Consider the following 61,081-nt stretch of genomic DNA (forward strand, 5'->3'; position numbering starts at 1 on the left):
GTGTGTGTGTGTGTGTGTGTGTGTGTGTGTGTGTGAGTGAGAGAGAGAGAGAGATGGAGTGAGATAAGGGGTGAGGGTGGAGGGGAGGAGGGGATGAAATCTGATAGATGTTTGAGTAACAACAAGAGATGGGGAGAGAGTGAGGGATGAGGTGAGGGAGGGAGGGAGGAGACGGATCAATATGTACATATTCAGTGAGATATGGTGGGAAATCAATCGGGAGGAGGAATTGATCTGGGCGGAGGAGGGAAGGGAGGAGACGACGGAGGAGGAGGAGGAGGAGTGCAGAGGTGGAGTGATATGTGGCTACGGCTGCTGTCCTTTTTGTCGCAGTGTCAGGGTATTGATACTGTAATACACTCCCACCCTCACACACACACACACACACACAGTCACCACAACTCTCACCCCCATCACAATGCTGCCGTGACAACGGCTGTCGAGGCGACGCCTACTGGCACAATGCAGCCACAATACCGAGGGCACTGAAGCATCACACACACACATACTCACACACACAGAGAGAGAGAGAGAGAGAGAGAGAGTAAGGGAAGGCCATGAAAGAAAGAAAAAAATGAAGGAGGGAATGAACAAAAAGGCGGGTGAGAAGTGGAGATTAAGAGGGAGGAAGATGGAGGGATAAAATTGGGTGTGAGAGGGAAGAGGTAGAAGTGGACTGATGGAGAGGGAGGAAGGAAGGAAGGAAGGAAGGAAGAGAGGTGAAGGAGGAGAGATATGGCAGGATAATATTACATGTGTAAAACGCCTGCAGGCTGTGTGTGTGTGTGTGTGTGTGTGTGTGCGTAATGGCGTTCATGGCGGCGGTGAAGGTTGTGTGAGTGATGAGTGATGTATGAATGCGCGCCGTGTGTGCAAACAACAAGGAGTTTATGAGAATCCATGTTGGATAACAAATATGCGACGGCGACGACACACGTGTGCTCGTATTTATACTGTACACACACACCTGTATTTTTAGATCCCGGCGAGTGTGTGTGTGTGTGTGTGTGTGTGTGTGTGTGTGTGTGTGTGTGTGTGTGTGTGAGAGACACTGAAACGCACCTGTAGGGTTCATCAGTTAAAGGCTGTGTTGGAATTTTCAGGTTATTTTGTCAAAAAATGGCTTCACACATCACAAGGTTCTACATATACATGCGGCGATAAATCGATGAATGAGTCACTAAATACACCGAGTGTCGTCGGAGTGATAACATTTCTTAAACACATCAAATATTTGCACTGTTGTGGTTTGTCAAGAAAGAAAACAAAAAGTGAAAAGTCCATGCTAAGAACTCCAAAATTTAGCATTCACAATAAACACAAAAACAGCATTAATGCAGAAAACAAACAAGAATAAAAATGCACCTGTCATCTGAAACCTGCCAAATATGTAGCAAGAATGTCCAAAAAATCGCGAAAGAAATCTAAAATTGTGACCCTTTTTCGCATTCACATAATCACAGCCGAATACTTCCTAAAAATGCAAAACAAAAACTTGCATAGTTACAGTTGGTGAGGACAAAAAAAATGAAATTAAAAGGCATGCGGCATCGGTCAAAGTGTTCTGAGTGAATTCCTTAACACAAAAAAGTCCCAAAATTCAAAATACCAAAATCAGCCAAATACCTCGTTAAAAATGCCAAATATATCGGAATATTCCAGTCACTCAAAAAAGGTCACGAGTTTTCAATCAGTTTTCAATAAATGCCATCGTATAAAATGTCACCGAAAGAAGAAAAAAACCCAAAATTATTAATTTCATAGCCTGACACATTCTAAAAAACAAAAACTGTCATCAAATACCATTGCTCACAAAAAATCCTAAGATTAGCGTAATGTGGCGTAAGAATGCCAAATATATCACCATATTACAAAAGGTCATGTAGTTTTAATCATGCCAGTAAATGCCATCGTACGAAATGTCTCAATTCATACAAAATAACATAACAAAAACTTCCAAAAATTGCCTAATATGATGTAAAAAATACCAAATATATCGCAATATTGCAGTCGGTTGAAAGAACTAACAAAATAAAATGTAATCTATTGAATAAATGACAAAGAAAATTATAAAAACAACCCAAATGACAAAAATAGTATAAAAAAAAAGTTTAGTTATGTTTGCGGCCCTTACATCTATATCTTATATCTTACGTTCTTCCACTGAAATACTGAAATAAAGTGGGGGAAAAAACACAAAAAAAAATCAGTGTTTGTATTTGTCGTTTTTCACCGGGTTTAGATATTCGGTGAATAAAAGGCAGATGACTAAGAATAAAAGTATACGTCGTCTTGTGTGACCTGCGTTGGCTGTATTACTGTATCTCCCCACAAACACGCTCCCTCATTTACAAAGGAAACGCTTGGCTGGCTGCCTGTAAGTCAGTTTATCCGCGTGAGATGACCAACGTCCTTCTCTCTTTCTCTTTTTTTTTTTCCCCTCTTGTCTCCACCTCACTCCACACACTCACACACATCTCATACAGTGTGTGTGTGTGTGTGTTTGTATGATCTATAGTTCCCTCCCTCCCTCTCTCCCTCCCCTCCCTCTCCCTCTCCCTCCCTCACCCTAACCCTTCTTAATATGATGTAAAAAGCTAATCGCATGCAAATGTCTGTTGTCCCGGTAACCAGGCCTGAAAAATCCCTTTGATGTTTCCCCCGACTCATTCTCTTCACGTTCTCTTTGTTCGCCACAGTCTCGCTGCTTTGTCAACATCCCCCCTTTTTACCCCACTCTCTCTCTCTCTCTCTCTCTCCTTCATCCATTCTGCAGCTCTCTCAGCCCTCTCTTAGTTCTCTCCATTGGAGGAAAAAAAAGAAAAGTTCTAAGTCTACTTTGTGTCTCCCTCTCTCTCTCTCTAAGCCCCCTCTCTATTCTTATTCTCTCATTTTTTTCTCTCCCCTTGACTGTGCCTCTCTGTCTGTCTGCCCCTTCGCCCTCACTCATTTCCCATCATTCCCACCTACTGTCTCCTGCCCTTCTCTCTCTCCCTCTCTCTGTGTTCTGCCCCTTCCTGTTGCCCCCTCCCCTTCCTCCCTCCGTCCTTTTTTTTGCCCACCCTTTATCTCTCATTCCTCTCTCTCCGTGTCGCTCACATGCACAGATGGACACACACACACACACACACTCACGTCCCCTCCCCTTCCCTCCTTTAGAGAATTTGATCCCTGGAACTATTTGATATGGCGCTGCACTGTAGTTATCTAATCATTCCGCTTTTCTTTTTTTTTCCCCCCGTCTTCTTTTTCTTTTTCGGTGATGGTGGCGGCACAGCTGGCTCTTCAGAGTCGAGACCCCGCTCATTACAGCCGGTGAGAGGTTTGCGGGGTTACGGGCCTCGTTACATGTATGGAGCGCGACCCCTTAAAAGCGATATATGTTAAAAAAAAATTTTTTTAAATGAGGGCATTAGGGACGGGAATCGGTATCGGTCCGATACTGGTCCAATAATCATGCCCAAACAATGTCATGTTACACAGTTGGAGAAGCAGACTGATATCGGTGTCAGTATATACTCTTGAGGTCTTCTGGTAGTGGTATCGTCCAGAGCGTGCAAAAGTGAAGTCTATACATTATATATATATATATATATATATATACAGTATATATATATATATATATATATATATATATATACATATATATATATATATATATATATATATATATTTATATATATATATATATATATATATATATATACAGTATATATATATATATATATATATATATATATATATATACATATATATATATATATATTTATATATATATATATATATATATATATATATATATATGTAAGTCTATATATATCATGTCTGAAATATTATAACAGCCAGAGCAGCGGCAGCTCAGCGCTAGAGCGAGTCGTCCTTGGGAAAGACACTTGTGAAAAGCGGCATTGAGTGGTCATCAAGACTAGAAAGGCGCTATATAAATATTGGCAAATTGGTTTAATTAAAACCAATCTGACCCGGGCTTTTTTCAAATGGCGAGAGCACAGAAGCGTGAAAAATGGATGCCGATCAGCACGGACGTCACAGCTCCACAGCTTGTAGAAGATGGATGGACGGATACTAGAAAATAGAGCAAAATAGAGCTCCGCGCCCATGTACTTAAAACTAAAACTTAAATTCTAGTTATAGACGAGATAAACTACCCATGCTGAAACAGGCTTTGGCTTCAGACTTACCTTCAGGACGTTTGTCACGTCAGCTTCTCAGCACCGTAATTCCCAAAATGGGTGAATAACTGCCAGATATCTAAAGTGAAAGTATCTTGGAAAAAAAGGGGCAGAAGCACTCTTTTTTGACGATTCTACAGCCATAAAATCAAAATAAATCCTAAGGTCAAAAAGCAGGTGTGACTGTCTGTACCCGGCACAAACCAAAACAGAGTTTAAGGCACATGAATGAAAGTTTTAATTGTGAAAATACTGGCTGCCATTGTTGTCATCAAGCCCGGATTTCAGCTTAAACATTTTCATTGAATCTCTGATGACACAATGCAGTCAATTTATGACTAAACATCATACATTTCTTACGTATAACACCTTTAAACTGAGCCTTTCTTGAATTGTTTCCATCCAGTTTTAATTCAACACCAAATAAAAGTTAAAAAAAAAGTACAATTGTCAAGTAAGCATAACATGCATTTTTTTTTTTTTTTTAAAACATTCCTTCAAACATAAAAATGTAAACATCAGGTCATGATAGAAAAAAAAAGAGCAGGAGAAAAGTTTCTATACATTAATACTGCCTCGATTAAAAAATAAAAAAAGTGAGGGATCCTGCATATGACAATCTATACCGCAGTAAGAATGAAAGATGGTGTTCATTACATCGCTTCCAATATAACGCAATAACAGCTAAAGGCTATGAAGTATACGGGCAGAGGAGAAGGAGGTGGTGGTGGGGGAGGCTTAGTTCTACGAGCCAACAAATTACATATTGATTCAGAAACGTCTCAATAGCCATTTGCAATTTCTGAATTTGGATGCAGATATGGAACGTGCTAAATCTGATCACGGTGACAAACTGCTGCCGCGTGCAGACGAGAGCGTGACCCTCCCGCCGCTGCTGCTGCAGGCGGCTTTCACTACCTGATGCTCTCATATTGTACCTGAAGGATGATACTGTGTGACGTGTGTGCTATACTGTGCCACCGCGTCTTTAAGTGGATGCTGATTGGTTGAATCTTTGCCGTCGTAAAACATGAAGTAGTACATGAAATAATAACAAAACCCATTTTTGGGAAGTGGACAGTTCAAGGTTTCAGTCGCGTCTCCATCTTGGTACAATCCGGTTTGGTACAGTACGATACGGTTTGGAACGGTAAAGACTGAGAACAGTACGTTTACTTGGTAGGCGAAGTGTGCGCTTTGCCTGAAGGCCGCTTCAGCGAGATGCGAAGCGTTGTACAGTACTGACAACATTTTTTTTTTGGTCTGTTGCTATTTTCACCAGACGTCAAGCTTTGTACGAGAACAGAAAGCAGGCGTTGAAGAAACTTCGGTCGCAAATCTGTCCCCCAATCAGCTGACTGTTTGGACTGGTTATTTTGGTACTATTAACGATGGCAACATGCAAAAAAAAAATAAAATGAGGAGCCGTGCTAAACCTGACCTGCTAAACAAGCGTACCTGATCCCTCACTGTAATCCATGTCAGTACTGTTCTACCTGGAACTTGAGCAGTCAACACCATGACAAAAATGTAGCTATGTTTTAGCCTTTAGCCTAGCTTAGCCCAATCAATGAAAGCAGAGTAAACAGCTGGCTAGCTTTCTGAAAAGTCACAAAATCCACCAGCTAGCACTGCTACATAAAACAATAGTCTCCCCTTATTGTTTAGTTTTGGCATCTTCAAAAATACTATGTTTTTATCTTCATCTTTATGGTGCCGTAGGTTAGGCTAACCTGCTAGCCGCCCACACATTTACATGACGTTATCTCTTGAAAAGAATTTGTAAAATTTGTAAAAGGTAGTAAAATTCATATCATGTATTCTTATCAGTGTTTTGTTAAGTACTAGGCTAACATTAGCAGATATCTTTGATCAACAGCACAGCGTTTTAGAGGGCGGTTTAGGTGCTAGTGGGTGTCTTTTTTTGTTATCTTTGGGCATCCATCTGCCTCCAGGCTTAATGCTAAGCTACGCTAACCAGCTGTTTGCTGTTGCTTCACTTGTCATGTGATATCAATCCTCTCCTCTTACACATGTAATGTAAAACATGCTAATCTCAAAATCTATAAGTAAAACTCTGTGTGTGTGTGTGTGTGTGGGGGGGGTTCTTTGTGAAACAACCTCAAACTCAGATTTGATCGAATTTCACGAAGGACAATCGGATGCGATTCATGTTTTCCGGCGACAAGGACAGAACCAGTAAAACTGGATTATATATGTGGCACATAAACAGATCCACCTTTGTCCGCTGTGCACGGAGCCCTCGCACACGAGAGCGAAATGTAACGACAATACCTCTTTGTACACAAATCAACATTGCACAGACACCCTTTTTTTTTTTTTATACCTTTGGATTACACAATTATAGCATCTTATACTGAAAGGTATGCTGTTAAAGTCATTCATGGAACTCAAAGTACACCAATCAATGACATAAGTTACAAAATACTAAATACACATTTTTTTGTTTTCCTTTAGCTTAGACAAACACATATAGGTTATGATGCCCTGTGTGTGAGTGTGTGTGTGTGTGTGTTTTCCCCCCGTTTGTCGTCGAGGCAGAGCGTACTGTACGTGCTCGGCTGTAACCTTTGCCCGTCGTTGATTTAGCCGCCGTACCGACCTCTGAAATGGCTGCAGTGAGAATGTGCGAGCATGTGGATGTGAACAGTGTCTCCACTGTCCTGTAACAATAAGAATGACTGCATGTGTGTGTGTGTGTGTGCTCACACCACCCCTGCCTCATTTACATAGATGCAATCACACCTAGGCTATGCCACTCTTTTTTCTTTTTTTCACACACACACACACACAGAGGCAGGAAAACAAATCTCCAGTCATGCCGCTCGGCGATGTGAAAATGACAAAGTACATAATACATTCTAAATCTGCAATCCTGCGATGGATTTACGGCCTACATATTACTTCCTGTTTATTATCAGACGCTGGTGCATGTGATGCGTTGACTCGGCCCGGCCCCGTGCAGTCAGTGGTTCAGACCAAGTGGTTTGGCCTAGTGGGAAGCCGCGAGGCAGACAATGGCAGCTCTGTGTGGCTCAAGTGCCTCTGGTGTCAATGACTCTGCCAGAAACTGAGACTGGCAGATCCAAAATGGCGGAGTGCAGAGAGCCCTGCTGGTGCTTGTCATGCCGTTGAACGGGGGGCTACTTTTTTTTATTTATCCTCTTTGGACGCGGCGTTTTCTTTCATATCAGAGCCGGGCAGGGTTAAAAAGCCGGAGCAGTGCTCCCACTAATCTGCTGTTTGTTTCAAGAGGTGGGGGTGGGGGGTGGGGTGGGGGGGGGGGGGAGAGAGAGAGAGAGAGAAGAAGGAGGAGAGCAAGTAATGTGGGAGAAGTTCAAATAAAAGTCCCAGAGTCCTCTTGCTCCCTGAAGTCCAGTTTGGCTCGGCCACAGGTGAAATAGAGATGTTTGAATCATCAGAAGGTCCAGTTTCTGATTGTTGGGGGGGGGAGTTAATCAGTTAATCATTTATCGTCCATATAATGTCAGAAAATGTTCCCAAACTTCGAAATAATGACGATTTGTTTTGTCCCCGAACCAAAATGATTCGATTGTAATGATTTTATTTTGTTATAAGAAGCAAAGAAACCGGGAAATATTCACATATTGACTTTTTTTTTCTTATTTTAGCCTTAAGCGGGCCAGAAAATGTCTCTTTCAATGTCTAGCAGTGATTTACAATTCACTGCATGTTAAAATAGTGTATTAACAATTAAAAACGAAGAAAAAAACACTGATATTGCTAAATATCACCAGATCGCTGGTGACAAAGACTCTGATTCGCCAGGTTCCTGCAACAGCACAGGTGAAATTACCGTAATAACCGCACGCTGTGCTTAGACGTGCAACTTCTCAGCTTTCGGAAACCGTTGGAAGTTTTCCGCTAGCACAAACTGTCGCGTAATTACGGTTTGCGCAAGCATGTCCTCTGCGATATGCTCGGTGTTAAAGGGTTAATCATGAAAAAACATTAACACACTTAATCAATATTAATCTATTGTTTAGCACAAACGCTAGGACCGACATTGCAATATTAAAATAATATATTGTACATGAAAAAAAAAAATCTGAAATTGCCACCAAATAAAAAATCTGAAAGGCTTAATCGTGTGGTTTAAGGAGAAAAGAAGAGAGTATCATCTGCGTAGAGGAGTGTTTACTACAGTAAGCTTCATTGTCACGTTAGGAAATGAATGTTAAATTCAACATTTGTAACACTTAACCTCGCAGCTTTGGGAGCTTCTCTTGTGGTGAAAGTCATCGTTGAGTTTGTTGAGTCAAATACTGTTTAAATTAAGTTATAACAGACTGACTGATTTTGTAGATCAGTCATGGGACTGAATACTCTGCGAGTTTTGTATAAAACCGATGACGTCTTTGATTTAATTGACCCCTTTTTCTTTTCTTTTTTTTAACGCTGGGGCTGTGTGACTTGTTTTTCACGTATCGCAACGACATCGCTTAAAAAAACCCCCAAATAAAACAAAGTGACTTACTTTTTTTTGTCGTGACGACATTTACACGGCGGTGGAGGGAGACTGACTCTGAGGAGAGGAAACAGAAACAGTCACATTGTAGATTCCATGCTTAAGCATGCGTACATACCCAGTGTGTGTGTGTGTGTGTGTGCGTGTGTGCACGGGCGGGCGAACCCTCCCTCTGTTGTTGAATATGTGCATATCGCTGTCTGTGTGTTTGCCCTATCTGTTTGTGCCGCGTGTGTCCGTCTGTCTGTCAATCTGCTCGCCGCACAGTCTGTTTGCCAATCTGTCATTTTCTGTTTGCTAGATAAGGAGATTGAGGGATTGTGTGTGTGAGTGTGTGCGTGCGTGTGTGCGTGTGTGTGTGTGTGTAGGCAGAGCAAATTCATTTAAACTCTATCATGGTCATGCCATTCAGGTCCTGCCGTTTGCCTACAGCCGAGAAGACGCACACATTCCTCACAAACACACAGGAATGCATCTCATGTTGTTTTTGTTTAAAGTCGCCTCAATTAAACTGTATCACTTTCATCAGGACAACTCTTTGTTTCTAGGAATCCCAAATTTATGTGACATGTCCACATAAAATAGAAGAAATGTGTCATTTTCTAAATGCCACTTCATCAGCGACGTCTTTTAAAGCCGCTTGTCGTCACAAATAACTGATGACTTTCTCCGTGGTTGTTGCTCTGGGTATTTTATTAATTGCTCATCTCCTGGAATTTTCACACTCAACCATCTCTGGCGTGGACAGAGAAGGGTCAGAAAAGGAGAAAAATAGCAGCGGTTCACTTTGGGTGGACGTGGAGAAGAAGAAGATTGTGCAGATTGTTTCAAACATGATAGAAAAGGCAACGGATAAACCTTGACACGGTTCCTAATGTGCCTAATAAAGTGGCCGGGGGAGTGCGTGTACTCTGAAAAGACGCGTCACGTCAGCAGTTGAGGCGAAATTACTGCTGATTATAAAAGGAAACATTTCAGGAATCTGAGGTCAACGACCATGTGATTGCAACATCTCCAGTCTCCGAGTCCAGCTGGGAACCTTTTGTTGCACGATGTCCCGTCTTTGTTTGACTCTCTTTCCAACTTTATTTCTAAAGCACTTTAAAACAACCAGAGTAAGTGCATTCTGTGTTGTTTTTATATGAAATGCACATCTCACTGTGGAGTGAAGGCAAAATCTAAGATATAAATCATTTCCTTCTGGTCAAACGACCACATCATCTGTTTTGCTTCCTAGAAGCCAAGCTCCACCCACGACAGTCGCCCGATTGGGCGATAGAAAAACGACCGGTGTCTCTTCAAACGCCCGCAGTCTGTTTGGACGTCTTTTTTGAGACAAACGGCCACAAACAGAGCAGGACACAAAGAGCTGCTGGACGTCCTCTGTTGTTTTGTTTTGCGTCGCGTTCGCTGTTGACGCCACGCCGGCAAAGAAACCGTTCTCAGTTGAAGCGCAAGCCGGACCCGGGGCTTTGCCGTTCCCGAACCGAACCGTACAAAAAGCCACGTTTGCTGCCTTGAACTCACAATAATGTGGACGTTGTCTTTAATCAGCAGCTTGTAATGAAGACAAATTGCGTGTGCGACGTACTGGTCATATTTAGTGTGCAACAATTCAATTTTAAGAATTACTGCTCCTTCTTGTTCTTTGAGCCTAACATATGATAATAGTTATTTTACATGACATTGTTTGTCTCCAAACCTGGCTGTCGACATGACAACGGCAGTGTTTTGATTTAGATATTTCAAACCAAACATTTAGTTTAGGTTAGCAGAACGTGTCAACAGAATCTATTTGAATAAGTTCATATTTTTTTCAGAATAAAAGCCCTGGACTTGATTTTTTTTGTCCCTGGCGGGCCAGTTTTGGCCCACGGGCCGCCAATTGCTGACCACTGTACTATGCTGTTGTGAGTGTTGGAGTTTCCAACTGGAACATGGTGATTAGTAGTCGTTCCACTCTCCTCACCTTTAAAAACGATCATATAATAGATGTTTGAATACGTTGTGGATTCACTGTGTTGTGCTGAGAGGGTTCGAGTGAGGAGACTTTTTTTTTTTTCTTTTTAACCCACCTGTGAGAAGCTCGCTGAGCCGGAGCTTCTCCTGAGGTCCCTCCCAGACGCCGGGGATCCCCCCTCCTTCTGACTGCCCACAGAGGAGGAGTCTGAGCAGCTACTGTGGACTGAGAGAGAGAGACACAGTGTGTGTGTGTGTGTGTGTTTGTGAGTGAGAGACAGACAGAGTAGTGGTGTGTGTGTGTGTGTGTGTGTGTGTGTGTGTGTGTGTGTGTGTGTGGGTTAACAGACGGTATAACTAGCATTGCAAAGAAAGACACGTCTCTTTTTTTGCTTCACTACGTTCCAGTAATGACACCATCCTGCATTCAGGCGTGATTCCCATTTCTCATGCCAGGATTGTTTCCTATATACATTGCACACATATGAACATACATATCTCTATATATGTGATTTAATAATGTAAAAACCACTGTGTCATAATGTCTACTTGAAATTGAAGAGACAAAGAGAGAGGAGTCAGCGTGAGACGCCTTTTTTTTTTTTTTCACCCCTCTCTCTCTCCTCATCCCGTTCAATGAATTTCTCACACCATGTTCTGTCCCACAGGACAATTCATGCATTGAGACCCTGAGCTGCTGCTGCTGCTGCTCAACGAGCCACCTGGTGACCAGTATGTGCAATTACACCCGCACATGAATGGGAACTGACTTTAGCTCCAGGGCGACAAACTGTGGCCTGTGAAGAGCAGATAGAGAGTGTGGATTCTGAGGGAGTGGGTGTTTCTACTTGACTTAAAAATATAGTTTAACCCTGTAGATGCAGGTTATTCCTCCTCCTCCTCCCAATATTTACTATGTGCAGACATTTGCAATCATTTTAATAATGGTTTTCTGTGATTAGACACAGCTTTGGACCATCAGGACCAAGTGATGTGTCCACAAATCCAGGATTTAATTTAGTTAAAATCACTTTTTCTTATAAGAATAATAGTGATTAACACGTAAAAGTGTGGGAATCTGTTCTCCGTTTGATATCGCTGTTAAAAAGCCCTTTCAGGTTGGAAACTGACACATGGAAGCCGCTCACACCAAACTCCATGGAGAAAAGCAGCGTTTTTAGCTCGTGGAAACACTGGAGTCGCTGCTCTGCTGCTGCTGCGTACCGCAAGTTCGTGTCACTTAAGGCAAATCCGAACAAAGGATTTCAAACACCGCAGTCACAACATGTCAGATTGGGAGTTAATAATGGAGGTGGCGGTGGATCAACAACTCCTGTGTGCATTGGTGTAAAATCGCTAATTTTCTCTATGGACATTGGAGCAGGGGAGAGAGTGCAGTTCTTAAATCTTTACTTTCTGACCACAGGAGACTTTGTAACTGCTTTTAATTTGAGAGAGTACAGACTTGGCGCCTGCTGGCACCTGAACTACACCTTAAAACAAAAATTTTGCCCGTTCAAGATCACATTTTTCTTCCAAACCTTTGAAGAAAATGCTTTTCTTTCAGCACAATTCCCCCCCCCCAAAAAATATGCAGGTGATTTACCTCTGTCATTGAGGCTGTAGATGGAGTCCAGCTCTGAGCCTGGACTCCCCGTTGCGTCCAGCAGCAGTTTACTGGAGATGCCCATGCAGAGAGACTCCTTCAGGCACAATTCTGGAGTTAAATAAAAGAGCAGAAATTGCGTTGTTTTTTTTTTGGTTTTTTTGAAACATAATTCCAGGTCTATGGGTGATTTTATGTGCTTTTATTTCAAAAGGGCAAGAACTTGCTCCGACAGGGAAAGCGCGGTTTGTTTATCGCTCGGCGAGGTGAGAGCGACTGTTTAAACACAGAGTAACTGTGCCAGGGAAATGTGTCTGCGCCTCGCTCTCCTCCAGCTGCAGCGCATCCACAGTGTGATACTGTAATTTAAGCCAACTGCAGGAGGAAGCGGCGCTGAGACGTGAGCTTTCATAGACACACAGAGATGGATATAGTCTATGACATGTGATACTGATGCATGGGAACTTGTGCTTGGAAGGGAATCTGAAATCAAACGGCAGACTGGACCACTGCTGGTTATTTTTATCTCTCAAACCGAGATGAGAAGAAGCTGCTTTTTCATACTTTTAAAACCTTAGTAAAACAAGTTTGAGCGGCTGAGCCGCTGATTTAACAGAAGCTCCACTGTGTTCAGACTCATGTTTTCCCCACGCTGTTGACATTAAGGCGGAAATTTAGCAATGTGTGGCCTTTAAACATCCTGCTTTACGATGAGTAAGAGCTGGAAAATGGCTGGGGTCAAAGGTCAAACAGAGCTAAGAGTGACCAAAAAGTCGGCGTTTATATTATAACATAATTAGAGCTTAGAATTCTTATCAATTCAGTTACAAATGCAGGAAAAACTGGAAAATGTAGCTTTAGTTAAGTTTTTTTGTGATTACTAATCATTTCTAGACGTTTAAAGTGATGAATTTAATATTTTCAAAGATGTTTTCAATCCAGAATTTGTTTAAATGTCATATTTCACTGTATTTATCATAATTAAATGTAAAATTTCAAACCTAAACAGTATTTCTTTGTCAAAAAGAACTTCAAATCCATACATAGATATCGATATAAATTAGGTGTTGGCATTGGCCTCCAAAAATCCATATCAGATCTTGATGGTTTAAATGTTTCAGTGAACAAAATATCTGCGTTTGCTTACATTAAACAGTCATTAATATTCCATTTTATGGACGACAGCTAAATACCTAAATGACATTTGTTTGTCATAAAATGTGAACAATAATTGCTTAACACTCGGGGTCAGAGGTCACAGCGTACCTGTGTTGTTGATGGCGTGCGTCCACAGCAGGTGTGCGACGTCGTGAGTCCACGCGTCCTTGTCTTCCCGGTTGCGCGCTTGCAGCGTGACGCAGTCTTTGGTGCGAGGAGCCTGACGCACCCACACTTCAAACTTTAGCCCGTCCTCGCCGACGCTCTGAGTCAGACCCATTTCACCCGTCTGTGGAGGGAGAATTTGGAAACATCAGTGAACAAGATCGCTCACAGAGCACAGACCTTGGCCAGGGTGGTGGTCCACTGGATCCAGAAGAACCTTCTTCTTCACCTGCTTGTAGCTGTTGCCATCTTACATAATCATGACAAAATTCATCCTTGTCTCAAAGAGACTAGAGAGCTCCCCCTACAGTTTTGGAGTACATATACATCCATCCATCCATCCATCCATCGTCTACCTCTTTATCCTCCCTTCCCCTCGCCTGTCCATGTGCATTTGTTTTTAACGGAGTCGACAAATACAAGCCCGTGAAGCCATATCTGTGCCAGTTGGCGTCCATTTTGCACACTGCACATTTCTCGTCATACGGAAAAAAAGGCAGTCCGATATTTACTCGCGTGTTGCCCCGCGCTCGGTCAAACAGTCGTTTCCCCTTCCATCGACAACAGTTTTCTCTGTTCTTTCTTGCCGGCTCTGCCAAGATCCATCCGTCCATCCAGGGTCGCGGGGGTGCTGTGCCAATCTCAGCTGGCATAGGGCGATAGGCGGGGTCACACCCTGGACAGATCGCCAGTCAAACAACCATTCACTCTCACACCTATGGACAATTTAGAGTGTCCAATTTACCTCATCCCCAAATCTGCATGTCTTTGGACTGTGGGAAGAAACTGGAAAAAACCCACGCACACACAGGGGGAAAGCATACAAACGACCACGTTGCGAACACAGGCAAAATCCATCACAACAAATATGACCCAATTTGAAATCGGGACTAAAACTAAAAAATGAAGCAAAAGTTAAAATACGACACTATGTCTGTGTGTCGCCGCTCACTTTGATGCTGTGTTTGTAGCTGTAGGCGACGCGTCCCGGCCCGGGGCTCTTCTGCTTGGTGAAGATGACGACATGCTGGTAGAGGAAAACGTTCCTCGCGCCGGCCCGCTTCCGCCGAGCGCCGCCGCACACCATCAGCTCGCCCTGCCGCACCAGCTCCCCGCGCTCCGCCACAGGGATCTGGAATCAAATATTACACACACATTAGGATGTACTAATGTTGACATTAACAAGCCATATATCCTGAAACGGAGATCGAATTGCCCTTTTATTGCCAGTGGGTTAAAGAGATTATCCTGGTTTCCACTCAAGTTTTATTTGATTTATCAATGGAACTGAAACAAGTCGAAAAACTGGAATTACTGACTAGTAGATACAGTATGTGTTTCTGCTGACCAATGCAGAGGCACAGGTTTCGTAACATAAGCTTGTCGATTGAAAAAGGAAATTTGATCTTCAGGAGACTATAATCATGATTATAAAGTCACCTTGACATTTGGCATTTGGTCACCCAAATTTGAACATTTGTTCCTTAGATCTCAGGAACCATCTCTGCCAAATTTGAAAGAATTCTTCTCAAACTACGCCATCCATGAGGCAATGAGTTAACAGTTGACTCAATCTGTGATCATTGGCTGTCCAAATCTGTCCAAAAGGTTCCTTGAAATGTTGTGGAATGGACAAACAATCCAAACACTCTCATGATGCTCGCATTCAAGTGGCATTCTGTCTAAGTTAATGTCGAGACCTTCATCACGACAAATCCTCATCAGTTCATCCTCCAGTCCAGATGAACGCTTGCACCAAATTTGAAAGGATTCTCTCTTGGTGTTCTTCATAGAATCCATTCAAGTTGCATCCAGTCCAGATATGACGACCATTTCTTAAAGATGTTCTGACTATATCAAACTCAAGGTCACAATGACTTTAATGTTGGACCTTCAAACACCAAAATCCAAGTCTGGATGAACATTTGGACCAATTTTTTTAGTTTAAGTGAATGTTTGTGCAACATATGATGGAATTTCCTTCGAGGTCAGCGTGACCCTCAACCTTCAAACACCAAAATCTGCTCGGTTCATGTTGGCATCCAAGTGGACATTTTCGTACCAGATCATAAAGAAATTCCTTTCGAGCTTTCTTGAGGTGTTGCTTTTACGAGATCATTCATATGTTCTGTGAGTTTAGCACTGACCTTGACCTTCTACCTTCAGCAACCTCTCTAAGTCTTTTCAGTTCATCTATGAGTCCAGGTGAACGTTTGTACCAAATTGTCAAAGGATTCCCTTGAGGTATTTGTGAGATTGTGAGGTCTCATGTGAGTTCACGCAGAGCTTACTTTTGACCTTTTACCACTACAATCTGTTAAGTTCTTTCTTGGACAGCCCCAGATCGTAGGATTGCCTGGAGGTCTTTCCGTTATCACGTTTACAAGGGAAAAGCTACCTCGATCTACGATCTTTGGGTGTCCACATCTGTTAAGTTCTATCTTGAGTCTTGGCGAACGTTTGTACCAAATTTTCGAAGGATTCTCTGGAGGTCTTTGTGAGCTGTCGATTCTACAGTGGAAAAGCTAACTCAATCTACGATCTTTGGCTGTCCAAAATTCGTGCTTTCTTGTGTCCAAGTGAACATTTGTACAAAGTGAGATTTCCTCAAGGTGTTATTGAAATATCGAGTTCAAAATAATTCCTGAAAAACAACAGATAACATTTGAATTCTTCAAAAAAAAAACACAAACACATTTATCTTTTGACATGAGCTGTAATTGCTTTTGTTATAGAAATAAAAAAAAAACCTCCTCCTTTCACTTACTCAAACTTTCAGTTTGCAACAACTTTAGTCGCCGCTCAATCAAGGAAAGGACAAAGACACGTTTATTGTGACATTATGTCTTCTGTGGTGACACATTTCCCTCTCTTCTGTTGGATCTCGGCTCTAATTAACCGACTGACTCACGCCTTTTGTCAAATCGGGACTTTATTGTTCACGTCAATTACAGGGTTGAGACTTTGAGCGAGGCTGCCGCGAGGCTCCAACCACGGGCAAGAAAAAAAAACAAAAAAAGGTTGATAAAAAGTCCACGGTTACGCAACGCGCGATACAAAGACACGGGGGGGGGGGGGGGGGGGACAAACAACGTGAAGAACTCGCTCCCACTGTGAAATTAAAGTGTGAAAATCAAATTTACCAGCTGCCGGTGACACGACTTTATTTTTACACCTCTAGAGACGAGTGGGTCATGATGTAAGTGATGCTTCATGAACACCCACATCCACACCTACACACACACACACACACACACCTGCACTTTATTTTACTGCACTGTAGTTTAAAGCGGTTGCGGCATCATTTGAAGTGGCTCACTGAGAGTGTTTGTGCTGCTGTAATCTCACCCCACGCCCAAAAGGTGGAGGAGAGGATGGTTTTTGTGTGTGTGTTTGTCACGACCAGCTCTGATTGATACCGTATCGTATCAGCAGTGGTCTCAAACCCGCGGCCCTTCGATCGATATGTTTGTTTTTTGATGTTTACAGATTCATTTTGCATCATTATTGTGTCCATGCATAGCCAAACTAACACCTTTTGTTTTTCGAGGCCACGTCCAGACCCAAACGTTTTCAAAAATATCCCCGTAAAAAAGACGGCATCGTTTCAGGATATATCTCCGTCCACACGGAACCAAAACATACACATAAACATGAACAGAGAAGACCACGTTGTACGCATTAGATATAATAACCGAGACCAAGAACTATTTTCTGATTTTCTAGCTCCTTAAATGTGAGTTTTTTTCCCGAGTTTCTTTGCCCCATGTAAGACATAAATCATTAAAACTGATTCATTTTGGTTTGTGGACAAAAACAAGTAATTTAAAAACATTATTATTATTATTATTACCAGGTTTGGTAAACGCTGATCGACATTTTTCAACATTTTACATCGACAATAATCGTGAGTTGCAGCCCTACATGAAACGGATAAAGATAAAGATCCTTATGACTGCAGAACTTGCCTACAAATTAATGATATTTAAATTGGAACTCTGTCTCTAAGTTAATAATAAACGGCTCTCCATGTATCCAAAGGCGCAAAATAATTAGGAACTATTAAGAGTAAATTCAGCGTGCTTAACCTTCCAAAATGTAAACAAAAGGTGTTTTGATTCTTCTCTTAAATGACACAAGTTTTAATGAAAAAAAAAATGCATCACATCCTTCAGTAGAAGAGAGAATTCAGGCAAAATGTGAATGAGGTTCTGAACGGGAGCTAAAATCATATTTAACTGTAAATAATCATCGTTAATATCTGACACCACTCGCTTTCTTCTCCGTCTGAGGGAATAAAGTCATAAAACTGCGACGGGCGTTCTCACCGGACATCCTGTGATGAGGTCGCTGGCCCTGAGGTCCTCGCCGTGCCGCTGGGCGTGTCTCAGGATGGAGAGGGCGGAGTCCGAGGCGGGGTTTATCCCCCCCAGCTCCTCCAGAGCCTCACAGTACTGCTCGAGCCGCTGAGTGGGAGCGTGGAGACAGTGAGGGAAGGCGAGAGGGGAGAGCGGGGAGGAGGCCGGGAGTTTGGACTGAGGGAGAGAGAAGAAGAAGAAGAAGATTTTACAGTTTCTACCACTCGTTGGGGGCGGAGCCAATTTCAGCTGACATAGGGTGAAAGGCGGTTATACCCACAACAACCATTCACTCACAACGGTCTATTTAAGTGTCCCACAGTCAATTTAAAGTGTCCAATTAAAGGACAACAAGGCTCTCATTCGTACCGGGATTCAAACCGGTGACACCTCTATCCACTAGTCCGCGGTGTGGCCCAGTGGATGAATTTAAACTAGATTATTATGATTATTATGACTGACGTGAGCACAGTTTCTATGTAAATGTGCTTAAGAGCCAAACATTTTTTGGTGTTTTCTCCATCCATGTCGTATTTACGTATGAATTCAGTGATTTAAAACCATTAAATGTTCATTTTCAGTATTTGTAAATAATTCTATGCGCTAGTTTCACGTGGAAGGTTTTTTTCTTTCTTTTTTTTTTTTACTCAGATTTCATTTCATAACCCATTTCATTTGTCTAATTATTGTTTTGGTCACTGAATCTTAAAGGAGCCCCCAATTTTATTCTACAGTTTACTGGTCAAAAAAAAAGTACTTCAATCAAACACATGCTGTTCCTGCTTCCACAACTATAACAATCCTCATCATCATCGTCATTTAACCTCTCTCATTCATCACCATCAGTGAATCCATAAACCTGCAATCTGCTGCTGTGTCAGCTCACACTGCCACCTGCTGGACACTCCTCACAACACCACCTCCTCCTCCTCCTCACATGAGGCTCAGATTACCTCCTCAATAATCCGCCATTAATTGGCTTTCCTTGTGAACGTTAAACATTGTAATTAACTTTTAAGTGTACACGCCTCGTTTTCTAATCACCGCAACGTTAATTATTCGTTGAAGTGATCTCACACTCGCAGATTGTCCAAGAAAGGGAACTTGTTTTTTTGTCGTTTTTGTGCAGAAATACCTGAAAGATGCTTAACTCTTGAACACCTATGCCTCAATTTTAGTTTTTGCTTATTTTAACCATAAAATGGGCCAGAAAATGTGCTGTAACTCAGTGCTTTTTCCTTTTTTTCTAAAATAACTGTCAATATCTGGCAGGTATTTACAATTTATTGCATTAACAATTTAGAATGAAGAAAACACACTGTGGTTGTACACAACCCCAGGTTTAGTGTGTTAAATTTAACATTTGAACAGTATAACACATATTTAAAATAACATTTGTTTGAGTCTTTGTCTCCATGTGCAAAAAACAGGCCAAAAAAATGGAAACTATGTATACAGACTATGATTCGCCAGCTTCCTGCAAGTTAAATTACCTTAATAACACCCTCAGTTTTCAGAAACTGCTGGAATTTTTCCGACAGCACAAGTCGTCTGCGACACTCTCTGTGTTAAAGGAGTTTTTAACTTCACTTACCTTAAAGAATTCTGCAGCCTGAGTGACCAGTGCAGAGTCCAGTTCTGGTTTAGTCCTGATGTAGTGGGAATATTGTAGAAACTGCTCCCTCTGTGTGTCAAACAAATTCAAAATATTAAGTTGATATTTAACAATTTTAATGTTGAATGTTGTTATTTGATATTTTCTCCTTATTTAAAGCGCACCGAAAGTTGACTGTAAAACATTTAATTCATGATGCTTTAAAATATAAAGTATAATAGTATTTTTGTGACAAAAATTAATTAGCTTTGTTTCACCATTCTTGCAAGGTTTAAAAATAAATGTTCATTTTTTATTCTTTTAACCTTAAGTTTTATGGATTTCCTTCCAAAAATTAACAAGAATCCTAATTAGTGAAAAGTTCTGGTGACGTTTGGAGCCAAAAACCTTCATCCTCTGCCTGAAAAAATGAATTAAATCCTGATTAATTTATATTTTACACATAAATTATAAAGTCTTGGGGAACCCTGTGAAGTTTCAGGTTGGGAACCTCTAGAATAGAATGTCAAATAATGTGAGAAGGAGAAAAATCTGTCTTTATTTGTCTTTCCTGAGCTCACTTACATATTTACTGAAGCAGTCCTGCTGCAGCAGGCTCTGCACGAGAGCGCCCTCCATGGCCGGGAGGAGGTTCTGCGAGTGGAAGGAGCTCAGGCCGGCCCAGATGGGGAAGAGCGAGTCCGCTCTGGCCCTGATGGAGGCCGGAGTGTCGGAGAGCTCCAGCAGGGGGAGGTACGTCTCCTCCACGCCTTTGAGCACGGCCACGTACTGACGCTCTGAGCTGAGCATCCTGCACCACAGCAGGTACAACTTACTGAAGAGAGAGAGAGAGAGAGAGAGAGGACAAACACAGTCAGTCATGGTGAAATTATCTGTCATTGTTCACCGGCTGATGATCGGGCTTTTCCTTTTGTGCATTTAAAACCAATTTTCTCACAAGAAAGACATTAACCCTGGATGTATTTTGATTTTATGGCTGTAGAATTGTTGAAAAATTGGGTTTGGACAGTTGAACATTTCTCAACTTCTGACGCACGTAGCGCGAGCAACAGTCGGACGCAGCAAAGAAGGACATTTAAAGACACCTTTGGGGAGTCGTGCCGGCTCTGTCCGTGCCCGTCTCCCTCTCCGTCCTCCCCAGCAGCACGTGTTGCCGCGGCGACCCCGTGTGATCCACCACCTCCTTGCTGCTGACCTCCACTCCTCGAATCAACACTCCTCCTCCCCCACCGCTGCCGCCACCTCCACTGGCCCATCCAGGAACAGCCGCCGCCATGCCGGTCGCGACCACTGGGTCGGCAAACGCCCGCCTCCCCAGCCACGACATGGGAGAGTTACGGCTGGCCCCGCCCACCGGGGACTCGGGTTTGGGCGTGGCCGTGCCTCTGCGCGGCGCCAGCAGGGCCTGGAGGTCGAAGCTCGGGTGACGCTTTCTGGGAGGCTTGGCAGGGGGCGGAGCCTCTGTGGGCTGAAGGGACATGACACATGACGTTAGCGACAACAATAAAAACTTAAAGTAAAGTTCTTTATCTGAGAAACGCTGCAAACTCACACTCTTCTTTCCAGGATTCAGCAGGTTCTGCAGGAACTTCCCTCCTCCAGCTCCTGCTGCTGCTCCTCCTCCACTTCCTCCCCCTGCTCCGTTACTCTTGCTCCCCTTATCCTCTCCGATCTTCAGCGTGGAGCAGGTCTGCGGCCTGAACAGCGAGGCCAGGGACCCCCACGTCTGCATGCCACCCTCGCTGCCTCCGGCCCCCAGTCCCCAGTCACCCTCTCCCTCGGGGCCCATCAGGTCCCACAGGCTGCTGGCCGACGGCGTCTTGGACCTCCCCTGGTTCTGGTTCTGGTTCCGGTCGGGCTGCAGGAAGCGGGGTTTGACCTGAGCTACGGTTCTCTGGTACCGCTCCACCGTCTGCGTCCAGAGGTCCAGCAGCGCGCCGCCGCCGAGCTCGATCGCGAGAGAGCGGGCGTCCTGGAAGCGTGACGGAGGGATGGGAGGTAAGGAGGCCAGAGGGCAGGTGGTAGGAGCTGAGGACGGAGAGGAGGAGGTGGAGAAGACCGCGTCACACCACTGAGTCGCCTGAACAGGAGACGAGAGAGAAATAAAAGGTGAGTATCATTTGCTTTAAAGGGATATTTCAGGTTCTATAAGATTTTTGCCACTAATCAAAAGTCACATTTAATAAAAATCTACGCCTGCTCAAGTCTAAGACATCTCAAGAACATGTTGACTGCTTTATGTCACTGTTAAAGAGTCTTTTACTGACTGGGAACTGAAGTTTTCTGTCGCTCACCCTCCTGCACCAAAGTCCATTGAGAAAATCAGCATTTTTCACATCACGGCACACACATCGGAGTTGTCGATCCACTGCCGCCACCGTCAGTAACTTTAAATGTGTCGTTTAGTGACTTTGGCGTTTGAAACCCTTTGTTCAGATTTACCTCAGTGACACAAACTGACCACATGAGGCAGCAGTGGACCAGCAGCTCCTGAGATAAAGCAGTCATCGTGTTTTTAAAGCTGTCGTCGACTTAAGCAGGTGTAGCTTACAGCCATGTTTTGACCTTTCTCTCGGTGTCCTGTGTGCTTATCAGACGCCGTACCTCAGTCAGTGTGGACAGCAGCCTCTGCGTGTTGTCCAGCGTGGTCCAGCAGTCGGAGAGACAATGGGACATGTCTCTCAGCTTCTCCCTGACCGGAGGAAGCCGTATCTGGACGTCGCTGAGCCCGGCCCAGTCCAGCTCGCACCAGCCTTCCAGATCGCTGAGCACGGACAGCGTCTCGCTGTGCAGGTCCTGAGAGAATTCAGAGGAGAGTCACTGCGACGTCTCTGTCCACAGAAAGACCTTTGGAAATGGTAAGTGTTTCATGCTCAACAAAACTTGTACATATGTCTCTTTGTCTCTGTCTCTGTCTGTTTAGTTATTGACTCAATGAGTGCGTAAATAAGACTCTAGTGTGTAGTTTAAGAATCCGCATGAGTGTAAAACCTAATTTCCATTCTAATATGGAATAAACAAAAGAGTGCATTCACATGCTTCTTAGAAGATTCTGTTTCCTGGGTTGTGCAAAATTGGGTGTTTTCCTGTGGAAACGTAGAAAATAACATGCGCTTAAGTGAAAAAATTAGTTATTTTCAAAGTAAGTTTGATGATTACATGACCAAAAATAATCAAAATGCTACTTTACGTAAGTAATAACGCTTTTACTACACTGGGAATGTATAACATGGGATTCGCTACCAGGTAAAATGACTCTTTTTCAGCATGTAAGTAAACTAAAAGAACCCCCTTCTAGTGAAAATGCTAATTTCTTCTTCTTCTACTGTGTTATTTTGGCAGTTTAAGCGATAAAACGCTGCATTTTTTCAGCCTCAAACTACGTTTTAGTTTGAAAAAGGACCTAAAGTTTTTATGAGAGCGTTTACACGCGTTTAAAAACAAGACAAAAACCTGAAAACACCTGCTATAGTCTCTTATATCTCGATATCTTTGGGATAATTTTGACAATAATGATATTAGTCGATATTTTAAGTCTTAAATTGTTGCACAATGTTTCAGGAAAACAACGTTTATAACTGTTATGGCTGAACTACAGCGTAGAAACGTTGACCTCAGAGTAAACTCACACAAACACGTCGAAGTCAGACACATCCGCAAAAACATAATTTAGTTCTTGACAGATGACGTCATTGAGAACAGGGTGGGGGGAAGTGAAATCCGATGATGTGCGGTCACAGGAGACAAATCCACAAATTCAAGGCCTTAAATCCATGTTATTTAAATTTGTGACATAACTTGTGAAACCAAAACTTTAGTTTTAAGTGAATTTCCCAAGTTGCAGTTACAGTTTTCTCTCACTCTTTACTCACGTTGGCCGTTTCTCTGAACGTCTTAAACTTCTGCTGTTTGAGCGAGAGTCTGCTGAGCGACAGAGGAGGGTCTTTGTAATGCTCCAGCTGGGACTGGACTTGCTCAATCTCCTTATCGCACTGTGAAATGAAATGTGAGAGAGAGGGGTGAGAGGAGGACATGACACACTTTACTGTACATGAGGGACAAATGGATACAGACGAGGGGAAGTGAAACCCGACAGAAAGTGTTGAGAAATGCCCGTGAAGCTAAAATAAAGACACAGATGAGGTCACATCCCCTTTATTTTGCAAATCTTTTAATAGAGAGTATTGTTTTGAAGGCGTTAGCGTCCAGTGTGTGGAAAGAAACTTAACGCAAAACTTATTATACCACAGGTTTAGACTCTGCCCCCTAGTGTTAAACACGCTGAAAAATATGTCTTTCTGACTCCATTTTTAATGTTACTATCATCATTAATCACGACAGAGTTTAAGGGCCAAACTGAAGAGTTGTTATTTTTAAATCTTTCGAGAACGAAGTCGTGAAATCTCAGATGTAAGGAAGTAAGGAATACTTCATATTTTTGTCGCATCGCATTATCTTTAGCATCAGGACTTTATGAAACGATTGTGAAAGAAACTGAGTTTGTTTGGAAGAAAGAATCACAAACACAGACTTAGAGGGAATCATCTCTTTTGTGGAGGAGAAAATGTTTGGTGGTGGTCGACTGCAAAGATAACGCTGGTTTTTATTATTATTAATAATAATAATAATAATAATAATAATATATTAGATAATGATGAATGAGAATCTCATAATATTCTTTATTCTCACATTATTACAACTTTATTCTTGCATTATTAAGACTTTATTCTTGTAATATTACGACTTTATTCTCAAAAAAATTACAACTTTATTCTCAAAAAATTACAACTTTATTCTCAAAAAAATTACAACTTTATTCTCAAAAAATTACAACTTTTTTCTTGTAAAATTACGAATTATTCTTGTAATATTAAGACTTTTTAATATTACGACTTTATTCTCATACAATTATGACTCTTATCTCGTAATATTATGACTTTTAAAAAAAATCATCGCACAAATAGCGTCTGACGCTTGAGTTGAAATATTTCAGCTTTTGGGAAAAATTGCAGTGACGTGATGAATAGCTGATCAAACGTATTATTTTTGTGTGTGGACACTCGGAGCTGTACGACACTTTATCTCCGGTGGAAACGTCTGCAGAGAAGAAACCGTCTCCATGTGGCGCTCCCAAAGTTAGCGCTGAAACTCGTCACGTTGTGTCCGGCTCCGTATGGTTGCTGTGAAATGCTACGTTACTTCTGTTTTAAAATAGGCCAACTGTTTTAATACACGACTGATACAGTTGCTAGCATGTGGACGCAGAACTGTGTCGAAATGAGGCGCAAATTTGAACACACACACCTTTTCCAGTTTGTCCACCAGCCCCGCTAATCTCCCGAGGGCCTCCAGGTCGCGACCTCTCTGGTTGGACACCCGAACGAGCCTGTGGAGGGCGTCGTCCACGCTGTCGTAGAGTTTGGCGGTGGCGCCGAGCGCAGCCCTGAAACAAAGGTCAGCACACAAAAGGTTTGTCATCTTTTTTCCCCCACCCCCTCTTGTTTGTAATATTCTGATCAGCTTTCAGGCAAAAATCAAACGAGTGTCGGCTGCGAGAAAAGATGTAATTATGGAGAGCAAAAGTCTCAGCCCACCAGCTGTCACGCACAAAAAAAAAAGAGCCTTTACTTTGTCATTGGCCTCGATCTTCATTCACGCTGAGCCAAAACTCATTACCACAGTGGAAGAAACACGAAATACAGCAGAGTTTGGATCATCTTTAAGCCGCAGTCGCACACAAACAAACAAGCTACATCTCTCCATCTTCTGCTTCATGTTCAGCTGGGTTTCATTCCCCCCCCCCCCTCCACCACCACCAGCCTTTTTCTCTCTCTCGTTTTGGCTGAAAACAAACAACTTTGTTCACACAATGAGGAATATTTTTAACCAATAACTCATCGTGACAAAAATAATCCCTCAGTCTAACTTGAAGGAAAGGCTTGTGGGAAGAAAAGACGTGTCGATTCGTCTTCTGCCCCTGGAGACCGAGCTGCTTCTGTGTTGTGGTGTGTGTGTGTTTGCGCGTACGTTTTTGCCTAATTACTATTGTTTTGTGTGTCACAGCTTCTTACGAGCGCACAACGTACGTGAAGTCTATTATTATCTATAACTTACAGCTGTAAATATCTCTTGTCAAATGATTGATCGGTTACATTTGATTTTTTATTCGCACAAATTAAAAGAGAAAGCACAAAAGGCAAGAATTATTAAGCATTTTAAAACGACAAAGCCAAAAAAAACTCTTGTTCTCTGTCCAAACGGAGCAGGACATTTCCACTTTGGATTCCATGATTATAAAAACTTAAAAGACACAAATAGGTTCACATCCGTTCAAACATATTTAACGATGCATCTGTTTTCTCTTCATTTCATAACCCATGGTGGTGGCAAGTCACAATAACTGCTCGTTAAAGGTCCAGTGTAAGAATTAGTGACCTCTACTGGTGAGACTGCAGATTGCACTAAACGCAGTTTCGCTTCGTTTGACCTGCTTCCTGTGTGGAGGTCATGGCTTGCAGACGTGTTGAGGGCGGGCCCTTGGTCTCACATATGACGTTTCCGGCATATCGGTCCATGCGCGGTGAAGTAACAGGGCACTTCCTGTTTTGTGGCGACACTAGGGTGAAATTCCAAAATGGTTGACTTCCTGTTCGGTCAATTTCGTGTTCGTAGACGTGTCTCTTGTGTCACGTATGAAATTTTAAACCGATTTCAAAATTCCCCCCAAAATTCCGATGATTGCCGTGGCCACGCCCTTTTGATAACTTTTCAACGTTGATGCATCTCGTGCAAATTGACGTGTTTTTTTTTATGTTGGAGGGATTAGAGTTTGTTCATTTACGAAACGTGAAAACCGCCACAATGGCTGACTTCCCGTTTGGTCAAAAATTCTCAAATAACACTCGGAGGCACTAGAGTTTTTATGCTAACCGCCTCATTTGTTAAAAGTGAACTTTCAAAAACAATGAAGTGGTGAATCTGGACGTCAAAATCAGTAAAAACCACCGCGGCGCATATTAAAATCAAACATACCTGCAGTCTGGCGATTTTTGTGCCAGTCCCGATGAACTGTTGGTCAACCCTGCGAGCCAAGCTCCGCCCCTTTGCTGCAGCTCCGTTAGGCGCTGGTCGGCGAGGACGCTCACCATGAGCTGTCTGTGTTTGCCGATGCTCAGAGGAACGGCCTGAAGAAGAAGAAAAACAAAAATGTGCTTCTGTAAACAATTATCAAACCACACATACTTTGCGTCATCAAATCAGTGGAAAAAAATACCTTGATGTTGTCTGGCATTGGCTCCGTTTCCATGGACTGCAGTGCCTCGTCCAGCAGAGTGAGGGCGCTCTCACAGCGCTCTGTGAGGCTCTCCAGGCTCTGAAAAAAAGGAAGATTTCACTTATTCAATCAAAAGAAACTTGAAACATGAATTTCTTTTCACGAAATCCCGTCTTTCCTTTTCATTTTCTTGCGGGGTTCATGAGAGAGGTCAAAGAAAGTGCAGAGGACAGGAAGACGCTTTGATCTGTTTGGATAACGTAACATAAACTGTCTGGGAAAAACCCATTAAGTCTCTTTAAATGTTTTTTTTTTTTCCTTTTCTTTCTGTGATTTATCGTCCGCACTGAGTCAGTGAAATTGTCGACCACCACCACACGACTTATTATCCCTGCGTCTTCCTCTCCAGACTTTGTTTTTATCCTTTGAGAGAATGGCAAAATGTGGAAGAAAAACCAGTCAATTCTGACCTTTAAGGTCTTTGTTTTGTTGCAGAATGGAGGATAATGACCACACGAAACACACAACACCTAAACCAAAAGTATTTTTGTTCCTCCTCTTTGTTGACTTTGAAAACTCTCTTAAAGCACACACACAAAGTGGCTCATTTTTACTTTCAATATTGTGGATTTGAAGTATACAAACGTGCAAGTAATGACAATTCTTTTAACGTAATATTACAACTTTATTTAAGTGCTGTCGTTTCAGTGGTTCCTCTGCTCTCTGTGTACACGTTCACTTTTAATTAGAAATAAAATAATATAAAATAATAATTAAAAATATGAAATTTTCTTCTCAAACTCACTTGGAATAACATTTTTCCAAGGATTTTTTTCTGGAATTATTTCAGTGAACCAAGACTAAAACAAGTTATTATTTTTAGTTTAAGTTTTAGTTAAATATGTTTAAGTTATTTAACTAAAACTTTTAGTTTAGGTTAAAAAAAATGTAATATATATGTATATATATATATATATATATATATATATATATAGTTGTCTTTTTTTTACTATTTGTCTGTTTCTGTTTATATAATTACACTCAAACATAAACAAATTTCCCCCAAAGAAGTCCTGAAGAATTTCCATCAATCAATACTAAAATGATATGATAATAAGATGCAAAATGTAAAATATTCAAAGATACTATCTTTGTGAAAAATGCAACCCTGGCAGACTGCAACAACTTCTCTGTGAGGGTGGAAACGCTGACGTTTAATTCCCACAAATGAATCAAGATTCGATTAATTGAGCAGACGTGCACATATCAGTCGATCTGAAAATGCCTCAAGTGATCATTTCCTGCTCAATTTCCCCCGAGAACATTTTAGTGCTCACACTGGGGTCAGTAAATGCGGCTGCCTCAGCTGAAACCATCAACCGTGAAAAGAGAGGGGAAAATCTACTTTAACAGCGTATTCTCACTAGTCTGAAGGCCAGCCAGTCTGAGTGGCAGTGGGCGAAGTCTCCGTCCATCTCTGCGGGCAGCTGTTGTTTGTCGACGTACTGCTGGAGGACCGCTGTTCCCTGCACCGTGTGGATCTGGACAGAAGGACATTTGACACACAGGAAATGGCTCAATAAGTCAACAGGGGGCAGGGAAAGTTTAAAAAAACAACAAAATTAGGCTAAAAAAAGCTTCTATCTGCTTTCGTTTAAGTCAATGACTATATTTAACACTTTTTATCTGTAATCTATTTAAAATAACCCCCTAAAAAAAAGCAACTATTACAATTATATCCATTTATTAATTCATCACGGGATTAAAAACAGTTTCTGTTCAATTGTTAACATATTTTTGGCGGGATTTCCCATTAACATGCAGAGTTCCCATGGTGCCAGTTTTGAAACGCAAAACACATGGCGCGGAGAATTTTCTCATGCCTCTGCAAAAGCAAGATCTCCGAAACATCAATGCAGAGCAACGAGCTGAATTACCGGTACAATGGGAGTCATTTGCTAACATTTGCATTCTGCCAAAAGTGAGTTCCAACGAGAAAAGCATCTGATGTTCATCAAGGTTTTAGCAACCGGCATAAACAAAGCATGCTTTCTGAAATGTTATTTCTACTTTTGTTTGCATTTTATATACGGAAAGCCGTCTGTGTTGCCATGGTCGCTGGGATTCAGGAACATTCTTTTTGCTCATGTTTCCGCAAACACTTCATTACTGTGGTTCACTGTAATCATCATGTGATTTGTATGAAGTCACCTCTGCTCCCTCCACACTGTGAGAAAGGGACGACTCCTGCTGCTGTTGTTCCTCCACCAAAACAAGAACGGATCCCAGACCATCAGGAACCAGCGACTTGAAGACACGCACACAAAATGAAAAACAAAACACATGTGCTTCAGCGACTCGATCACATCTGCGGTCGAATTAAAAGCACATGAGCAAACATTTAGCCGTTTGACGAAAGACTTTTTTCCCCCCTCGTTCTTCCTCACCTGGAATGTTTTTAGCGCAGAGAGGCAGCGGGTGGACGGTGAGGAGCGTCTGCTGTCCATTAGCACTGTGAGACCTTTTTCTTTGGCTGCAGGCCTGATGAGGATGGATGGCATAAAAACAGGAGCAGGAGTCAGAACGAGAATCACCAATGCACACAGTGACTTGGAGAGAGTTTCATGTTCAAGGAGGCTACCCGTGACCTTGATTTTGAACCTATGGTCACCCACATTTTACCCGTCGATCCAAGAGTCTAAATGAACTTTTGTGCGTCAACATCTAATTGGGTCATCCTTGGGTTCAAATGAATGTTGGTGCCAAATTTGAAAAAAAACATTCAAGATGTTCCTGAGATATTGCGTTCAAAAGATCGAGCACATTTTGTAAGGTCATCAGTGACCTTGTCCTTGAACTTTCAACCATGAAATTTAATCAGTTTGTTGTTTAATTCAGGTGAACGTTTGTTCCAAATTTTCAAGAGGATTCCCTCGAGCTGTTCACATGGCAAAAATTGTCATGAGAGGTCAGAGTTTAAGCTTTGCACACCAAAATCAAATCCGGTCATCCATGAGTCTACGTGACCAATTGTACCAAATCTGTGGAAATTCCCTCAAGGTATTCTTTGGATTTCTTTTATCAGCACTTACTCTGAAATGATACATGCACATTTGTCCAGAAGGAACGAAGAAGAGTCCAGTATTTACCGAGTGATTCTGTGGTAACAGGCCAGGACCCGGGCCATCTCCTCCTCACAGAGATCCTCCTCTGACACATCCATCTCCGTGATGACCAGAGCACGTCCCAATCTGTCCACAGTACCTGTGAAGCGTAAAATGAATGTTGAGTGGGAAAACCAAGGAAGACAGAACATGCCAAGACAACAATCTGACTGTTGACATTGCTTTATCTTTGCTTTTTCGTTGGAATAATCAAGTCCTCTCTCTGGAAACAACATTCCCATCAGCCCCTTGGTGACTGTGAGTTGAAACAAAACAAAAGAGTGCCAGATCTGAAGAAGCCTCTCTGGATGAGATGTTAAACATCTTCAGAACTCAAGCAAGTCCAGTTGTCACTCTTGAAAACACTACAACCATGGATGTACTGATTAAAAAGTACTGGATACTGTTTATCCAGAACAATCCAAGAAGAGGAAAGGGACTGCCAAACCACCAAAAAAAACCACAAAAGAACTTAATACGGACGTGATAGCCATATGTAGATATAGTAGGTTATTAGATTGGTTTCTCATAGCTTGAAACATTTTATTGGTAAATACTCAATTGTTCTGAGTGGGACAAGAAGCTAAGACAATGACAACATTGACTCCCGAAGCTACTTGCCTGTCAACTTCAGCTTCCCTGATTGGAGAAGTTCCGTGTCCAGTTCCCTGAGCAGTGGAGGCTCTTTGGTTGTGATGCCGTTCATTTGGTCGGGACCCGTCTCCACTGATGCTGGCTCTTCGTTTGAGTGGTTAAATAAGGATGTGCCTGATTGTCCGTTGCAGACAGGCAACGATTCAGCTTCTGTCTCTGCTGAGAGAAACGGAAGTTACAGAAGATATCCAAGTGATTAACTTACCGAGTCTGACGCTCACCCTAACAATCCTTCCACGAACCTGCACTGCTTTTCTTTGTGTTCTCAGCTTCAGCTGTAGTGGACGCTCCATCCGCTTCATCCGCCTGCTCTGTTTGTTCCAACTGGATCTCTGCTTTGATTGGCAGCTTTGTTGAAGTAGAGTGATTGGCAGGACCTGACTGAGGGGCTTTGCCCTGTGTCTTCAAGCCCTTCTGATGAGCACGACCACCGGACCTGGCCCTCCCTTTGGCCCCCTTTCCCCTCCTTTTCCTCCTAAGAACACAGCACAGAAAGGTCTTAAAGGCATAGAACGGAATAACAATATTCTATTCAGATGTTTCAGGCCTATATGAGTGCAAGTTCAGACAATCCATACCTTGTGCCGAGGTTTCACTTATGTGTTAGCGATCTGTATTTTCACAAGCGAGCGTGAAAAAAAGAGAGCAAACAAATGAAAGAGTGCAGTGTATGTTAAAAAGTAAATCTATACCTGGGTGCTCTGAATCCTGCAGTTTTAACCTCCTTTCCTCTGGGACACATTCTGTCCTCTGTCTTTCCTTCATCCTTTTCTTCTGTCACCGTCGAGTTTGACAAACTCCTCACTTTAGACCCACTGTTAGGAACCTCTCCACTTCCTGAAGCTCCAGTGAAAGGTCTCTCTGGTGCATCTGATGTTGGAGTGGTAGCGCCACTGTCCCCACTCACTGGTTTATCAGTGTCCTCAAAAACTGAGTCTGATTGAGATCCGTGATCCGAGTGGCCCTCTATAACATGCCCAACTTTGTGGTTCCTCAACACTTGGATTTCATTTGTGTCCAAACTCTTGCCACTTTCCGAGTCTTTACTCCTGTGATTGTCTCTGCATGGCAGTGTAAGACCAGTGCTGTCTCGCTCCCTGCCCACCCCGGGCCTCCTCTCTTTGAATGGGCCATCGAAATAAAGCTGTCCACTCTCTAAGCCCTCAGAGTCCCTCCTGGTTTTATCTCCTTCGTCTGAGTCATGGACAGATGAGGAATAAGACCGCCTCCCTCTGCCAGCTTCAGCAGCTCCTGGTGGAGGTGGAGGTGGAGGTGGTAATCGGCCACCCTTACGGGTCAGAGAGTCTCCTTTAGCACCAAGGACAGCGCGAAAGCTTCCTGACCTTTCCACTCTTCCATATCCCCAAGCTTTCCCCTTTCGAAGTTTGATGGCTTTACTTCTCCTGCACAGAGGCAACGTCTTGGTCTTTGAGATCCCATGCATCTCCAGGTACCTTTGCCTTGGGTCAACCCCTCCATCAGGACCTCCTCTGGGCTCCAACAGCTCCACATAGTCCCCGTCAAGCTGAGGGTGCCTCCCTGTCCGTCCAAGCCCATCTTCACTGCGCCTTCGCCGAGTAAGTGCGGACTCAGAATCCAGACCATCTGGTGGTAAATCATCTTCCTCCTCGTCCCAGGACCAGGAGTCCAGTTCTCCAGAAGATGAGCCTCCCCAACCTCCGAGACTGCTGCCTCCATCACTGGGCAAGCGGCTGGATAAGGAGCCGTCACAGTTGGACATCAGGCCCAGCTCTTCAGAGGGGTCATGAATGAATTTGGGGTAGACAACCTCCTTCCATGGAAGTCGAACCACACCATCACATGTGCTGACCAGACAGGTGTCAAGTCCTCCTCCAACTGTGCAAAATAAGAGACATTATGAGCACTTTACTTCAAGAAATTCACATCTACAAAACGTTAATGATGTCGATATATAGACTTTTAGACTTTCTAGCTATACGGATATAGTCTTTTACAGCTGATGCATTGTACCACCTGGCTATGACCAGCACAAGCTCATACTGTGTGGTAGACATTTGAAACCCTCACTAATGTCCTTGTCACATTGGGATCGTGGTAAACCTCTCTCTTCACGGCGCGTTGCCTGAGTTTAGAGAACCACTCATGCCATATTTAGAGATCACAGAACCTCAGGGATTTAACTTTTCCAATATCAGATCCAGTCATTAGGAGCAGCATCGAACCAATACCAACACTGATAGTCATCCCAGTGAAATAACAGTAAGAATTTTCTTTTTACTATATACAAAAATAGTAATAACAATAAAGGACAGGGCTTTTCAATCTGTTGATCCCCAAATATGGAGCTTGGACGACCTTGATTTAGCCCTTTTATTATTTATAATTATGGCAAATTACCCAATAAGCAAACAATGGACTCAAATTTACTCAAATGAGAGTTTCTTATTTGTATTTGTTTTTCTTTTCTTTTTTTTAACATTTGTGTATCTGCCACACTGATGCATTGTCAGTTCACAGTGGCGGTTAACTGTGGCTGCAACCAAAATAACAGGCTATGTTAGCGGCGCTAACTACCCACTTCCTCGTCCGTCCCTCACCTTCTCTCTTGTGGCCTCGCTCTTTGTTGATGCTGTGCAGCCACTCAGTGGTGAACACAAGGGGATGCTGTGACTCGGGCACCAAGACCTCCTGGACAGTGCGCCCCCCGGGGGCCAGACATTTCAGTGCCAGCCGGGGGCAGCGCGTGGAGAAGGGCACCACCTGCAGGTAGAAGTCGTTGCTGCGCAGGAGCCTCCAGTCTAACGTGGAGAGCTGGACGACCACTTTCTCTCCCAGACACAGAGGCCAGCCGGAGTGAAGGAACAAGCAACCCAGGTACTGAGACTGAGGAGACGAGCAGACAGTATGGGTTTCCGCTATGGTTGGTGCCAAATGTGGATCTTTAGGAAGTAGAGCAGCCTGATATGTTCTTTACTTAAGTAAAAATAAAGTGTAAACTCAATGAAAGGATCAAACCTACAAAACATATGTAATAGTCAGCCAATTTTTTAAAAAAATGATTGATGGAATCCACTGATAAATCGGCCTACCCCGTGAAATGTTTCAGTGTTTGATTTTCTGTCCATTAAGGGTTTTAAAACCACATTAAACTGGTTTCTTCAACTTTCATTCAGGAGCAAAAATCTGCCATAAATAGTCAGGTATTAAATTATCGATATAAACTAATTTGAATGTCTTTAATCGTAATCGCGAATGTTTTGCCTCAGTTTTGTGAAACGTCCTTAGTTAAACTGTTTTATCATGATAACATTATTTCGTCCAGCCCAAAAGTTAGATCGATAAATTCTCCCTCTTTACGTCCTGTCGGTTGCGCAGTATTGCTCTCACTGCACTTCAGGAACCTATTGCTCTAAAACTTTATAGTCTAAGAAAAAAAAAAAAGATTCTGTTTAACGGTCATGCACGAACTCACGCTCCCTTTAACAAACCACAGCCCACACAGAGCAGCTGCAGCTCTGTGTGTTTCTCTGCCTCGGTCGCTCAGATGAGTTTAATTTCTAGAACTAATACCGCACCAGCCGACACTATTCAGAAGCTCCGCTGGCACCGAGCCGGTGCCGCACACAAATGTCAGACATGTGACTCGCGCAGGGTTTTCCACAGCACAGAAAAAAAAACATGCTTAGCTTAGCATCATGACAGAGTGAGAAGCCTCTGGATTGCCGCAGAGGGTCAGAGAGTGAGTCAGTCGGAAACAAGCCGATGATGACCCGACTCTTCACAACACTCCACTGTTTTCTTTCACAGGAGGGAAACAAACACACCGTGAAAAAGTTGAACTGCGTCTAAATATAGAGGCGAGGAATCACCACAACAAACCAGAGCCGTGTTTGCTCTAGAGTTCAAAAACTAGGGAAGGTCGTATGTTGTGTCTTCTGCCCCAAATAACTAACACTCTGAGGTATGAAACCCGTCCAGAAGTTCTCTCTGCTGTTCCCAGTCACATCTAATCGACTGACACAGCAGCGGCTTCCCCCTCCTCCATGCCCTCCACACTCATGATCAAATTATACTCTTTACTCGAGTTCTCCTCCATCTTGCCTTCTCCACCTCTCTGCCCCTTATTCAATCTCCTGTTATTTTCATCTCTGTTATGTGTCGAGCTGCTGTATTACAAAAGCATGTGTGACTTTTCCTTGTCTGTTTTGAGTCAGGCCACATTCTGTAAGTGCCTGTGTCCTTCAAACCCTCCTCCCTCTGCCCACGTCTCCCTCAATGAACCCCAGTGTTTTGCTCCCTCGCCCTCCACCGCCCATTCCTCCAGAAAAATCCCTCAATCAGTCTACTATAATCTCCACAACCTCCAGCATCTTCTGTGTTTTTTCCCCCTCGGCACAGGCATGCGCGTGCACGCCTCTGCAACCGTGAATGAAAGCCATGTTCGCGAAACTCTCTCGACTCCCACTTGGACTCCCACTCCTCCGCTCTTACTCATTCTTTCTCTCTGTCTCTCTCGCAGCAGTAACACGCTCACATATGGAAGGAATTATTGTCGTGACTCTCGCCGTCTAACTCCCCGTCCGAGGGCAGCTCCACTTGGCAACAATGAGAACACAGTTTGCTCACAATGCTCCGCACACGTCTGTGTCTGTGATGCTAGGAGAAACTGCAAAAACAAAATATACGAGACAGTTCTGAGACGGCAAAGTTTGGAAACCTGTGAGGCAGAGAGTATGCGACACAATCACCACATACTGAGCTTGACGCGTCTGTAAACTACTTTACTTCACTGCATTTCTCTCATCCTTCAACTCGGTCGAGCTCCTGACACAGGAAACGACCTCTTTTGTCCACTGGGTGACACCGTCTCGGATTTCACCAGCTACTTTCACTCATTTTATAACCTGACCTGTCGAGAGTTTCTGGGGCGGACTCGACCCGCCGCGGTGCAGCTGAGTGACTTGTAAAGAAGGTCACGCATGTGTCGTATAATATAAAGCGCACCTTGAACTTTCCCTTGGTGTGACCTGGTGCTGTGCTCTTCATCTTTTTTTTTTTTTTTTTTTTTTTGGAAGGCCCGGATAAGATCCAGCTACTGGCTTGGACTTTATTGGACGATTTGCGCAAGAAAGTTCATACTTCATACTTTAAACCAGTGAGAGCCAAACACTGGGGTGGGACCCACAGATGGGGTGACAGGAGATTTCTTTTGGGTTTTTTGGGTCCCCAAGCAAATTTGCTGAATTTTTCTTGAGTCGAAATTGATGTGTATATGTTCTGAAAAACATGCGTAAGATGATTTCATTGGATTTCATTTAATTTCTAAATTAGACTGCTTTTAAAGACCTCAAGGCGTCTTTATTAGCGGAAATAGAATATACTACTCATTGAGTATGTTTGTGTAAGTGTAAAATAATTTGGTTTTCTGAGCCTAAGAATTAGCTTTTTATGTCCACTTTAGACATTTGGGAATGCTAACGTCAGCAATGGACAGGAAGTTAGCTCAATTTCACCAAAATACGGCATCAATGAGAGCAGTTTTAACGGGGGTTAAACTCAACTAACTCAAGTACTGGAAGACCGTAGACGGACATAGTCTTTTGACTTTGAAGCCTCGAGATTCGCCTCGACAGTTTTTGCAACCGGAAATTAAAAGACGTCACAGCAACCGGCCACCTAGTGGACGGTATTTATAATAAACAAAATGAACATCATGTTCTACTGAAGAAGACCTTAAACGAGTGAGTGATTGAGACCCTTAACTCAAGTGAGAAGTAGAAGCTTCCATTCCTTTCAAACTGCATTCTTTTTGCAAAAAAAACTGCAGTCGCCCCCTGGTGGATAACTGCCAATTGCCTCCTACTTCCTAGACTTCACTTTTCAAACATACAGTCTTTGAGGGCGACCTGACAGCCCGATGATTACGACATGGGCAGACGTGACCTGTGCGGCTCGGTCCCTGGTTGAACTCGCAGCCATCTGGACCATTTGCTGCTCGTCAACTCCCCTCGTCTCCAATTACATTTCCTGTCTGTCTCCACTATCACTGTGTACTGAAGGCAAACGGATTTAAAAAAAACAACAACACTCTTTTTAGGTCAGACTTCACGTAAGGTTTCATGAGACGAGGCTTTGGACTTTTCTTGGTTGGTTTCAGCTCATTCGGTGGCATCACAAGTGCAAACATAAAGTCTTACAAGGCCTTTGGACCTGACTTATGACTTGTCTCGTGTTGGACAAGACGCCCACGAACTCACTCAGAAACAGATGCTCCGAAAAAGAGTTTTTACCAAAAGAATCCGAAAAGGCTTAACAGCTGATACATTTCTCACACAGCTCTTAAAGGATATGACAGATGCTTCTGCTTCTCATTATTCTTAGTGTGTGTGTGTGTGTGTATGTTTTGGTGTGAAGCCGGGTTCTCAGCGAGGAACTCACGCAAGCGTGCTGCTGCAGTTTGTGCAGGAGATGCTTGGCGGGAACAAAGTAGTCCAGTAGGTAGCGGAGACTGTCGTGTTGATAGGTCGACTCCAGGACTGAGAAGACCTGGACAAGACCAGACGGACAAAGGAGACAAAAACTCCTGAAGTGAAAAACCAACAAATTTATAACGTTTTATCAACATTCCCTCTCATTTTGGACTTGTGAAAATGTTACTTCTACAGAAAATGCACAATAAATTGATTGTGGTGAATTTCGATTTATGGCGAATGGTGAATACTCGCCAAAATACAGTTCTAGTGATTTATTTTGAAGTGATTTATCATGATCTTATAAAAAAAAATGTCTTACTAAAATGTTAGCTAACGTTATTTCTGATGGTTTTTTGCTGGCGTAAATTATGTTTTTTCAAACTTTAGTTACATGTTCTCAATGTTTACGGATAAACCCGATTCAGACACTAAAACTGATTTTTTTTTTTTAAAGTATTATTATAATAGTGACATTCTGGTATTTTTGCAACTTAAGGTTTTTTTTAATGGTTTTCATGAGTGAGGGGAATTCATGGCACCTTGATAGCATGTAATAAGAAAGTAAAACAATAACAATCACCAAGGCGGCCTCACTTTATCCATATTATCCATATTTTCATCCATAGCAACAAAGACATTTCAATGGAATCATGGAAAACTATGGAACAACATAGTTATCAAATTCCCCATGAATGAAAGCTGAGATTGGTCTTATCTTCAGTATAAAGCCAACAGGGAGGTTAACCTAATACGATTATTGCGCTTTGTGATGCTAATTTTCGAGGTGACGGGCAGTTCCCACAATGCACCTGTGAGCTGTAACTCTCTTATAATCGATGTTGAGTGGAAGAAAAAACAGCTTGTAAAAGTAAAAAGGTTGGAGGAAAAGGCTTTGGCTGTAATTGAGCCTCTGCTTGGACGTTGTTTGCGTTGGCGTCCAGCGTTAGCTGTTATCATTATCTGCCCATAGCATCGCCTTCCTCACGAAACCCAGTGTTGCCTAATCATTCAATTACATTTAATTCCCTGTCCACTTAGTAGAGGACGATGAGGAAGAGGATGTGTGATTTTATCGCACATGGTGATAAAAAAAAAAAACACAAAAAATGTGGTTAATTTACATTCATCCTGATCATTTTCACTGTGGAAAGTGTGGAAACAAACTGTCAAAAAAATGTTAGTTTAAGTGATTTCAGTGTGTTTAAGAGACATTTTCAAGAGTTTATAGCACATTTTTAACAGTTTTGGAAACAATGGAGTGAATCGCGACTATAAAGGTCAAAGCTCCACTTCCAAAACACAGGTTGTTTTTTTTTTAGTAACGCTTGCATATGTTTTTAGTAACATTACGACATTGTGTAACTATGTCCGTATTTGTGCTTATTTTTAGATAACACTATTAAGATTTTCAGTTGAATTGCTTACAGATTTTTACGATTATGGCACCGATATCCCAAACCCAAAAAACAGAGGTACGTGGACATGTTTTAGTAACGTTTTTTGGTAACACATCATGAATTTCCTCTGTGTTTGTATTTGTGCTAATTTTAGCTAAAAGCTATAAAGTTATTTAAGATTTTCAGGAGCATTTTAAGAGTTTAAATTGTATTTTTTTTTGGTCACAAACCACAATTATTTAGATCAGGATAATCCTTTATATATCGTCCCACGTCTAGTTTAGGACTGGAGTGAAGGTGTTTGCAGAGCAGAGGTGTACCTGGGAGAGAAGGGGTGGTGCTGTGCTCTCGAAAGGAGGATACAGTGACGAGAGCGCCCCCTGCACGCAATCCTCCATCGCCTCCGAACCCTGACAGAGAGAGAGAGATGGTAAGAAAGGGTTAATCCAAACCCGGACGCTGAATCAACTCTGATGTCTGTGTTTGCATTTAACAGCCCACATGTCTCACTTTTTGCTGACACACACACATATACCCACACACACACACACACACACATATATACACATATTCTACTTTCAACTTCCTGTTTTATGGTCTGGGGAGTGTCAAACATTTCCTCCAAGGCCTTAACCCGTAAGATCCTCCAGAACAAAAGAGTCCAGCAACTTTAACTCTTAACGCTAATACACACACACACACATGCTGGTCTCACATTCCTTGTAAGGACACTTATAGATATGATGTATTCCCTGGTTCAGGGCTCTGTAACATTTAGTATTAAAAGAGACATTTTTGTCCCTTCTACACCCAAATAAATGTAATCTGGAGCCTCATTTGATCCATAAAATGAAGATAACATCATGTTTAAAGTTTTATATATAGATTTACTATGTCTATGTATATAAAAAAAACATGTTTGCATTTATGAAACCTAAAAATTAGACAATGACAACTGCTGACATTTCGTTTATATTTGGATTTTTATATAGTTCATGCTTGAGAATACATAATATAACGATAATTATGTAGATCCAAAGATGGACAGGACTCTTAATATGTACGTCTTCATGGACAAATGTCCTCACAAAGACAGGTTTGTTTGACAATTGGTCCTCACAGCTTATTTAAGACATGCACATACACACACACAGGGCTAGTGAGGTGGAGGGTGACAGAACAGAGCACACAACACATGAAATGTTTATTTTTCTACACTGGCTGTTGCCTTGACAACCTGCAACTTTTTTTTCCCTCCTACTTCTCTCTTTCACTCTCGCTCCCTTTTCCCCAAGCCTGCTCTCTCCCCTCCACCCCATCTCCAGAGTTTCTTCTTCTTCTTCTTTTCTCTTTGTTTCACCTCCGTACGACTCTCTCGGCCTCATCTGACAACGATTATGTCGGGATTCACACACACACACACACACACACACACACATTGTGCTGAATAACCGTGAGGGATGGATCCAATGGGAGGAAAAACCGGAATGGGAGAACAGAGTGTTCGGAAAAATGGAGAGAGAGGGAAGAGAGAGCAAGCCAGGAGAGAATGAGCTGGTGCTGGTGGTTTATGGAAGAAGACCTGGGTTCAACAGTGTTTGAAATCATTTTTTAGTTTTTCAGTCGGGGGGGTTTGGTTTGTGGTTGACCAGAGGAGAGGGTAGAATGAGTATCACACAAGGAAACAAACTGTAGTTTTTTACAAGTTACGCAACTTTGTCTGAGACGTCTGAATAAACTCAAAAAAATCTAAACGGAGCTGCGAAAAAAACGTGACGGGGGAAACAAAACTGAGGAGACTTGTTGTTGACAGCAGATGTGTTAATAGTGTTAAGATCTGTGCTAGCTGTTGTTAGCAATACCAAGTCAATTTTATTTCTAGAACAACCAAGGTTTGACCAAAGTGCTTTAAAAGGTCTAAAACAAAAAAATCAATAAAAGTAAAATAGTGACATAATAAAATAGTAAAAAAAAAAAAAGTTACGATATCTGTCTAAGCTGAAGAAAACAAAACACTTTACGTAAGTTAAAAGTGCAGGATGGGACATTTCTTCACGTAGCTTTCTCCACCATTATCCCGCTATAAACTCCCTCTTCTTCAGTCAGGTAACTTCCACCCAAGTTTCCCCTCATTCATTTGAGCAGCGCCACCGTGAGGAGACATGAATAGTGACGCTCAGTGAGTGAAACTGGCAGGGACTTTTTACTTTAGAGAGCCTATTTTGTTAATTAAAAATATTGATATTTATCGTATAGGACGACGATATATCACCAAATCGATATTTAGACCCACCCATATTTTGAGCAACAGACAGACTAAACTAACTAATGCAGAGTTAAAGATTGTTTGTGGTTGGTTGTAGGTTTTTGGTGGCAGGAGACGTCAGGTTCTGTTTCTTATTCGTTCTCTTGGCTGCCAAGCTAATTCTTGGTCTGTGCCTTCAGTCTGGCACCAACAGTGAAGTGGCACCAGACTCAAGATTCACTCGCTGCTGAGTCACTTTTCCCCCCATGGTAACAAATATTGTTTAGGATAAAAGTTACACAGCAACTCAGAGGGAAAAAGGGAATTAACCTTTTTTTCATAAATGTTACTTGGTGTATAGATCAACATAGGGTTGTCTTTTTGTGGACAAAACCGCTGAATGACAGTTTCCCAAACCTCAAAATAACGACACCCTTAAAAGTCTTGTCTCATCCACAAAGAATATTCTGTTTTCTCGCATTAAGGCGCCAAAGAATAGTAATAAAAAGGAAGTAACTCACATTCTAAGGTCCAGTGTGTAAGAATAAGTGACATCTAATGGTGAGACTGCAGATTGTACCAAACAGTGGACTCGTAAAAAATTTTTTGGACCGTAAATCATGGTCCTTCTTTGACGTACATATAAAAAGAGTTTTAAAGAAGTTTTTCACCTATACAAACTTATGGGTAGTATTTCAATTTCCGCTAATAAACCCATGTAAATATTACACAATGGTATATGTGCTTACCCAAATGTCCATGCTATTTTATTGAAGTGATGAACATTATGGTCCAAACAGGTAATCAATTAATTAATCTGAACGACACAAACACAAGTTTTGAATTAGGATACAGGTCTGTTTATCAGTCTGTGTGAACAGGAGGAGGAGTTTCAGTCGCAGACTATGGTAAACAACCGTTTGTCCGGGGGCGTGTTGGAGTAGTTGTAGTGGTCGTAAAAAGAGGTTCAAACAGCCTTTTGGCTCAATGACAGAACATATTGAGTCTAGTAAAAATCCCTGCAGGGGGTCTGGAGGACTCCAAGGCAAGTCAGCGGGAATTTCCTCCTAAACTGAAAAGCATCCCACACGAGTTGAGTTAACACTAAATTAAAGTGTCCACCGACCTGGTCGTCTGGTCTCTGGTGTTAATCAACTCTTTGTGTATCGTCGCGCTGTGTGGTTCTTTTCCATCTCTGCAAAGCCTCTGCAATATGATTCCATCTCTCTCTATATACATCCACTCAGGGTCAAATATGTAGCTCTTTTTTTCCAGAAAAACAGTCATTTTGTGGGGGAATATCCTGCTCAAAGGGCTTTGTTGCCTTTATGCCGCTCAGAATCAGAGTGGATGTATTTAGCTTTTTCAGAGTGTTAGCACGCTAGCGAAGGTGCCAACAGTTTAGTCAAATTATATCAAAACAAATGTACTTTACACTTTAAAGTCAAAGTCAGCTCACAAAGTATTTTAAATAAAGTTATCCACGGAGTCAAACATGAACAAATTAAGCTAATTAGCTTGCTTTTTCAAGTCTTTTACATATGTTACCAAAACATTAACTTTTATAATAAACCAGACACTTTCTTTTTGGTCACTTGGTTAGCACAGTCAAGCTAGCTGTAAACACAACTTCAACCTCTTAAAAACGGTGTTGTTAGCATGTTAGCAGACATTTCACATTAGCATTTATGCTTGGAGTAGTGGCATAAACTCACAAAATCTTAACCCATAGCTCTCTTTTAGCGACTTCATCAAATCCTAATGCAAACGTCTCGATCTTTAGATGCTAAATGTTTGACTGTGTTCATTGTTTGGTTATTTGTTTGTTAGCGCTTTTACACTGCGGGTTTTTGAGAGCACTAATGCACCTTATGTGTTGCTTTAGTGGTTGATGTTGGGCTTTAGCCTGACACCTGGTGGAAGTTAGGAGAGCAGTGACTGTTGTTGCTAATGCTAATGTTGTAGTAGACAGGATCACTTAAAAAAAACGCTGTTACTTCAAATGTCAAGAGTGTAACAGTTACATGGGTTTATCTGCAAAAACATTGAACATAAAACCCATAAATATGTTCTTTAGTTTTTGTACTTTTATATATTCTCTGTCCACTAAAGTCTAAGATATCTTAAGAATATATTTTCTGCTTTATGTCGGTGTTAAGACAACCATTTCTGACTGGAAACTGAAGTTTAAGATGCTGCTCAATACTGGCACCAAACCCCATAGAGAAAACCGGTGATTTTTACATTGCTGCACACAGGAAGTTGGTGATCCACTGCTACCACCATCAGTAACATCAAATATGCTATTTTGTGAATTCTGTGTTTGAAATCCTTTGTTTGGATTTACGCAAGTGACACAAACTCAGCAAACGAGGCAGCAGTAGAGCAATAGATTCTGTGTTCCGTGAACTAAAAACACAGATTTCTTCAATGGACTTTGGTGCAGGAGAATAAGCTTTAATTTTAGTTCAGAAAAGTTGTTAAACAGCAACATCCAGCAGCAAATAGATACTTAAGGTATTTAGGAAGCATATATTTTACTTTTTGTGTCCACACCAACAGCCATGTTTTCAGTGAGACAGAACTAAGGGCCTGTACACACGAGAAAAGATTTTATGAGAATCTGCAAAAGGTTTCGGCTTTTCATCCACATGGAACTGGTATTTACTTTTGGAGCCCTAAAACACTATTTTTGGAAAATGGGTCCCAGAGTGGAAAAAAAACACAAAAAGCCACCCATGCAATTTTGTGAAAACATCCAATACGTCAGAGTCCCACCTCTCTAACCCTCCATCCCACTAGATGTCATCTATTTTTTTGTGTGTATTTTTGAGTAGGTACACAGCATTACAGCGCCCACAGCGTTTAGAGTCATTTTGCTTCTTTTGTTTGAAACAATGTTTTGTCCATCTTTACTTTTGTCCAATGCTGTTTGCACCCTGTGGATGTTGAGTCACCAGGAAAGTGTGCAAGTTCATTCAGTATGTGCAGCGAGTACAGGATAGGCACACACTGTGCATGAGTGTGCATCCTCGCCATTGTCTCAAAATCTGGGAGCGAGGACAGAATCAGAGCGTGTCACTCATGCGTCAGACTTCCTGTCTTTCTTTCCTGTACGTGGACGCGAATGAAGGAGACGCTGGTTGTCATCCAAACAGAAAAAAAAGACGAGAGACGGGGGCACAAAAAAAGAAATGTGGAGAATAAAGATCAGAGAATACATGCAGAAAGGGAAATTCACATGGCTTCACTTTGGTCTGTCACACAGCTTATTAGAGTCTGAAGGGAGATAGAAAAGGAGACAAATTGACAGAAAGAAGCAGACAGTCTTGTGAGGGCTCAGACAGAAAGAGCTGGAAAAGAAACCTGGGGGGAGGAGGAGGAGGAGAAGGCTGACCTGAGGGAGAGATCGATGGGAAACAAGAGCAGCAGTAACCATGATAGAAACCAGATGAAGACCCCCGCCACTGCCAAGGGAAGAAGAGAAGAGGAGAGCCAGAGAGTGGAAGGAGTGATGGGAGATGACATGATTAGGAGAAAAGGATGCTGTCGGAGGAAAGACGGAGGTGAAATTTAAACTGAGGGTGCAAAAAAAGTAGGTAGACAAAAGGAAAAGGAGGCCTGAGACTAATTTCCGTCTCTAAATCTTCCCGTATAATCTAACCTGACCTACAGTAGGTCAACCAGATTGCGGGGACATTTTAAAGGGATTGTTTTAGACTCCTTAAGCTCCGTGGTCTGTCAGTGAATACAGTCCACAGCAGCTGCGAAACCTGCACCGTTGGTTCTGCTGTGGGAAAATGGGACAAAATAAGGGCGTAACCTAGAGAAAGCACTCAAAGAGCGCAAATGTCCGCCAAGTCTTCTCAATTTTCCAAATCGGCGCCAAAATGTAATCATCCTTTTCTAAGGCCATAAAGCTACATTCCTAGTAAATTTCATCAAACTGTGTCCTTAAAAAATCAGACAAACAAATCTAAGAAACCCAGAACAAAACCTCTCGAGTGGATGTATTTAGCTTTGTCGGAGTGTTAGCACGCTAGCAAAGGAGCCAACAGTTTAGTCAAATTATGTCAAAACAAATGTACTTTACACTTTAAAGTTAAAGTCAGCCCACAAAGTATTATAAATAAAGTTATCCAGGGAGTCAAACACGAAGGAAGCTAACTAGCTTGCTTTATCAAGTCACATGTTACCAAAACATTAACTTTTCAATTATGTCTATAAACAAAAACAATGGCCAAAAATATTATTTGAATTGAAACAAACCAGGATTCACTCTTGCCTTTTGGTCACTTGGTTAGCACAGTCAAGCTAGCTGTAAACACAACAGCTTGTCACCTGATAAAAACGTGTGTTGTTAGCATGTTAGCAAACGTTTGGAGTAGTGGCGTAACCGTCTCAAACTTGAGCTGCTAAATGTTTGTCTGTGTTCATCGTTTGTTTATTTGTTTGTTAGCGCTTTTACACTGGGGGCTTTCAGTGTCGCTTTAGCAGTTGACGTCGGGCTTCAGCCTGACACCTGGTGGAAGTTAGCAATTTAGTTTCTGAATTACTAAATAAATGAATAAAATCCACTTTTTACGTCCTCAACTGCAATGCATGAAGTAACTTGAAAAGGTAGTAAAAATGCAAGATTATGTCATCAACGCATGTCATTTACGACAGAGTATTATGGCCAAAGAAGAATAAAGTTGTACTATTGCGAGAAATAAGTCATAATATTATGAGAAAAAAGTCGTAGCATCACGAGAATGAAGTCGTAATATTAAAAAATATTATGAGGAAAAGAGTCATATTATTATGAGAAAACGTAATATTGCAAGGATAAAGTCATACAATTATGAGATTATAGTCGTAATATTTATGTCATAATATTAAAAAAGTTATAATATGACAAGAAAAAAGTCTATAAATAATGACTATATTCTCGAAAGATCAAAAAAAATAAATCTTCAGTTCGGCCCTAAATACTCTGTCGCAGTCGTTCTCTTGACAATCACAGGAAACTTAGATTCCCGTGAATGACAACATCACTGATCCTGTCTGGATTGTTTTGTTGCTGTTATCTCCTACTGCTTTGGGACTGCGAGCCGGGTAAAACAAACACACACACACACAGAACACCGGTTGCTACAACTTTCATCAGATTTCTCTGTGGACGGTTTCGTCCCATTAAGAGTTTCAAAAGCAGAGCGAAGCAGACATGAGGAATGGAAATACCCTCTGCCACACAAACAATGTTGTGTGTCTCTGTGTGTGTGTGTGTGTGTGTGAAGTGTGTGCATAAGTGTTTCTTAATGCATTTTAACACCAAAGTGCATGGGTTAGCAGCACCGAGCCAGTACATATGAGCCCAAATTGTCATTCTGGAGGGTTTGTTTGTCAGCACAACTCTTTTATTTAGTCTGTTATTATAGAATATCTTTACATTTATGACTTCTCCGCGTCTGTAAAAGTTCTCACGTGTACATCTGTTACTCTTCTCAAACCCCCAAACTTTCCCTGTCAAGTTCTGACGAAGATAAAAATGGGTTCGTCCTCCGCTCAAGTCCATGCCATCCCTTGTTCCCGTTTCTTTTTCCCTCTTTTTTTTCCCTCCTCTCATTTCCCCTTTTCTCCCAGGTCCCGATGTGGAAAATGCGGCATCACCGACAAAAAACCACTGCTGCTGAAGTCCAACTCTCCTAAAATAAAAAAAAGTAGCCCTACCCTCCTCTTTTATTACACTTCTCCCTTTCTCTTTGCCTTTTTCTCTTCCTCTCTCTGCCAAAAACTGCTCCACCCTTCCCAACACACAGAACCTAGACTTTGTTTTCTGGTCGTTTCTTTCTTCTTTTCCTAATTAAATTGAAATGTATCTACAGTATGTATACTCTGTACGTGTGTGTGTGAGTGTGTGTTCGTTCATTGATTGGACCACATGTGGGTGTGGATGGTAAACAAAATCCCAGGAGATGCAACAGAGATCTCTTTTTTTCTTTTTTCCATCTCTGCAGCTCGACCACAAAAATCACTGGCGTCACAGCGTTTTAAATCACGTCGTTCTAAACTGCTGCCACTGGGATTTGACAGCTCTGTAGGCTGCTGACTGAGGCCTGCTTCTTCTGAAGTGTGCTGCGTGCTTTAGTGACAAGGGAATGATTAAAATGCACATAAATTTATAGCAGTGCAGCAATAATACACCAACAATACTGTGTATATATATGAAGTCATGTCGTCCTTTTTCCGATAGCAACAAAACAAAGAATTGTTAGGTATAAAGGACCTGATATCTGCAAAGAAAGAGATGAATAAATAAAGTACATTTATCTAAAAGTATGTTATATTTATGCATTGCACTTTAAGAATCTCGTAACATAACACGTATAAATATTTAATCTCTGATTTTTGTCTGTTTTTGCTTTTGAGGAAATCTGAACCTAGTCGTAATATTATGAGAAAAAAGTAATATTAAAAAGTTATATTATGAGGGAAAAAATCGTAACATTACGGGAATAAAAGCGTAATATTATGAGAAAAAGTCTTAATAATAAAATATTACGAGAAAAATGTCAACATTCAAGAAAAAAGTCATAATATTCTGAGAAAAATTGGTAATATTCTGAGGAATAAAGTCATAATATTCTGAGAAAAAGTCGTAATATTCTGAGAAAAAGTCGTAACATTATGAGGAATAAAGTCGTAAGTCATAACATTATGAGGAATAAAGTCGTATTATTATGAGAAAAAGTCGTACCATTATGAAAAAAGTCGTAATTTACGAGAATAAAGTCATAATAGATATCTGAGCCACCAAAATCCCAAATTTCCAGTTAACTCTCGTTAATTCCTCATGGAAAGTTTCCAATTTGGAATATTCCCGAACTAAAGTTCCCATGAAGTTTCTGGAAAGTTTCCGCCCCTTTGCAACTACAAACCCTTTTGAAGAAATTTGAACCACTATCTTTACTTATCGTGATAATGATTGATATCAACTTCATTGTCGTTGTCATTGTAAAGTTTATTGCCGTTATGGTGAAGGTGTTTGTTTTTTTTTTTAAGTGTATTTAGTCAAATAATCCATGTCAAGCTAATGCAAATCTTAAAAAATGTCCAATATTTTGAATTTAACATGTACAACTTTGTGTTTTCATGCGTTAAAAACAGAAAAGTCATGTGATATCTTCCTTCCTCTCGACTTTGAATGTAATGAAGTCACTTTGAGTTAAAAATGTGTTTCCTCCTTTTTAAAAAATGACCTTTTTAGCATGTATTTGTCATAAACTTCACCATTAATTCAGTTGGGAGTTCCTACATAGTCCTAAACTCTTTATATCAAACAATAATACAGCAACGATACATACAGTCACATATTTGTTTCAACAGTAACCTAAAGAATTATTACAAATAATAATCTGCAAAGAAATTGTCCAATTTTGAGATTGTTAAAGTACATTTCATTTGCTAAATCTGTCTCTGTTTAATAAGTTTTACCACAATTTATTGGGGGATTTATAAAACAAAAGTTGAAAACACCATCTTCCCTTATTTATGGCAGTGTTATCCAGTCTTACGTGACTTTTTTTTTTAACATATATTGTCAAAGTATCCATGTCAGGCTTGTGCAAATCTTAATAAATGTCCAATATTGTGAATTTAACATTGTGTTAACAACAGAAAAACGTTCGATATCATCCTTTCACAGGACTTTGAATGTATTGAAGTCACTTTGAGTCCACATTAAAGTTTAAAACGGTCATCACTTTTTAAAGCATGAATTGGTCATAAACTCTTAACAAAAACTTCGAAGTTGTCCAATTGTCCAAAACATTGCACTTTAAGAATCTCATAACACATATGATTTGCAAAATCTGTCTCTGTTTAACAAGTTTTAACTTTTGAAGAAATTTGAACCACAATTTATTGTTTTTTTTCAAAATAAGAGGCGCAAAAAACATGATCTTTACTTAGTATCTCGATGTCTATGACCGTGTTATTGTCAGCGTATATGTGTCATGCTAGTGCAAAGCTACAAAAAACTTCCAATATTGTGTATTTAACAGAGAAAACTTCATGTTTTCATGCGTTAAAAACAGAAGAAAAAAAACGCGTGACATGTCCTTCCACTGGACTGAAGGTAGTGAAGTCACTTTTTTCATTTATTGGTGAGAAACTTTACTTCGAAGTTTTGTTCTGAAACAACCTTTTATTGGTGGAGGGGTTTTTTTTCAACGTAAACGCGCAAAACTCGAGCTTCACCTATCGTGGTTTAAGGTTCAAACGGTCATTAAATCACTTTTTGGGTTGAGTTTTTGTCACTTACCATGACTTCAGTCGGGAATTCCTACATAGTCCCCAACTCCTTTACTGGATTCGCTTCCTCTGCTCATTCTCCGCAGGAAAAACCAACAGAAGCAGCAACAAAAAACAACAACTTTGTCCTCTCAGCTTCAGTCAAACGTGTCCACGACTGTCTTTACGTGATTCTCTGAGTTTGTCTCTAGATTAAAAACACACTCCTTCAGTCTTCACGTCCACACTGTGAATGTCCGAGTTCTTCTTTTCCTTCACTGTCCCACGCACTCCCACTCCCACTCCTCCTCCTCCTCCTCCTCTCATCCAAACAAGAGCTCCACAGTCTCGCTCTCTCTCACACACACACACACACAGTCTCTCTCTCTCTCTCACTCTCTCAAACTTTCCATTTTTCCCTCCTGAGTTTCTTCAATGAATAAACAATAATAATTAAAAAAAAACGTTACACCCAAAACCTCTGATGTTTTAATCTGCGACAATTGGTGAAATTACATGGGGTTTTTAGGCCTAAATTATTCTCAAATTGACCAAAATTACCCAAATAACAAATGTCAAAGTGAGCACGTGCTCCAAATTGATGTGCCTTTACAGCCACACGTTAATTTACTGTTTATAAACTGTCTCCAAGAAGGTCGTAGGAAGACTTGTGGTCAAATGTGGAACTGCAACTAGCAGATTGGTCTTCATTTATTGGCTAATTTGTTGATTATTTTCTCAATTAATCCGGTCAGTTTGTCCAGAAAATGGCAATGACAGTGAAATTAAAAAGCCTTTAAACTATGTTGTGGCAACCAAAAAACCTTTTTATGTTTTAATCTGCAAAAATCTGTGAAATTACAAGTTTTTTTATCCATAAATTTCTCCTAAATTGACCAAAATTATGCAAATAACATATGCTCCAAAATGATGTGTCTTTATAGCCACATACTGTGGCTATAAAATGTACTGTAAATTATGATGGATTATTGTGTAGAATATTCCGTCTGTTTATAATCTCCAAGAAGGTCGTAGGAAGACTTGTGAATGTATTGAAGTCCCTTTGAGTCCACATTAAAGTTTAAAAACGGTGATTAAATCACTTTTTAAAGCATGAATTGGTCAACTAAGTTGTCCATTTGTCCAAAACATTGCATTTTAAGAATCTCATAATAGATATGATTTGCTAAATCATAAAAAATCATTTAAAAAAAATTTGAACCACAATTTATTGTTGTTTTTTCAAAATAAAAGGCACAAAAAAAACATGATCTTTACTTATTATCTCAATAATGTCTATGACTGTGTTATTGTCAGCGTATATTGCCAAAGTATCTGTGTCATGCTAGTGCAAAGCTACAAAAAATGTCCAATGTTGTGAATTTAACAGAGAAAACTTCATTAAGTTTACACCGGTAATTACATCACTTTTTTAAGCATGAATTGGTCATAAACTCCACTTCTAAGTTGAGTTTTCACTCTGGAATTCCTTATGCCGTCGTCAGAATTATTACATATTTAACTTTTATAAAAATTGTCCACTTTTAAGATCGTTAAAGTACATCTATTTATATAATTATAATTTGACTTAAAATCGCCTCATAAACTTTGTATAATGTGTTTTTGTTCCATATATTGAATGTTTTTTCTTTTTATTGCTTTTTGTCCACATTTTTAATACAAAACCACAGTGAAGTTTTCCATGACTCACACTTAATTTTTTTAATAGCTCTATGACCCAATTATTATGATAATTGAATAAGTAACCACACTGGTTGCTATGACATTTGGCACTTATGTAGTCCTCACTATAGATGAGTCACTACTGTGGTTCAACACCGCCTCCCTGTGTTTATTCTTTGACATTGCAGTCAGGTATTTTCTTTATTATTATTATTTGCATAAATTATTTAAAAATGAATAAATCAAATTCTATATTCACCTCTTGTTTGAAATGATGGTATTTACTGATATATTTCTGTTTGCATGCTTTTGTTTTGAAACTGCTGTTATTTCAATGTAACGTACTGACTTTGTTTTCAGCACTTTTTTCCACAAAATATAGCATCATTCGATAGTTTGGCTTCATGTGACATGATTTAAAGCTTCAGTGCTCAGTGGAAGTTGACCCCACGCACACACACACACGTGCACACACACAAAGTCAAAGACACCAGACAAGAAAGACAAGAAGAGCAGTGGAAATTCCCTTTCTGCCCGTCCTCTGGGTGTGTTCATCCACAGTACATCAAAACTTATGTTTGTATAACTGTGTCCTTATTTTTTGGGAAGACCTCGTCACTAATTCCCAACAATTGTTTCTCTTCCTCTTCTTCGTTTACCACTTTGTTTTGTCTGTTTAACACTGTACTGACTCGCTTAAGAAAAAACTGGATTAAACTGAATAAGTGCGACGTGTTTTCTTCCAATAAATCAAACAGAGGTTACATTTTTGTTTTTTAATGACACATCTTCTTACTTAGTAAAAAACAGTTTAAATTATTATTATTTTCATGAAAATAGCTTGAGCAAATTCAGAAAAACTGTAGAAATGTATTTTTTTATGACAAATTGTCTTCTTAATTGGTAAAGAGAGCTGATATTTTACTTTTTAATGACAATAATTTTAGTAAATTCTGAAAAACAGAATGGAAATGTATACTTCTTGTTAATTCATATAAAATGTATCTGTTTAATGAATATCATTCAAGTAAATTCAGAAAAACTGTTTAAAATTAGTTTTTAAATGACAACTTGTCATTTAACCACCTTTTAATAAAAAATACAAAAACAGAGAAGAAATGTATTTCTGAATGGAAAGTTCAGAAAAAATATGAATTAAAAAAAGGTTTCTGTACACGTGACCCAGGAAATACTTTATTTTGATAATTCTAAAAGCTGTTTTAACAGTCACTGGGCCTGCACTCTTCCAAAAATGATAATATAGATACAAGTTAGTGTAAAAACGTTATTTTTTCCTTCACTTTTTCAAGATGACGTAAACACGTTGTTTAGGAATATCGTGAAAATAATAATATTGTAATGAGGTGAGTTAATGTGTTTCTGTTATGAGTTCACCAGTTGTGTTTGTGTTATGCACTACTGTTGTTCAGTTGAGACTTATTGGGGTGGGATTGTCTCGCGAGAGGGGGAGAGACAACGCGAAGTTGATGTGGTTGCTGTCGTGTGTTGTTGTGCGGCGAGAAATGTACGGCGTGGTCACGTGAGGGTTACAATATAAAGACGTCCATCCATGCTGCTCGGATGTGACGTCACTTCCTCTTGCCACCTTGATACGAAAAAATCGGCGCGGATTGAGAATCTGTCGCCAAACCGATGGTCGTTTCGTTCGATCTAAGTTGGAAAATAACGGAGCTTTTCTTCTAAAAAAAAACAAACAACTCCCGAAATTCACGGTAAGTGTTGTCAAGTTTCCCATTTTAGCTGTCAGTCACGTGACAGCGAGAGAACGAGGAAGCTTTTCAACGGGAAGTCAGTGCATGTAAACAAACATTTGTTCGGCTGCCAATATTTATCACGGTTTAACTGTAAAGAGCACTTTAAAAAAAGAAATGATTGAAATCTCACGTTGTGGAAATGTTGACATACGACAATGAATAATAATAATAATAGTAATAATAAGAGCATTAGCATTAGCATAAGAGCTCCACTCACGAGCTAACTAAGGAAGTGCGTCACAACCTTTTTCTATTTGATTTGAGTTACATTTTGGTGTTTATTCTACATTATTAAATTTGACATTAGCAGCAAAACTGTTTTTCCAGCTTCGAGAGCTGAACACAACAATTCAATATATGAATTGTTGTCACAATGTATGACATATTTTAAATGTATGTGGAAAACAGATTAATCAAAGTAGAAAAGTTGTTTAGACCTAAGAGCTCCCATATCATGTCTAAGTCTTAATACTACTTCAGACCAATAGGGCACACCTCTTTGTTTTGAATTTCAGCGCTTCTACAATTTTGTATGGATATAATATTATGTTGGTGCTTTTTAGAGGGAAATTGGGATTTAAACAATAACATTTACTATTCGATATGAGTTAATTTCAGTGTTTCTTGTATATTACATTAATGTAAATATTTTCGTGTCATTCCCTGTCATGTTACCCACATACTGAGTGATCAATGCTAATAACAAAGCAGCTTCCAGAGCTGAACCATTTCGCTCTGTTTGTTTCTCACTGTGTAATAGATTAGGACAAACAATGACTTGACAAAATCACAAAGAACAATCAAAATAAATGAGTTCAATTGCAGGATTTGCTCGTTGCGCTGTTTCAAATTGCAGTTTTGAAAAATGATCAATTGTTCAGCTCTCATAGCTTCCATGTCATGGGCTAACTCCTAATACTACTATAGACAACAGAACTACTCTTTGTAGTGCTTTTGCCATTTGTTATGTATATTTATTTAAATTGGTATGTAAACAAGACAATTTGCTTCAGTAGCTTCCATGTCATGTGACCAAAACACATTTATGAGGCAAAATGAATCTGTAAGTAACGAAAACAGACAAAATAGAATCAAATAACATATAGACATTTGTAATTAAAACACTAGAAAAGCCTATATGTGTAATTAAATGTTGAATGTTTAATAATGTGATAAATATAACCTAATGTATTAGTATTGTTATTATAAAAATATAGTTCACTGTTGGTCCGCTCGGGCCACTTTTCATTGCAATTATAAAATAAGTGTGGGGCCGCAGGACATCGACTATTTAGTGCTTCTAGTATTTTATGTGAATATCTTTCATTGTAGTGCTATTTTATATGAATGTAAACATGAATAAACAATAAAAAAGAAAGTAATTTAACTTTATTTGTATCCATAGGTAGATTTTTTTATATCTAAATGAAAGTTTTTATGAACATAAATACATAATCAGCAGTCGCCGACAAAGTCTCTATCTTTCAGCCACATCAGTGCAATCAAGTCATCAATGTTTATAAACCTTTATTTCAAAAATTACAATAAATGTGTTACTTTTCGATAATGTGATGTGCAAAAAAATATTTTCACTTACACGCACGCACGCACACTCTCACACACGCAAAAAACATCAGCCAATAACAGCTTCATTTTAAAAACAATCTAGGGAACAAACATTTACATGAAAGGAAATAAGACAAAAGTACACTTCTGCCATTTGCTGGCACCATATGTGTAAATACAACAATTCAGTGCCACTAGGGCTGCAATGATTATTCAAATAATTGATGACTAGATTAATCGTCAACTATTTTGGTAATTGATTAATTAGTTGGAGCATTAAAAAAAAAAAATAATAATAATTAAAACAAGTTTCTTCTTAATTGTGCATATGTACTGGTTTCTTTGCTTTTTCTTTTGGTTTATGGACAAAACAAGACATTTGAGACTGTCACATTTCCAGGTTTGGTAAAAAAAAAAAACGCTCAACATAATAATCGTTAGTTGCAGCCCTAAATGCCACATGAATTTATCTTAATGCAAGACATTTTTTTCCCTGACAGTAACAGTCATGTTGACATCCACTGGTGGAAGCCAGGCACTGGACATAAGGACGAGAGACTCAGAAACTCACAGGACAGATATCCAGCTGTCCTATTGCAAAACAAATTTGACTATATATAACATAGTGAAAGTTATATGAAGTGAAAATTAAAAGAAAAATGTGTTTTGTTGTCTGTTTCAGATTTTACACCAGATGCGGCGACAATCAGGAGGCTGTAGAAGACCCGAGTGTCCACTTCTACTTTCATCTCCAGTGAGTTGATGTCCTAATAATCTAACTTGTTTATAGCAAATGTCTCTCCGAGATGGGGATTGCCTAGCTTATTTGAAGTGAAGGGTGTCCATAGTTTTTAAATCATCAAGTTTTCATTCTCTTCAGACCAGTGTCAGACCCAGGATGCCAAATGAGATCAGGAGCGCTAAAGGTGATGAAAATAAAGCAATGATTAGGGACTAAACAAACATGGCTGCTTTAAAGGGATATGTCAGTACCTCATACAAACACACGCACACACACAGTGGTTCCAGACAGAAAAAAACCCACTCATCTTTTATTCTTACCTTGCATCAGTGATTGCTGGAAAGTGATGCCATGGTTACTAGGATTTGCGGTCGTAGTCGTGGTATTGCTGTTGGTGGTGTTGGAAATGGTATTTGTGACGGTGGCATTAGGGTTTGCCAGATCTATAACGTTGCTCTTAAATAGGAGGTTGGGGCTTCCCAGATCACCAGAACCTGCGTGAACGGAGAAAAAAACCAAAATGTTTTAGCACAATAACACAATGTAGATATTTTATGTGCCTCTGTGAATATAAGCTTACTGCTGTTGAAAGGTCCAGTGGAGATTGCTACCGCGACTCCCTCAGCTCTCGTCTGTGCAGATATTGCATCAGCAACAAATGTACACTGGATTTTGCTTCCGTTGACGCTGCCTTTCACAGAGCCCACGTTCCTCTGTAGAGAAAAAACAACAACAAAGTAGACTGAGTTTTTAGCTATTCAAAAGCTTGAATTCATTATTTTTGAGATTTAGGTCAGGTTTTTTGAATTGTGGTTGAATGGGGGTACTCTCACAAAAGTGGCATCTCATAAAAGCTGTACTAGCTTAAGTCTATGAAGTCTTAAGAGTATGTTTGCCTCTTTATTTCATCGTTAGACAGCGTTTTCTTTCCAAATTTAAACTTGAAATTTGTGTTTTGATTCACGCACCAAACACGGCAGCAGTAGAGCAGCAGCTTATGTGTCCCACTGAGCTTAAAATGCAGATTTTCTCTATAGACTTTGGTGAGGGTGAGTAAGGGGTTTATAAAAGAATTGAAAAGGTTTTGTATTGGTGAGAAAAATATATAGTACCCTTAAGCAGGTGTATATTTTTATGAGGTGAGCCTTTTGTTGAGTCTGGTGTCTGGTTTTAGTGTCACGGCAGTTTGTGCGAATTGTACAAATTCTTATACGCTTTGGTGTAAGTGACACTCACCTCTGCCTTAGTCAGCTTGCCATTGTTGAGGACAGTAGAAAAGAATTGAACTTTGCCATTGTTGTTTGCACACACATAGGTTGTGTCGTTGTTTCCCTGTGGTGGAGAACCAGAAACAATACATTTAGACGGATGACTTGACAACAAACTACCACATTGGATTGACACAAACGTTGCTGCTTTCATCTGCAAGTGAGCGATAGACGACGTACCACTGTTTCGTCGGTCGAGAGGCTGACAGCAATGTAGCCCTCCGACTCCCCCGAGAGGCCAAAGGTGAAGTTGTCGCCATTTTGTGTCTCGGCTGACAGAAAGTAACAACTTGAATCTTGCGAGGGGTCGCAGTCTGCCGGCTCAGATGCACAAAGCTCTTCGGTCCCACATTGTGTTCGAGTAATGGGCGTCTGCAAGAGGGACAGAAGACATTTGAGTGCATAAGAAGGATAATGTGCATTTCGAAATAGTCCAGCCCCAAAACTGAACCAATGCCACTGATGTGACAAACGCTAAGTCTTTAAAGTCTTTAGTTAAAAGTAGGGATGAGATTATCATGATTTGATCATATTCCACTTAGATTTTGGTCACTACTTACGTCAAGAGTTTCCACTGTGATGTTGGCAACCACTGAGGGAGCTTCCGTTGCAGGAGCTGTTGTTGTTGGCACTGGTGTTGACGTGTTGTTCCCCGGCACTGGTGTTGACGCGTTGTTCCCCGGCACTGGTGTTAACGTGTCGTTCCCCGGCATTGGTGTTGACGTGTCGTTCCCCGGCATTGGTGATGTCATGTTGTGCGGTGCCAGTGGTGATGTCATGTTGTGCGGTGGCATTGGTGATGTCATGTTGTGTGGTGGCATTGGTGATGTCATGTTGTGCGGTGGCATTGGTGATGTCATGTTGTGTGGTGGCATTGGTGATGTCATGTTGTGCGGTGGCATTGCTGATGTCATGTTGTGCGGTGGCATTGGCGATGTCATGTTGTGCGGTGGCATTGGCGATGTCATGTTGTGCGGTGGCATTGGCGATGTCATGTTGTGCGGTGGCATTGGCGATGTCATGTTGTGCGGTGGCATTGGCGATGTCATGTTGTGCGGGTGCATTGGCGATGTCATGTTGTGCGGTGGCATTGGTGATGTCATGTTGTGCGGTGGCATTGGCGATGTCATGTTGTGTGGTGGTGGTGATGTCATGTTGTGCGGTGGCATTGGCGATGTCATGTTGTGCGGTGGCATTGGCGATGTCATGTTGTGCGGTGGCATTGGCGATGTCATGTTGTGCGGTGGCATTGGCGATGTCATGTTGTGCGGTGGCATTGGCGATGTCATGTTGTGTGGTGGTGGTGATGTCATGTTGTGCGGTGGCATTGACGATGTCATGTTGTGCGGTGGCATTGGCGATGTCATGTTGTGCGTTGACATGTTATGTGATGTAGTCATGGGTGCTGCTGTGGTAGTTGCATTGGTCGTCATGGCCATCCAGGACAGCGCCACAAACAGGACGGTGAGCACCAGTCTGTTGTCCATATCTACAGTAGATGGGATGAGATCATTCACTTTAAAATAAGAGTCTCAGATGCTGTGGTAGTTCATTTGATGTTAATAAAACATAAAATGTGGTCTTAAGATATCGTCTTAAGATACAGCGGAAACTCATAAAGTTACAGTATGTCACTATCAAAAAAAATGAGAATGAAAAATGTTGCATTGTCAAAAAATGGTAACAAAAGCCACAACATGACTGGTGTTTTGGGCCGGAGGTTTAGCTTTAGCTTTTCAGTGTTTTTGTCATTTTCCCTAGAGATGCATGATATTGGTATATATATTGGCAAACACGGCAAAATCCCCCCAATATGGGTATGAAGTATTATTTTGATTTCACTACAGAAGAGGCTAAATTACCTCTCCAGTCGGGAGATTCATCAAAATAATTATGGACTTCGATGGGTTTGATTGCTCAACCCAACTACTGAATTCCTTTGTAGCAGCAGATCATGTTACACCAGCCTACAGCGACTCCTGCAGTTAAACCTGTAAATGCAGTAACTATGTTTACACAGTAAACGCGTAAACACTAACAGACGCACTGCAGGCATCTTTAAAAAAACACCAAACTAATAAAACTAACCCGCTTTATCATTAAAAAGACAGCCTCAATTATTTTAACTTAAGAACTTTATGTTATCATGTAAAGTTTAAATGTTTTTAGACTTTTTCAAGGTTTACGAATCAATTTGTTTTATTTTTTGATACTGTATATGTCAAAGCAATTAAGCAACTGAAGTTGTTATTGCAAATTTAATTAAGGTGTCATTGCCATTGACTGAAAAGTAATGACAATTCAAGATAGGAGAGGTCAAACTTCAATAGGAAAAAAATACTTAAAATAATCCTAATTGGCAGAATTGTTAGTTGCTTTTAATATTTAATTAAAATAACAGAACATTTTTATACGTATTTGCTTTATTAATGACAAAAAGAGCGCAAATAATCAATAATAGGGAGGGAAAAGTGGGATTTTATATGAAAGTTAAGTTCCATTGTTAGTATAGATTACATGTACTTAATTGTTAATGGTAAATGTGTGTATCTGTATATAATTTTTCTTGACTCACTCGCACATTCATACAGCACATACATAAATCCCAATCCGTATATCATCATTTTATCCTACCTGCAGTTTTTCTTGTTTTTAATCCAAAAGATGAGTGAAACAGGTTTAAGCAGTCAAAGGGATTTGCAGCTCCTTATAATGGTATTCTCAGGTGTAGTTTCCCAGGTGCTTCTCTGGCGCTGCTTCTTCGTGTCCTTAACAGGCTGCTGCAGGTAAAGATGTGACACCTGTTCACTAATGTGTCACTATATAAACTGACATCACAGGAGGGTGGGGTGGAGAGAATGAGTTTGCGGGGCGTGTGTGATGGAAACTGCGCGTGAATTCTGCGTCAGTGTGGGACCAAGATGAAATTCTTATCGTATTACTTCCCTGAGTGTTCACAATGCCTGTAACTGACACTATCAAACAAAAATGGGCAGCATTTATTATACACAGCTTCTTCCTGAACATCTCTCCTAAAAACAAAGTAGCATTGTTACATATTCACAGTCGTTTGACATTCCTGCCTGTTCATTTTTACTTTCTTGTTACTTAAAGGTCCATCTGGTTGTATCAATATAATCTTAAATTGTCCCTGTTTCGTTTGAAATCGTGGATTTTACCTAAATTGTGTAGTTTCGAAAGAACTGGTGAAATAAAAATGTATACTTCTTATTTATACCTTCTGGTATTCTGGTAATTTACCTGTAACACTATTCCATTTCGTGTAAAATTACAATACAGTGCCCTATGTTCTTAAATTGGTACATTGTAGATTTAAACTAAGTTCTCATTTATGTGTGTTATCTGAAAGAATTGGTGATCTTTAAATAAAAACTTTGCTGTAGTTGATTTTTAATTCCCTGCAGTAGTTCAATACTTTCTGGTTGTATCATTTTAACGTGTTCCGTTTGGACACATGAATAATGGTATCTTAAATGATATACTGTTTTGAGAAAGTTCCCCCCTCCCCTTTTTTTTTTTTACCCAAATCCTTATTTAGGTGTGTAATCTGAAATAATTGGTAATCCCCTTTTTTAACTTGGTTCAAACTTTTGCTTTCCCATATTTATGTAAACTTTACTTAATCCTGTTCTATTTGGACGTATAAAATATTGGGTCTTTAATTACATTATTGTCCTTACTGTTTTGAGGAAGTTCCCACTTTTAACCTAAATCCCCCCCCCCCCCCCCCCCACAATTGGTGACTTTTTTAAACCTTAACTGTCCTGCATTTAAGTTGATTAACTTAAAAAAAAAAAAAAAAAAGATTCTGTGTTTATCATTTCAAGTTCAATTATTGCACGAACCTCACTTTTAATACCCTGTGTTTGTTGTGAGGGGTAACAACATGCTGAACACAGGTGACATAAGAGTGTGTGTGAGTCTGTTTAAACTAAGTCATGAGACCAGGAACACAATGCTAAGAACTGGCCGTGCAAGCTCTTGTGTTTGTTATGATATGCCCATTGTGTTTCAGTGGTTTCTTATGTTCATTTATCCTCCCTAATTATTGAAAAGACAAGTCCAGGCAACTGTGAACTATAAGCCTGTGTTGACTCTAGCTGCTGACAGTGGCGATCATTCAGTTAGGAGTGCACTTTCCATGGAATTGTGATGAGAGGATACAAGTGACGTTATACTGAAGTTTATATATTATCAAAAAAAAGAAAAAGAACATGTTTGTCAACAAAGTCAGAAAATATGATGGACTTTTTGAGTTCTTCCTAGGAATCAACAAAATTGGTTAAAAAGTCACTTTAAATTCAGGACATTTTAAAAAAATTGGTGAAAATATTAAATTGTGATCACAGGATATAACTGAGGTAAGAACGTGTATAACTCGTTCTCAGAAAATATGACAACAACAAAACCAAACCAACAAATTGGCGAAAATATGTAATTGTGACTTTATTTGGAATATGATTTATGTGAGATATATATATGCTTTAGTTAAATGTTCACTGTGTAATATATTTTAAAAAATATGGATCATTACTGCGTGAAATGCCATTGAAAATATCAAGTAGCCTAATCCAATATGCCTGCAACTATCGATTATTTTAAATATCAATTAATCTGCTAATTATTTTCTTGTTTAATCTATTCATTAAATAAAAATACAAACAACGAAATTGGAGCAAAGAAAGCAGAAAATATTCAAGTTTAAGTTTCATTATAGAAAATACTCAAATTGACCAATCGATGTTCAAAATAGTAAATGATTCATTTAGTAACTGATCAATAGTTGCAGCCATGTAATCTTACACTTTATTTTCTAATACAAGGATGAGAATTTAAAGATTTTTTCAAATACTTTTCGAAACAGGAAGAAATCATTTCAACTACACATATCCCGGGGGTCTAAATTGTTCGGTGACTTGGTGAAGCGCTTCAGATTGTACATCACGAAAACTGTGGCCTTTGGCTATACAGGAGGAACACCGTTCTTCGCTGGAAGAAATGTT

The 61,081-nt window shown here is 40.6% G+C and overlaps 2 protein-coding genes across 3 annotated transcripts; both read right to left on the reverse strand.

Annotated features, from left to right (window-relative positions):
- Positions 1-6,992: 6,992 nt before the first annotated feature.
- Positions 6,993-49,301, reverse strand: arhgef40 (Rho guanine nucleotide exchange factor (GEF) 40). 2 transcript variants are annotated; one of them, XM_058625081.1, is made up of 27 exons: positions 49,055-49,301; positions 38,825-38,914; positions 37,073-37,180; positions 33,232-33,517; positions 31,345-32,509; positions 30,895-31,127; positions 30,620-30,808; positions 29,984-30,098; positions 29,282-29,375; positions 29,046-29,141; positions 28,259-28,375; positions 26,835-26,933; positions 26,594-26,745; positions 24,866-25,004; positions 23,434-23,553; positions 22,166-22,357; positions 21,114-21,641; positions 20,647-21,029; positions 20,126-20,375; positions 19,541-19,630; positions 17,917-18,123; positions 14,541-14,720; positions 13,532-13,712; positions 12,266-12,376; positions 10,776-10,885; positions 8,710-8,757; positions 6,993-7,645 (listed from the first exon to the last, which is right to left on the reverse strand). In XM_058625081.1, exons 1-26 carry the CDS (start codon positions 49,055-49,057, stop codon positions 8,731-8,733), a joined length of 5,265 nt encoding a protein of 1,754 aa, XP_058481064.1. In that variant the 5' UTR covers positions 49,058-49,301; the 3' UTR covers positions 6,993-7,645; positions 8,710-8,730. The 2 variants fall into 2 exon arrangements, with proteins under 2 accessions (XP_058481064.1, XP_058481063.1); XM_058625080.1 differs by having other exon boundaries at positions 30,620-30,811.
- A 4,690-nt stretch (positions 49,302-53,991) lies between these two features.
- On the reverse strand, positions 53,992-58,863 carry si:cabz01007794.1 (uncharacterized). The gene is made up of 7 exons (XM_058625087.1): positions 58,692-58,863; positions 56,618-57,546; positions 56,238-56,429; positions 56,026-56,121; positions 55,370-55,502; positions 55,110-55,283; positions 53,992-54,967 (listed from the first exon to the last, which is right to left on the reverse strand). The coding sequence occupies exons 2-7, from the start codon at positions 57,542-57,544 to the stop codon at positions 54,924-54,926; spliced, it is 1,566 nt and encodes a 521-aa protein (XP_058481070.1). The 5' UTR covers positions 57,545-57,546; positions 58,692-58,863; the 3' UTR covers positions 53,992-54,923.
- Between the last annotated feature and the right edge of the window lie 2,218 nt (positions 58,864-61,081).

This window comes from Solea solea, chromosome 3 (genome assembly GCF_958295425.1).
Source record: "Solea solea chromosome 3, fSolSol10.1, whole genome shotgun sequence".
NCBI lineage: Eukaryota > Metazoa > Chordata > Actinopteri > Pleuronectiformes > Soleidae > Solea > Solea solea.

Excerpts from the sequence above, each read along its gene's own strand:
- arhgef40 (XM_058625080.1), bottom strand. Across the intron at positions 31,128-31,344 it reads GCAGGATTCAGAGCACCCAG|GAGGAAAAGGAGGGGAAAGG; the intron begins GTATAGATTTAC and ends CTGTGTTCTTAG. Across the intron at positions 30,812-30,894 it reads CACAAAGAAAAGCAGTGCAG|CAGAGACAGAAGCTGAATCG; the intron begins GTTCGTGGAAGG and ends CGTTTCTCTCAG.
- si:cabz01007794.1 (XM_058625087.1), bottom strand. The coding sequence starts at position 57,544 with ATGGACAACAGACTGGTGCTCACCGTCCTGTTTGTGGCGCTGTCCTGG. Across the intron at positions 56,122-56,237 it reads TCTCGACCGACGAAACAGTG|GGAAACAACGACACAACCTA; the intron begins GTACGTCGTCTA and ends TCTCCACCACAG. Across the intron at positions 55,284-55,369 it reads CACTGGACCTTTCAACAGCA|GTTCTGGTGATCTGGGAAGC; the intron begins GTAAGCTTATAT and ends CCGTTCACGCAG.